This window comes from Mixophyes fleayi, chromosome 3 (genome assembly GCF_038048845.1).
Source record: "Mixophyes fleayi isolate aMixFle1 chromosome 3, aMixFle1.hap1, whole genome shotgun sequence".
Lineage (NCBI taxonomy): Eukaryota > Metazoa > Chordata > Amphibia > Anura > Limnodynastidae > Mixophyes > Mixophyes fleayi.
In genome coordinates, this window is record NC_134404.1 from 37689311 (window position 1) to 37761399 (window position 72089).

At 40.2% G+C, this 72089-nt stretch overlaps 1 protein-coding gene across 1 annotated transcript; it reads left to right on the forward strand.

Annotated features, from left to right (window-relative positions):
* Positions 1-3370: 3370 nt before the first annotated feature.
* On the forward strand, positions 3371-34846 carry APOB (apolipoprotein B). The gene is made up of 29 exons (XM_075201375.1): positions 3371-3443; positions 5007-5045; positions 6228-6343; positions 6447-6592; positions 7286-7430; positions 7623-7781; positions 8323-8447; positions 8559-8641; positions 9604-9820; positions 10351-10578; positions 11079-11196; positions 11313-11459; positions 11738-11949; positions 12281-12521; positions 12930-13106; positions 13230-13421; positions 14021-14188; positions 15299-15510; positions 15679-15861; positions 16189-16310; positions 16416-16626; positions 17943-18118; positions 18810-19009; positions 19760-19899; positions 20442-20812; positions 23086-30519; positions 31327-31441; positions 31590-31773; positions 32847-34846. Exons 1-29 carry the CDS (start codon positions 3386-3388, stop codon positions 34659-34661), a joined length of 13734 nt encoding a protein of 4577 aa, XP_075057476.1. The 5' UTR covers positions 3371-3385; the 3' UTR covers positions 34662-34846.
* The last annotated feature ends 37243 nt before the right edge of the window (positions 34847-72089 follow it).

A 72089-nucleotide genomic window follows, 5' to 3' on the forward strand; every position in this document is an offset into this window, starting at 1 on the left:
TTGCACTTACATGAAAATATACTGTAACTTGTCAACTGTCGTCAGCAGGTGATAGGATCACATTTTGTAGCACTAGATAAAATTGTGCATTTTATCATGTATAAATACTCTTGACATGTTTAATCAAATGTTTATTTGTCATATTTCTATATTTTGCTATTATTTATGGTTATATAGCAGTAGGTTAATTTAATGTATTATTATTATTATCCAGCTATTGATAAAAATTAATTGTTAAGACTATCTTACCTTGTGTGTAATGTCCCCAGTACACACAAAATTCTTACATAGTGATATATTTAATTTGACAGTTTGGTGATTGCATAGTAATTACACCCCTGTATACTAGTCCACCTCCCAATTGGTCCACTTGAAGACTAGAATCTCCATGATTGGTTACCTTCCAAAGTCCCCCCTTCTCCACTACCTGTATAGATCTGTAGGGGGAAAAACCCTCAATTGGTTTTTAAATGTGGCAGCTTAGTTAAAATAAGTCTAATATACAACATGTACTGTATATTATAATGTATTTGATAGCTGGTGATGTTGTAACCATATCGTATAGTATACAGTAAAGCTGGGTTCTATAATGATATGCATAGGAAGGCTGTAAAAATGTATCCTTGTCCGTTTGAGTTGGGAAGGACTGTCTAATAATGACATTGTCTGAGTATATACTAGTGACAATCATAACTATATATATATATATATATATATATATATATATATATACACTTCTGTAAATAATAATTGTGTAACTGCTGAGTTCTGACGTCATTGCTCATAATCGATGAATTCTGACATCACTTCATTAGTGTTCATTAGGGAAGCGTATATATTATAAGACATAACACACCCCTGCTATAATTTATTGTGGATGTTAGACGTCACCTTTGTCTTGTTGCCCTTTTCTACTCCAACCTTATATTTGATAGTAACTATCTGTTTACAAGTTACTAGTCATATAATCAGATACAATTGGTGTGCACGGAGGTTATCAATAGAACATTTATGTATTTTTAGGACTAACTCACTAGTAACTGGCAATCGTAAGGCTATATAAAACCACCTTGTAATCCTGTGACATTTAGCCCATGACCTCATATTTTTACATGGTCAGAGATCTCAGTGGCTTTTAATGTCCTTATATTTTACAGTGGCATTTATATCATACCTAATACCTAATATTAAAAATATGTCATACAGTACTAATATGTCCCCCCCATGTGCTGTATTATGAGAAAGACCAATGTTTATATTTTATTTCTGCTTCTTAAAGTAACGTGCACGTTATAAGATCGCTGTTTCAATTGAGTGACTCCCCCCCCCCCCGAGTGGGGGTTCCCCCCCCTTTTGTTACCCTTTTGTTTGTTCCTTCAACTGTGCTTGTTACCTTTCTTTTTTCTGTACCCCATTTAACTTTGAAAAACCCAGTAAAAATTTATTGAAGTAAAAAAAAATAAAAAAAAAATATGTCATACAATTATTAATTTTCCATAGCCAATATAATACCCAAAATGTTCTTTGGGGAGGTATTCAATTGTCCGCAATTTTTTTTTTAGACCGAGTTAAGTCATTTTAATGCTGTTTTTTTTTTTAAGCATTTCCGAGCGGATTAACCTTACCCGCGATTCAATTCCATTTTTAACGCAATTTTTTTTTTTCATGAAATGGTACTCTCACGCTCCAGTGGAAGGTCTATTGAAAGTATAGGGTGTGCGAGAGGCAGCCGCGTTAAAAGCTATTCAATTATTTTTTAGCGCTGCGCGTTAAACAGGCAAATATGCTGTTTTATCCCGCACCTCTTTGGGGTGTGATAAAAATAAAAAAACCTAAGAAAAGTATTTGAAATCATGTAATAATGAAAAATAAAAAGATAAAACATGTTTATCAGTAATGCTTTACATGTAAAAGTAGATTTTCTTATGAAAAAATAATTAAAAAATAAATAAATAAAAAAATTAAAATAACTAATTAATTATATTTATGTATGTTTTTGGTACAAATATGAATGTATTAATGTGTTTTGACATGGTATAGATGATTCTATGGTAAAAAATAGTTCCATAAAAAAATATGCTAAAAAAAGTACTGTAATGTAGATATTATCAATGTGTAATGCAATCTAATGTATGAAAATGTATGCAAAACCTTTTTTTTGTGTTATACATGACCGCGTTAAAACTCCCCTTTACTCTCCTAAAAACTCGCAAACACAATGATTAAAGCGCGGAGGCAGCGTTTCCTCTTTTTCAATTGAATTGCACAAGTTTTCGTGCTGCGTTAACTAAAAACGGTCGGTATAGAAGTTAAAAACCTGCATTTTTTTTAACGCTTCATTTATGTATAAATGAATAAACACATTGGACCTCATTTAGAGTTGGACGGAAAGTCCATCTTAGGATGTGTAGGAGTGGGAGTGTGCCGCAGCTTGGTAGGGTATTACGAGTGGCAAGCAACCCCAGTTACATCCCACTGGTAATACCCTACTAAGCTGCGACCAGTTCCTGCAGCTAGATAACTGCTTGCGCCACCTAATTCCTGCCGCACAGTTTTAGCCCTGTTTTGACGTGTGTTGCGTCTGCGCCTTACTGCGACTAGGATTTATTTACATGGTCACGCCTTCACAATTCCGCGTTCCGCCCATTCTCTGGTAGTGAGTCGCAAGCTGTCGCAAGTGTTAACTGCGTTCAAGATGCAGACGGTAGTGTTTTTTTGTTGCATGCGCCTAAAACGGACTTTGCGTCCCACTCTAAATGAGGTCCTTTATTATTCAAATATATAGTAACATTATTAATGTTATATGTTTTAAATAAAGGGTGGCGTTGTTCTTAAAGTAAGAGTGGACAGGAAATCAAGTGTACCCCATACAACCTTCCTCTTTTTACCAATTCTCCAGGCACTGAAGCCTGGAGAGTGGAATATTTCATGGGCGTAACTTGGTCAACGGCCATAGTCCTAGTAAAAGTACCCTACTATACTTCTAGATGAGAGAAAATCTAAACTGTGGACATCCCCTTTAAAAAAAAGAAGTAATAGTCATTTTTTATTGATTATATTTATATCTAATATATTATCATTAAACTATATGAACTCAAATAATAAAATATAGGTGTAACCTGGGATCCTTCTACTATTATCACTGCTATTCTGCTGTTTTCCCAGCTCAGGCCCAGGTCATCACTAATCTCAGAGGCAAAAACTTTACCCTTTGGACCTTTTGCAATTTGCTCTGAACTTCTAAACACAATAACTCAGCTGGTTTTCCTGCCTATATAAATTCAGGTCCAAGGCAACGGGCTCATTCTCTCCCTCCGATACAGAAGAGAAGCCGGGATTGGCAGGGAAGGAGTTACGGAGCTCCCGAGAGCTGCAACAGCTCACCATGGGCACGCGGACGCTCTTGCTCCTTGTGCTGTTCACCAGCAGTTGCACATTTGCCCGTAAGTAGCGGATCACGTTACCCATGCGAGGAAGCCTCTGTTCTAAGGCAGTTCTCAGGTCATAGACTAAGCATGTCTCAGACAAGTGGGAAGTAGTTGTAGTGAGCGCAGGCTAGTTACATTGTTATTGTAAGGACTGACGGTTATCGCTGCCTTCTGGAATATCTGACGCAAAAACTAAATGCGGATAGATAGATAGATAGATAGATAGGTAGATAGATAGATAGATAGATAGATAGATAGATAGATATAGATAGACATGCAATATATAATAATACAAATAAAAATTGTGCCAGGGGTCTCCTTTATCTTTTGGTTGTTTTTTTTTTCATTTATATATATAATCCTTATATTTACATCATAATAATATAATTATTAGGATATAATAAAACAGAAATGTTAGAAAAATAAATAAATAAAAGAAAAATATATTATTTTTCAAGTGTGTGTGTTTACTTGGATGGATTTGTTAGGTTACCTTTTTATATAGTGTCAATTACTTAATGATAGGTATATTAAAAGTCACAATGCAAAAGCATAAGACTGCAGGATGGAGCAGTTCTATAATATACAATAGGGGCTCCAATAGTGCTTAGAATTGTTTGTAATGCGGTTTGTGCACATAAAGTAGTTTGTTTAATTGTTTAATACTTCTGGATGGCAATTGTGCTGCTGGCTTATTAAAAGTATGGTACAATGTAATAAAACGTGCAGATCTATCTATCTATGATTTATGGTATTTACATCGTACCTATATTATGAACAATAACAAATATTGGACTATAATAATACGAAAAATGATAAAGAAAAAAAAATAAAACAAATATATATATATATATATATATATATATATATATATATATATATATATATATATATATTCTTTTTAAGTGTATCTGTTTACTATAATACTTGGATGGATTTGTTAGTTTACATTTAATATAGTGTCAATTATTAAATTTGAAGAATATTAAGGGTCACTATATAAAGGCACAAGGCTGCTGGATGGAGTAACCGTATAATGTACAATATGGGCTCTAATGTTGCTTATGATTTTCTTTAATGCAGTATTTAAAGCACAAACACAAAGCACCTTCTCCTTAGTGATTTGGTTGCTTTTCTTCAGCACATATTTATATCTGTAAAATAATATGATAAATGTGTAAAATATGTATAATAAAAAAAAATAAAAAAAAATAAAAAAATAATAATAATATATTTCAACTAGCAATAAACTGATGGGGTTATACATCTACCTTGGAATATCTTATTTATGTCACATTAATGTCTTTGTTATTTTATGTTTGCCCTTTGACGCTTGTGTACTGCATACTATAGGGGCATAGCCGCTTAGACTGTATATCTGACTGTAAATCGCTATAAAAGTGTCTGTTCGCAGTATCGTTAGGCAGCTAGAAAGAAACTGACCTTATCCTCTATATATTAGTCTGTATGTTCTATTTCATCTTTTATCAGGAAACATATTATTTTAAATGGTGCTTTGATTGTTACGGATCTAGTCCTGTACGCGATCTGAGAATAATCTCATTGTTATATTTGCAGAGGAAGATGGATCGGAGAGTCAAAACGCAAGATGTTCGCGTAAGACAAATTTATTTATTTATGGGTATTCATCGCAGTGGAAATGATCATTGATGGTTTAATCTGGTAGTAAGCTAGAATTAATCAGTTGAGGTATATTGGTCGTAGTTGAACCCCCACCCATCAATCAGCCCTTCTGTTTTGGCCCTTGAGCAGTGATAGGATTAACACAGCTCCGGTGATTTCCAGTGTTGCGACAGAACGGCAGAGAATTGCTATATATGTTTTCAGATTGGACTATGTTACCTAACTCCTGGTCAACATGGTAAACAGCAGACAAGAAAGCTGACTTCATACCTGCCATATCAGTGTGGATAATTATTTATTGCAGATAATCTTTCCAGGGATCATGTAATGTGTACTGTGTGCTTAACCTTTGTATTGAAGGCTGCTCACTGGAATTGATACATTTTGTTCTTTTAGAGGACAAAGTATTAAATGAGCTCTTGTTATTTCTGGAATGACCACTAGTAAACCTATCTAACGTAAGGAAATAGTGCCCTCTTGTGTTATTCTAATATATTACAAAGTAATGAAATACTGGCTTTCTGAGTTTCTCAGTTCCCACAACAGCTCATATTTTGAGAATTAATGTAACTGTCCTATTTATATTCTATATTTATATTCTAGCATAGGGATGCCTGCAGCCATGACCTGTTTGGGCTACTTAAAGAGGTTACTGAGAATTTCTGAGCTTTTAATATGTGTAATTCTAAAACTGTTTTCAAGTTAACTTCTATAATATCTCTTTTTATTTATTACTTGCTGCCCTTTTTGACCAATTCCCCTTCTGCAGCTGACATGTCAAATAAATCATCACCAGAGATATCAGGCGCTAATAAGGAAATTATAAAACCTATTTACAGGATTCAACTACAAAACCTATTTTGTTTTAGTGATTTAACACATGTCAACAATATATGTTTTGAAAACACCCTTTTATTTAGTGTCAGAGATATTTATTTTAGATAAAATATGATTATTTGTTCAGTAGTAAGGCCCACTCTTAGGTTTTCGCTTAACCTACATGGTCGATTAAAACCTACGTTAACGGATCAACTCCAAATACAAGTCACGCTCTATTCGTGTACAACACTGGATCTCTTATACAACTGTATACGGAAATAAGTATTGATACAATATACTTGCATATCCATTTAATGTTCATATTTTTCTTTTCAGGAGATGCAACAAAATTCAAACATTTTAGGAAATATACATATAATTATGAGGCTGGAACCTCCAGCGGAGTTACTGGTACAGCTGATTCACAAAGTGGATCTAGTTTTAACTGCAAGGTAACTGACTGACAAAGGCCGCGCATTAACGTAACACTATATTTAATACTTTGAATTCAGCATTGAGCATGGGACTCATTACACATCTGTTGCTTTGTATCAGGTGGAGTTGGAAGTTCCGCAGCCATGTAATTTTATCCTGAGGATTAACCAGTGCACTCTCAGAGAGGTGTTTGGCGTGGACTCCGAGGGCAAGTCACTCTTCAAGAAGTCAAAGACCTCTGAAGATTTCTCTAATGCTATGTCCAAGTAAGTGGAGCGAAAATGTAACATGCATTAAATTTGGGTCTCCCCTTTGGGAGACTGCGGAGGAAAGTTTCAAAGGACAAGCGTGGGGGGCTTGACGACAAGATTTGTGTCATCATGGCCCCGCCCTCGCTGTTGCTCAGCGGGGGCGGGGCCATGAGAAATACATCATCAAGGCTTCACCCTGTCCACTCCAGTAGAAAATAAAGCGGGATCCGGGAGGGTGGACTACTCTACTGGGAGTCTGAGAGGGCTCCCTAAAATTCAGCAGTCTCCCAGAATGTAGGCAAGCATGATTTAACAATGGTGGCAGTACTAAGCAACTAGATATTCTGATGGACAGGAAAATCCACAGGACCATTTCAGGAAAGCTGTGAGAGGTCAATAATTTAGTAAACACCTGTATTAGTATAATATTTTTACACATTTAAAGGGTTAAAGATATAAGAACTGCAAATATTAGTTCAAAACAAAGTGAAAATGATAGAAGTTACTGAATGTGATGGGAAAATCCCGTAAGGCAACATATTATTATGGCTATTGCATATGCCCGAATATATATAATATAAGCATATACCAACATTTAAACAAGAGTGCATGCTGGGACTTGCGGTCCCACAGTAACTAGAGAGCCACATATTGCCTACCTCTGCTTTATAGTATACACTAATCATGTTTATAAATGGCTTTCCCCAGGTATGAAGTGAATTTCAGTGTTATCGAAGGGAAACAGGTCACGTTATATCCTCACAAGGATGAGCCTGTGAATGTATTAAACATGAAGAGAGGTATTATTTCATCGCTCCTGGTCCCAGATGAGACTAAGGAAACCAGTAACTTGGTAAGAATATAGACTGTAGAATGTTATGCACTATAATGTGATTCTCTGTTCCATCTACAAGGAATGCATTTAAGTCACGTCATTCGTATGAAATACATGTTTCTCTATTTATCCAAGAAATCTATATAAATTATATTATTATTATATTATTATTACTACTATATTATTATTATTATTACTATTTTATTCTAGGATACAGTGTACGGGAAATGCTCCAGTCAAATCAGTGTTACAGAGAGAAAGGGAGGAGCCGCCGCTACTGACATTACAATTAAAAGAAATCTGAAGACATGTGACCAGTTCACACCATTAAAGGACTATGTTAGTCCCATCGCCCTATTTAAAGGACTGGTACGTTTTGTTTAATTTCTGAGCACAACTAATATGACCTGTTGTCATTGTTAGATTGTACGCTACGTTGAGCAGGGTCTTCTCTCCTCCTGTCTTCACCACTTTTAACTCTGCTCTCCAGCTACCTAGCCCTCCTCCTTGAGGACCCTCTTCCCCCCATCCCCTCTCGCTCCCTCCTCTGCCCTCTGGGGGTCTGCCTGTCATCCGTGCCTTCCCTCTTGGGCTCCGTCGTTGGCGGACCCTCCCCTCTCCCCTCCCCCGCCCCTCTAGCTGTGCTTTGAGCTCACTGAGTTACTGTGCTTATTGTTTACTGTACTGTGCTGTCTCACCTCGTATTGTAATTTTGTTTGTCCCTGTGCGGCGCTACGGACACCTAGTGGCACCCTATAAGTAAAAATTAATAATAAAAAAATTAATAATTGTTATGGGAAGCTTATGTGAAGTATACATACAGATATATATATATATATATATATATGTATATATATATATATACACACATGATATATACATGGCATGATTTTATATACCGTTTTCCCAGAATGCCCCTCTGTCCACACTACTCAGCAGCAGCCAGTCATGTCAGTACACACTGGAGCAGAAAATGCGGCACGTCAGGGAAGCATCATGTGTGGAGACTCACCTCTTCCTGCCCTTCTCCCACAAGTAAGTTTTACGAAAAATCAAGCACACACTTTAGAAATGAACAGAAGAGTCTTCTAGCAGGAGCAGGTTGTTGGCGTCTAAGCCCTCACTTTATATTTTTTCTTACTACAGGAATCAGTACGGCATGATGGCAAAAGTGACCCAAACACTCAAGCTGGAATCTGTGGCAAAAACCAACAACCGAGAATTTGCAGGTGTGAATCTGTTTGTACTGCTTGTTATTGACATTATCCCTGATATTATAAAGTTATTGAGTTAGCAAGTAGGTGGAGCTTGTGAGATTTGACCCCACACGGACATATTAGGAGAGCTCAATAGGCACTTCTCTCCTTTAGAATAACACAATAATATATAATAATTAGAAATGCTCAGGCTCGGTTCCCCGAGAACCGAACACACCCGAACTTAACAGATCTGAGTTTCGCGCGCCCTCGGAATTGAAAACGAGGCAAAAGATCATTGTTACGTCGTCGGATCTTGGATCTCGCAAGCTTTGGATTCCATAAGTACCGCCTGTCATGGCGATCCAGCACCATTTCACAGAGGGACACAGAAGGGGTAGCGCAGTCTCTAGTGCAGTTGGGCAGCATCATAGGTAGAATAGAAAGAGGAGGGGTAGCAGTGTTCTTCAAAGCCTCCTGTTACATTTAGTAGAGCTCCATTGCTCCATTTCTAATTATCATTGCTGAAATAGAAATAATAGGTCTGGCAGGCTTGGTCTTCTAAATCTGCAGTCATATTGTACTGTGTTATATAGGTAACACACAAAGAGGAGAGCTCCATTGCTAATTGTCATTGCTGAATAGGTTTGGCTTGGTCTTCTAAATTTGCAGTCTTTGTTTGAAAGTGTATGAAAATAATATTGCGATCTGTGATGTGGTCAAAATTGACTGCAAATGACTTGAAATTAGTGTTATTGAGGTTAATAATAATATAGGGGGAAAAATAAGCAAAAATATGTAATTTTAGCAAAAAAAAATAGGGATTTTAAAAAAAATCGGGATCCAAAACCAAAACAAGGGCAATTTTGCCAAGACCAAAACATGAAGTTAATCCAGATCCAAAACCAAAACCAGAACACGGGAGTCAGTGAACATCTCTAATAATAATATAATAACAGATGTGCGTAGAGGTGATACCTGTTCCTTTTCCTCAGACTCCTCGCTGGTGACAGGCCTGGCCTTAGAGGCGGCTGAGTACCTTTCTACCAATGCAGACGCTGTGTTGGAAAATCTCATGGAATTGCAGAAAATGTCAACAACACAGCAGAACCAGCAGAGGGCAAATCAGTTCCACAAACTTGTGACTTCTCTGCGGGCGCTGAACAATGAGACACTGGGTCCACTGGTGCCAAGACTAATACAATTATCAAGGTACTTTAATTGCATTGGCGAAAAATGACATTACTGGCCTTGCAGTTATTTCTGTATCACTCTTCTTTGGCCATTCTGGTGTCTTAACTTGAGTGAGTCTCTTCTTCTGCTGTGAAACTACAAGTCCCATGACCTAGCAGCCTTTGTCTGGCTGGGGATAATACTACAACTTGTAGGTCCACAACAGCTGGCGAGGCACAGGTTGCCTATGGGCTACAGGCATATATTTGTCCTTTAGGGATAAGGTCACCTAGCCTGGCCCCCCTCCCCCTTTTAAATAAATAATCAGCGTATGTACATTTCTATTTGAAAAATGATGAAGTTCCTGGTATCACCACAAGATGTCAGTATTTCATTATATTACTGAACACCTAATATGGATTGGAATCTTACAGACAAAAATTGTGAAAATTGTTAGACAAATGTTTAGCGCATCTTGGAGATCTTTTTCATCATTACAAATATAATTATGTATTTTTTAAAAACTCATTTTAACTATTCTTATACTTTTTAATTTTTTCAAAATCCAGCCCGATTGCGCTGCAAGCATTGACCCAGTGCGGGACTCCAGAATGCTTTGGAGCTATACTTCAAGTGCTGCGGACTGGGAATATTTCACCTGTGTTGACCGATACTGTTACATACGCACTCGGGCTTTTGCCCTCTCCGTGCACCAAAAGAGTCCGGGAACTCCTGAATATGGCCCAGTATCAGCAAAGCAGAGGTTCATTTTATGCTTTGAGTCACGCTGTAAATAAGTAAGTGTTTTATAAACTAACGCAGACAACAGACACAGTAGAGGGTATAGTTACCCTATGTAGAAACAATTCTGATACATTCTTTTCATTCCGTAACTGAGCTCGAAAGTTTTAGAAAACTCTACAACAATGCTTACTATATGTAGAGTTCTAGAACAACTGGGTTATTAGGTCTATCAACCTGTTAATACAAGAGACATCACTATTTTAATCAGCTAAAAATGTTCTCTCCGCTAATTGCAGTAATAGTACTATTTTACATTTTAAAGTCATCAACAAATCCGTAAAATATATTTTTAATAATCTGCAAATGTTACTGTTTCCAAAGCTGTACCTGGACCAATACATAGATTGTACTTTGTTTAGAAAACGTGCTAAGTAGGAACGGGACCATGAATCTAATTAGCATAAATGTTATTCCCAAACACAACTTTATAAAGTACATTTGTAATCTGCACCTACTGTTCTGTTTCATATTTCTTAATATTGTGTTTCACCAGCTTCTATGAAGACAAAAACACTATCACTACCGAGCTACGGGATGTGGCCGATTTCATGTCCTCTCTCATTGAAAATGATTGCACGGGTGACCAAGACAAGACCTTCCTAACCCTTAAGGTATTCCATGCATTTAGTATTCAGAAAGAAACTTGACTACAACAAACCGCAATTTGCAATGTTTGTCTTGAATAGCAGCCTCTCACATTGCCAGTTTGATTTCTCCTGCTCCTCAGGCTATTGGCATCATGGGGAAAGTTTTAGATGAAGCCAATCCGCTGCTCAAGTCCACAGTTCTGAAATGTGTTAAGAGTCAGGAACCGTCGCTCGATGTCCAGAAGGCAGCTGTACAAGCTCTGCGCAAAATGTCCATGACAGATGACGTAAGTTACTTTAGCAATTCATATTCTGATTATCGTGATTTTTTTGGGGAGAAGCATTTTATAGATCTTACAGTGCAGGCCTTCTCAATGGAGGGAGCCAGTTTCTTGGCTATATTTATATTCATATTGGCGCAATCTATCAATTTGCTAAGAACTAATACTACTGCCATAGTAAATTGATAGGAAAAAAATACCAAATCAGCTCACAAAAGTGCTACCTCCCCTCTGCGCAGGCAACGGGTACATATTAATCCTGAACTTTGCCAATCTTTATCCAGGTTCGAGGTGCGCTTCTCCAGGTCTTCCAAAACAATAATTCTCCAGTCCAGAAGAGGCTGGCAGCTTACCTCATCCTCATGAAGAGCCCCTCACAGTCAGACCTCCGCAAGGTGGTCCGCACCCTGAAGAAGGAGGACAGCGAGCAAGTGAAGAACTTCGTAGCCTCTCACATTGTTAACATTCTGAACTCTCAGGCACCAGAAACTCAAGAGTAAGTGACATAACTCAATGGAATACTCAAGTATTGTCTACAAAGTCCATTCTAAATTTCTTATTGAGATGATAAACAGTACGTGGTGGAATGATGACGTTTAACACCTCATTGTTATTATAACTGTTTTATAAACTCTAAAGGAAAGTGAGCATTATTCTCAGAGTCTTAATTTTGTTTAAACTGAGCCCCCAGTCTGTCCGAACCAGCGGTAGATGGTTTCTCTATATGACCCTTTACCTTCACATTTCACATTTATTTTCATATATTCAATGCACTGTGCATCGTTTCCGTGAAGGTGGGCTGACTCCTTTATCTATTTTGTTTGCAGGTTGAAAGGTAAACTGGAAGAATCGCTTAAGTCAAGCGGTGTGCCCACTGTCGTCAGTGACTTTTCGAAGTTCTCTCGCAATTACCAAGTCTCCAAGACTTTGGATGTTCCAGGTTTGGATGAGAATTTAGGAGCCAAAGTGGAAGGGAACATAATCTATGATTCTACTGGCTACATGCCGAAGGAAGCCATGTTGGAAGCGACATTGAACTTGTTTGGGCAATCTGTGGATATGTTTGGGGTACATAAATATATTATTAGTAAAACTTAAAGCCAGTTAGAACATTAGAATGTTAAAAGCAAAACTAATATTTCAGCTCAGCCAATTCCTGGTGTCCATGTTTGAAGCGGGAGGTGCTCAATCACCAGATAGCCAATTAGATAAGTGTAAGTGTATGACATGAGTAATTTCATTGGACAATGGATTACCTCTTGAAACTTGAGAAGATCGTCCTAGATATCCAATGGCGGATTGAAATCACCATAATTCGCCTTGTTCGGCCGTTTGAATAGTAAATCTACATTAATATATTAGCGATAGTTATGGACAGGTCAGATGGTCACTATTTGATATTTTGCAATCTCTATGTTTATTATAAAAGTAAGGATTGAATTGATACAAATAGGCTTTATGTTTGTTTTTATATAGGTCAACATTGAAGGTAAAAACTTCGAACCAACGCTAGATGCTTTGTTTGGGAATGGCGGATTTTTCCCAGACTGCGCCACAAGGGCATTGTATTGGGTGGACGGCAAAGTTCCAGACAAAATCACAGAGGTCTTGTACAAGTGGTTTGGGGTCTCCAGACAAGATAACCAGAATCAGGTAAATGTGCCATGAACTTGCATTGCACGGATCTATACGTAACATCCCTGTGAATGTATATGAATGCAAATCGCTATAAAAAAAATAGTACTCTTACACACATATGTGATGATTTTATTGTAGGATCTGAAAAAAGCCGTCCTATACAATGTTGAAAAGCTGATAAAGGAAGTAAGATCTAGCGATGCCCCAGAAGCTAAAGCCTACCTGGAAATCCTTGGTAGAGAGTTGGGATACCTTAAACTGAGCGATTTTAAAGTCCTGGGGAATATGTTGCTGAAAACTTTCCAATCAACACAGCAGCTGCCAGCACAGGTATCACTGATGTTATGAGTGGATATTATTTGTGGATATTGTTTGTTAACAGTGCTTGTATGTTGCATCCAACAAGGGTAAAGATGGATTGTATTGTCTTTACTATCTTGAGTTTTCACTTAGTACAGGAGGTCCTTAGGCCAATAGAATAGTGTGTCAGTAAAAAAGGGAAACAGAATTGCATGTCTAGATATATTTATAAACTAGAGTCTAGTAGTCTATGGTATGTGCACCACTAAAAACAAAGATGCATAACAAAACAAGACCGGCAAATGCTAACCAAGATTCTCACTGGAGAAGAACTGTGCTGTAGTACCACATTTGAAAAGTAGATGGCAGTGTAGAACAATGTTAGTACTCTTTTACCTGTTTAGTTATGACTGTGGCTTGTAGACTTTACTAGGGCATGATCTGCCTATCATGGATTTTTTGGGTAAGGGATTATTATAACCCTCATGAAAATCCTGCATTTGCCACTGGGAGCTATAAACATTTACAGACACAACTAGTACTTAACAGTGAGAGACAGTACCGGGGTGCTTGACTTATAATCTATATTTAGTATAACTGACTATATATAATTTTATCTATCATTTTAGATCTTGCAAACTTTTTCCAATGGTGCGGAAAGTGATCTCTTTGCCCACTACATCTTCATGGACAATCAATTTTACCTTCCAACCGGATCAGGTCTACAGCTCCAAGTCTCTTTGTCTGGAATTATTACTCCCGGAGCAAAATCTGGAATGAAATTTGGAATGAAAAATGTAAGTATTCGTTTACGCTTTACATTACAACTAAAAAGATAATTGAGTATTATTTCTTTTAAATTCTAATAGTTTGTAAACGAGACACAAGGTGACAGTTTTCTAATTTATAAAAGGTGTTCAATCCCTCCCACCTGCTTATAACTACAACGTAATAACCCTTTAATCTTTACTTGAACTGACCTATCCTTTGCTGATATGCGGCATACAGACACTCTATTCAGCTTCCAGCTATGACCATGCATGGCAATAGAGCCATACATGGCGATACAGCCATAGGCCTGTATTATCGTGCAGCTCAGGGCAGCACGGTGGGTTAGTGGTTAGCACTTTTGCTTCACAGCACTGGGGTCATGAGTTCAATTCCCGACCATGGCCTTATCTGTGTGGAGTTTGTATATTCTCCCTGTGTTTGCGTGGGTTTTCTCCGGGTGCTCCGGTTTTCTCCCACACTCCAAAAACATACTGGTAGGTCAATTGGCAGCTAACAAATTGACCCTAGTCTATATTTCTGTTAGTCTGTGAGTGTGTATGTTAGGGAATTTAGATTGTAAGCCCCAATGGGGCAGGGATTGATGTGAATGACTTCTCTATACAGCGCTGCGAAATTAGTGGCGCTATATAAATAAATGATGACGAAGAAGAAGATACACTGTCATATGTCATCTTTCATAGCACATTATAGTGAGAACTAACACTACCATATATAGAACATTGTATTAGAGATACAGGGGACTTGTAGAGTAATCTTTTATCGTGCAAATTTAAAGCCCGGAGCTGTAATAATAATAGTAATAATGATAATAATAACAACAAAAATAGAAAACTTATTAACATTTTCAAAAATAGTTAAACAATTATACATAAACAAGATGAATAGAATGCACAATTCTATTTCTGTTGTATACATACTGACTAGAGGTGGGCTAAACAGTCTTTACCTTGCTTCAAATGTTCTTCGTATGTTAACAAGGGGAATTTGCTTCTAAAGAAAGCCACTAGCAAAATACTTGTACGAAGTTTTGTAAATTACTTTATTTTGATAAAGACTTTTTAAGATGACTGCAGGAATCAAATTATAGGGTTATTAAGTGTCTTTGCCCTCCGCAGATGAAAGCAGAAGTAACCCTGAAACCAGCTGTGGCAGTGGAATTTGTTACTCAGTTAGGAGTCCAGATTCCGAATTTTTCCAAACATGCGGTCCAAATGAATACCAACATCTACCATGAATCTGGAGTCCAGGCACGGGTCTCTGTGAAAGATGGACAGTTCAAATTCTCAATCCCTGCACCTACCGCGCCAGTGAAAATCTTCAGCATCAGGTGAGCACAAAGGACAGGAGGCAGGTATTCGAAGGTAGATAGATAAAGAGATAGATAGATAGATAGATAGATAGATAGATAGATAGAAAGATAGATATATAGATAGATAGATAGATAAATAGATAGCTTTATGATATAACTAACTATTTTCCTTCTATCCTTAATTAGCAACAAACTTAACTTGGTATTTGCATCGAAGACCGAAGTCATGACTTCCATCATTGAGAACAGAAAGGACCAGTCATCTTGTAGACGTCTGTTCACCGGGCTGGAATACTGCACAAACATTGGATACTCCAACGCCAGCTCAATAGATGGTGCCCCGTACTTCCCACTCACCGGAGAGACCAGGTGGGTTACATATATTATTTGACGTGATGTGAATTTAGTTTATTTCAAAATGTAAAAATGTGCCAACATTGTAGATTATTGTGTATTTATGGTATAATGTATGTATATTACAGAAGATATATTATTTTCATCTCTACAGTAGGCCCACGGTAATTAATTGTTGCATACCCTATTCCGAAACTGATTATATTACCCAATATTTTTCAACGCAAAGGATAAAAATGTTCAAGTACTAGTTAAATACTACTCAATAATATTTTCTACTATATATAAAAAAAAAAAACTTTTTATGTTTTGTGTTAACTGTTCTGTTCTAATTCTTGTAAGGTTTGAACTGGAGATTCGGCCAACAGGCGAGGTGCAAGAATATTCAGTGACTGCAAGTTATAACCTAAATAGAGAAACTGGAGACTTGGTGGACACACTGAAACTCTCTGCCCAAGCAGAAGGTACATTCCCATGTTATGTCTTGTTCTTTGTCTTTTTTAATTCTAATTATTACTTCTATTTAGATTTATCTTGTTACAAATCCTGCTAATTGTATTGTTTTCCAGGTGTCACGTCATCTGAGGCATCAGTGACGGTGAAATACAACCGCGACCAGATTATCCTGACAAGTGATGTGCAGATTCCAGAGGCCGACGTCAATTTTGGCTCCAGCGTTAGACTCAACTATGAAACCAGTGAGGCTAGGAGAACATATGCTCTTATTGCTGAACTCTACAACCAAAAAATTTCAGAAGCCACTCTAATAGGCAGGCTAAGGTAATTGGTAGCATATAGCATTTATGTATGATAACAATTGGTTGTTACGAATGGGTATCACAAAGATGAATAGCCGAAGTGCCGCACAAAATCAAAGCATTTATGTGCAGATGGATTGGTTGTTTAACTGACCATGGACATTTGCTCCACTTATCTTTTCTTAGCGCCCCACATTTTGCATGTACACAGCATTTTAACTTTAGCCCTCAACATTGTGACTACAAAAGTGTTTAGCAGCAGTGTGGATGTGAGGGGAAAGAGTGTCGTTCTCCATGTAGCAGCACTTGAAAAGTAAATGTGGGATGCTGCTCACTGTCTGGATGCTTTTACTGAAACATATATAGTCACACAAGATATATTTAAAAATATGAGAATGCAACACTGTTTTGGCAGTTATAGGATGACAGAAAGGACTACAGAATTAGATGGACTTTGTAAGGATAATACTGTGAAAAAAATATGAAAATAGTGTAATCACATTAAAGCAATACCAATACCAGGTCATATACCAGGTGTTTCTCAATACCAGGTCATATTAGCCAAAAATTACTCTGAAAAATAGATGCGCTCATGGGAGCTGTTAAAGCTTTGATTAGCGTGTTCATTTTTCAGATTTGTCCTGGTAGTTTGATAATCATAGCACAGGCAAAACAGGATGTGGGTTTTGTTGTACAATGTTTCCTAGACTTTATTAGTTAAACTTGATAATCATAGCACGGGTAGCACAGGATGTGGGTTGTGTTGTACAATGTTTCCTAGCCTTTTCTAGTTAAACTTGATAATCATAGCACGGGCAGCACAGGATGTGGGTTGTGTTGTACAATGTTTCCTAGACTTTTCTAGTTAAACTTGATAATCATAGCACGGGCAGCACGGGATGTGGGTTGTGTTGTACAATGTTTCCTAGACTTTTCTAGTTAAACTTGATAATCATAGCATGGGCAGCACAGGATGTGGGTTGTGTTGTACAATGTTTCCTAGACTTTTCTAGTTGAACTTGATAATCATAGCATGGGCAGCACAGGATGTGGGTTGTGTTGTACAATGTTTCCTAGACTTTTCTAGTTGAACTTGATAATCATTGCACGGGCAGCACAGGATGTGGGTTGTGTTGTACAATGTTTCCTAGACTTTTCTAGTTGAACTTGATAATCATTGCACGGGCAGCACAGGATGTGGGTTGTGTTGTGCAATGTTTCCTAGATTTTTGTCTAGTTAAACTGTTCACCGTCTTTATATGTGAGGAGCCAATCATCACCAACTCAGAAATATTTGACAGTTTCATTATGAATATTAATCTCCACTTCCCTCCACAGCTATGAAGGCAGTACTGCAGCTTCATTGACTGGAGTGATCACCATTCCGCGATTACATGTGGAAACAAGAGCAGAAGCCATGCTTTCAAAGGTTCTTAATGATTACAAATTTCAACTGCAGTCCTCTGCTAAGATCTGTGCGTTATCTGGATCACAGAGTCTTGGGTTCACATACGGTAGGTTCTTATAATAGTATACACAATTTCAAACTACTTTCAATCTGCAATGTACCGGGACTCTTTCTTCCATTATTATGGTATATTGTATATAATAAAGATATAAGTAACATTCACAAATATTTGTGAATAAAGTGAAAGTTTGCAAGTGCTAAAGATGATTGTGATTCACTGAGATGAAGCCTCATGGATCCTTCCCAATAGAAAGTTATTGGCAATAGGTTACACTCATGTGGGTGACAGGGGTACAGCTGCTATGTTTTGGGAACCTTTGCATTATATATTTAATTAAATGACATATTCCTTGAAATAGAATCATTGGTTTCTTAAACTGAACATAAGATGCTTGGAATCTGTCCTTCCCAATTATTTTTATCTTTTTTTTTAATATAGTACATATTAGTGTACGAATAACTGTTCACAGTTTTCCTGACCTGTTGAGCTTACAATCTATTTTTTGGTGTTTGGGTCACAGGAAGAGAAAGAGACTTGTAAAGGACACAAGTAGCTGACATTGGAATTTGATGCGTTATTTCCAGCAAGTCTATAAGTCTGATTGTCATATAGTCAAAAGCTTCTGACATACTTAATGTCGTTGTGATGATAGCTAAACATTGGACATTAATCCTGTGCACTTACACAATCACTGCTGGTGCCTTCACTAACCTCTGTATTTTGTTGTTGGATTCAGATAATGACAAGGTTGAGCTGGAATGGAAAACTACCTCTAACAGCAATGTGAAAAAGATCATCTCTAAGTTACCAGACATCAGATTTTCTGACCTGTCAAATTACCCAGAGACCATGAAGAGCTACGCCAATGATATACTAGACCATAAAGTGGCTCAGACTGACATGACCATCCGGCACATTGCTTCGCAGGCACTAGTGGTAAGCTTTTGCTAAGACTCTGTATTCATAGATCGATAGTAAAGGTGACCATTTATGCTGCTCTGCATATAGGGCAGCACAGTGGCTTAGTGGTTAGCACTTCTGCCTCACAGAACTGGGGTCATGAGTTCAATTCCCGACCATGGCCTTATCTGGGTGGAGTTTGTATGTTCTCCCCGTGTTTGCGTGGGTTTCCTCCGGGTGCTGCGGTTTCTTCCCACACTCCAAAAACATACTAGTAGGTTAATTGGCTGCTATCAAAATTGACTCTCGTCTGTCTCTCTCTGTCTGTGTGTGTATGTTGGGGATTTTGACTGTAAACTCCAATGGGGCAGGGACTGATGTGAATGAGTTCTCTGTACAGCGCTGCGGAATCAGTGGCGCTATATAAATAGATGATGGTGATGATATTACAGGCTGTAGCCAATGTTTAAAGGGGCTGGCTATTTTTAGAAAACTTTCATTTATAGCCATGCTTACTAAATATGTTGCTTTATACATATTTATTCTGTGTTTTGTCATCAAGGCCTTTAAATAATCTAGGCAGAGTTGTTTATTATCATTCCCCTTGGATGCAACAGCTCTGCTTTGTGCATGCAATACAATTATAGAGCAGTTTTGCATCATATCCAAGGGAATTGAAAATAAATAACTCTACCTTTGAAATAAAGGTCATTGAGAGGAAGAAAAAGTATTATGCATATACAATTAATGTGTGCAAGGTAAATATACAATCTTCTTCCAATTCAGGCATCTAAAACTTGGCTGCAGAAACTCTCAAGAGACAGTCCATATGCAGAAAGGCTTAGTAACAAACTCTTTGCATTGAAAGAAATGGATTTGCAGGAACTGGGTGTCCCAGCGTTCCCAGATGAATTATTCTTAAACAGGTAATTGATGTAAAAATGTGAAAAAATGGCAATAGTTCATATAAGAGGCTTCTATATATAAATGTCAAGGGGATAACAATTTTAGATAGAGTCTCGGACATTGCTATTTGGGTGGGAACTGACGTAAAGATCCTCTCGGAAAATAAATGGGCTGATGACAGACAGAAATCAGTGATACCAGAAAAATGCTTCTCCCATTGTCTATTTTTAAAAGCCTGTGATATGTAAACATGTAATTGAGGTAAAAGGGTTCTCTGTTGTATACAATGGAGCTTTCAGGGCAGATTATTAATTGATCCAAATCAGTAACTTGGGAAATGGGATGAACTTTCACAGAAATATGGCGGCGTGCTACAAGAAACTTCCGAGTCATTTTCTACATAAATGGAACTGTTCCATCATCAAAGAAATGTAAAATGCCACAGCTATCCATTCTCTAGCATATATTAAAATATGTGTTGGTGTTTAGAATATGTTTAGGTCTGTCTGGAACTTTCCAACCAATAGAGATGTTTTAATTTCTTTTTTGTTTTCAACAACAGTGACGGAAGGATCAGATACCAGTTCAACAAGAACAGTATTACTGTCAATATACCACTACCCTATGGTGGGAAGTCATCTCACCAAGTAGTTCCAAAAACGTTGAGGATGCAGTCATTGGAACTGGAGTCGGTGGGATTAAAGTTCCCGGCTCAGGAGTTTAAGGTTCCGGCTTTCACCATTCCAGAGTATTACGAACTAAAATTGCCCTTAATTGGAGTTTTGGATCTCTCGACCAACATAAACAGCAACTACTACAACTGGACCGCCACCTACAATGGAGGGAACACTAGCAGCGATGTATACCAATTCAGCTATAGGTATCAAGTGAAAGCGGACTCTAGTTTGGACATTTTGTCATATAACGTTGACGGTAAGCCCTCCTTCTGAAATCACTAATACAGTATTAGTGTAGTAAAGTATTAATATATATCGGCTTAAAAGCAAAAACATCATGACATAACCATTTTTGGAAGTCCGTTTTAAAGACCACTAATTTATACCTATTTCATACTAATGTTTATAGATATTTATTTACTGTCTATACATATATATAAACAAGTTAACCCGTGCATGATACTCATGCATTCTAGTCAAATCAAGCTACTTAAGGTGTTGAAAAGGTTCTTGTCCTGCATTTGGGCCATAGCCCAGGCCTCAACCACCAACCACTCCCCGCTGTCACCCCCGGCAACCACCAACCACTCCCCACTGTCACCCCCGGCAACCACCAACCACTCCCCACTGTCACCCCCGGCAACCACCAACCACTCCCAACTGTCACTTCTCCTTCAAGAAATATATATATATTTTTTTAAATCTTTATAAACACTTTTAACAATTGACAAATTAAATTAACAAATTAAAAAACATCTTAGTATACCAAATTTCAGCCCTTTCTGAATTTTTTTCCCCACACACACTAAGAATTTAGTAGGTCAGTGTATAACTCCGCCCAGCAGGTGGCGCTGCAGCTTGGTTTTATTTTTTCCACACACACACACAGACAGACTAACACACGCCACTAGACATTTATATATTAGATGGTTATTAAGGTTTGATCACCTGGGACCTGATTCATTAAGGATCTTAACTCAAGAAACTTCTTATTTCAGTCTCCTGGACAAAACCATGTTACAATGCAAGGGGTGCAAATTAGTATTCTGTTTTGCACATAAGTTAAATACTGACTGTTTTTTCATGCAGCACACAAATATCAACTTTAAATTTCCGTGTACAAATAAGCTATCAAGTATTTGTGTGCTACATGAAAAAACAGTCAGTATTTAAATTATGTGCTAAACAGAATACTAATTTGCACCCCTTGCATTGTAACATGGTTTTGTCCAGGAGACTGAAATAAGAAGTTTCTTAAGTTAAGATCCTTAATGAATCAGGCCCCTAGTTTGCTTGTAATAAGCATATACGTATAGGGTCAATCTTAAGGAAAAGTGACTGTGTGATTTAAGGCTAATTTAAAGTACTGTGGTCATGTTACATATTTTTTACATTATGTTGTGTTATACGAAATTATATTATCATATTATATTATAATATCATAAGTGAACTTTGACATTTATTGTATTTAAATATGTTTCTGTCTACATAGAGAGCAATAGCAACAGTCACTTCTGCAGCGTATAAAATGGTTCTGCCCAACATAATATAATACAATAAACATGTTGTTTGTTTTTGAACAACATTCATTATAGGTTATATTTAGTTTTACACAACGTGTTACATTTATCATTTAATGATGGTTATTCTTTAAACTTTATATACTGACTGAGCTGTTAGCCAATTAATAGGACTGGTTTCCATAACAGTTTTAACTATAATGACTTATGCAATATCAGTAAAATGCACCTACCACCACCTACACACAAACAATACAGCCATCTTATGATTTGGACCAATATCAGCTCACTAGGAACCAGTGTCATCACTAAGAATGTAGCCTGTCAGTTCGCTAGGAACCAGTGTCATCGCTAAGAATGTAGCCTGTCAGTTCGCTAGGAACCAGTGACATCACTAAGAATGCAGCCTGTCAGTTCGCTAGGAACCAGTGACATCACTAAGAATGCAGCCTGTCAGTTCGCTAGGAACCATTTACATCACTAAGAATGCAACCTATTAGTTCGCTAGGAACCAGTGACATCACTAAGAATGCAGCCTGTCAGTTCACTAGAGACCAGTGACATCACTAAGAATGCAGCCTGTCAGTTCACTAGAGACCAGTGACATCACTAAGAATGCAGCCTATCAGTTCACTAGAAACACTAGGAACTAGTGACATCACTAAAAATGCAGCCTATCACTTCACTAGGAACCAGTGACATCACTAAGAATGCAGCCTGTCAGTTCGCTAGAAACCAGTGACATCACTGTCTCAGCGATGTTAGTGGTTCCAAGTGACTCGATAAGCAGCATTTTCATGATTTTGTGAATTACATCCAAAATGGATCCAACCATTGTACATAATCAACAGGTGCACATTAATAAAAAATGTTACACAGTACTTATATATTTACCATTCCTTTCAGACAAGTATTAGCTTATTGCAATTGACAATTTCCTTTGAACTGAAAAGGGCCAATGAAAATTAGTATATATATTTACTAACTCATTGCTATCTTTATGTTGCAGGTTCAGCAATGGCATCCTACGATCCAAAGGAAACATTAACTCTGTCCTATGAGGGATCATTACGTCATACACTACTTGATTCAAGCATAAGACTCAGTGAATTGTACAATTTCAAAAGTAACCAAAGGTACAAAGGATCCGGTTCGTACCAGTTCAGGAGCATTCTGGGAATTGAAGGTTCTAGCTCTGCCTCAGTCAGGTCATCAATAAATAATAACATAATGGTCATCGAGGCTGAAGGTAATGATCGGCTTACTATAGCATCATTCTTTGCAAACAGCAACATAATGCTAGTGACCACAATCAACACTGATAACCTACAGACAAAAATAGAATCAAACTTTAAGTTTGATTCATCTTACTTGAAGGGAACTAACAAAATATCGGGAATGGTCTTGACTGAAGCAGTCACAATGACTTCAACCACTGAACTACAAGACGGAGCATTCATCAACACCATGACCTTAGATTATAGGAACAAGCAGTTGTCTCTGAAGTGCGATACTAATGGAAATTACTACAACTTGGTTGGACTGAACAAACTTGAGGTCACGCTGTCAAAGCAGATGGCTGCAATACGCTCCGAGTATCAGGTTGACTACAAGCGCAACCGATTCTACACCCTTTTGTCTGGCTCCCTCAATTCTCTTGGTCTTGAATTAAATTCTGATATCACTCTTAATAACCAGGCAAGCAGAAGCGCGCACAAGGGCACTCTGAAACTCAACCAGGATGGCCTGTCCACCAGTGTAACGACCAGTGTCAACTTTAGTCCTTTAATCCTGGAGAGTGAGTTCAATGCTGGCATTGGGTCATCAGGAACAGCAATGAAAATTATGGCAAATGGACGATACAGAGAGAATAATGCGAAGATATCTGTTGAAGGAAGGGCTGCCCTAAGTGAACTTTCTATGAGTAGTGTGTATCAAGCTACTCTTCTTAGCATGGACAGCAAACATTTATTGAACTTTAGGCTTAGTAGAGAAGGACTGAAGTTCTCTAACAACTTAATGGGCTCTTATGAGCAGATGAAACTGGAGAACAGCAATGACCTAAGCATTGTAGGATCTGTATTACAGTTTACCTCTAAATTTGAAAACTCCTTAAGCGCTGACAAATTCCACAAGCACAGGTTTGACTTCCAGATACAACCTTATATCATGACAACTCTGCTGAATAGTGAACTCCAATATGGTGCATTCGAGTTAACCAACAGAGGTCAAGCACAGCTAGAAGCCTTCAAGATAAATCTCAATGGTAATATAAGAGGTGCATTTAACAAAGATGAAATAAAGCATTCCTACGGCTTCACCATGGGTAACCTGGAGGCCAAACTGAACACAGACACAGTTGCAAATATTCAAGGAACTGCCCATAGTCATAGATTTACTGTAGACATTGCTGGCTTCTCTGCTTCACTTAGCAGTATCACAAACTCTGAATCAAAATCCACTCGTTTCTCTAACAGGATTAGTTCAGTTGTGAAACCATTCACTGTTACCATTGACTCTCAGACTAACGGAGATGGAAGACTTTCACTTTTTGGAGAACAAGCAGGACAGCTTTACAGCAAATTTATCTTAAAAGCAGAGCCCCTTTCCTTTAATTTAGTTCATGATTACAGAGGATCCACTAGCCACTCGTTTGGAACAGACAAAGTCCATGAAACTCTTGTAGATTACAAGATCACCTTGTTGTTCACACCAGCAGAACAGCTAAGCTCATGGAAACTGAAGAGTCGCCTGAACCAAAACACATACAACCAAGATTTTAGTGCCTATAACAATGCTGACAGCATTGGAGTTGAGGTTAGTGGGCAGACTCTAGCAGACCTCTCCCTATTGGACAGAGAGGTCCATCTACCATTTGTCAAGTTTAATCCAATTGACTCTCTAAACCTAAGAGACAGTGTCAATAGTCCTCAAGAATTCGGAATTTCTGGATACATAAAGTATGACAAGAATAAGGACATGCATCTCATTAGCTTGCCTTTCATTGAGAACATATCTTTGTATTTTGAGAAAATGAGAACTGCTTTGCTCACCACCCTCCAAGCTTTACAGAATTCATTAAAAGACATAAATATTGACCAATATGTACAGAGGTACAAGCGGGCTTTGGACACAGCTGGCCAAAAAGTGACCGACTACATTAACAATTTGGACATAGAAAGCAAATTTAATGCGGAAAGAGAAAGAATTATTTCCTTAACCAAGGACGTTAAAATCACTGCTGAAGATCTTCAAGCCGCAGTTGAAGAGTATTTCAGACGGGTACAATTTTATTTGCAGCAATACGTGAATGAAATAGACAGATACATCAGAGAGAATTATGACCTCGAGCATCTTAAGAAGTCCACTGAGATTTTAATTCAAAGATGTGTTGAAAAGCTGAGAGAACTAGACAACGAATACAGAATACAGGAAAAGACTCTTGAAATGATCCGAAACATACAAGCTTTAGTGGAAAAAATCAATGTCAATGACTTAGGACAAAGTCTGGCTGCTTGGATTCAAAATGTTGATGAGTTGTACCAAATAAAAGCTAAGCTACAGAGAATCTTACAAGAAATCCAGATATATATCCAGAGAATTGATATTGATCAACTGGCTCAAAATGTGAAAGAACTGCTGCAATCTATTGAAATATCTAAGTATGCAGAGCAGATAAAAAATTCCTTGCCCATTGAGAACCTCCGAATTATGATAGGACATTTAAAAAACCTTATTCTCACCCAGCTTGAGGAATTTGAAGTAAGTGAGAAAATAAATGTGGTCATTGACAAACTGCAAGACCTTGTGGTAAACTATGATATTGACAAAAAAGTTGAAGTACTTATAGAAAAGTTTGTTGAGTTCCTCAACCAGCAGAAAGTCAAAGAAACAATTAAAACGGTAACAGATATGCTCAATAACATTGATATTCGTTCATATTACAAAAAAGTACTTAATTTTGTCGAAGCCAAAGTCAAGCAATTGAGAGACTACGACTTTAAGAAGCTTATAGATGACGTTAATTATTATCTCGATGTCATAGTAAAAAAAATCAGGTCTTTTAATTATGATAAGTTTGTGGATGACTTCAACAACTGGATTAAAGAGCTGACTGAAAGAACAAATCAAAAATTGAGGGCTCTGGAGCTGCCACAAAAGGCAGAAGCCTTAAGACAATATCTAAATGAGGTAAGAACAGTGGTGGCTAAGTATCTTCGACAAGTTAGAGACACCAGACTTGCTGCAGTCATCCAATGGTATGAGGAGATCATGTCTTCAACAGTATTGATTGAATGGAAGACCAGGGCAATTGAACATCTTGAGGATGTCAGAGACAGAATATACTCCATGAACATAAAAGAAGAAAGCCAGAGATATCTACAACAGGTTAGCCAGGCTTACCGTCGCTTAGTGCTATTCGTAACAGATCAATGGAGCTTCATGGCTGCCAAGATTAACACTTTTGCAGAAGAGAACAACATTCAGGAATGGGCTGACAATGTGAAAGTCTTTGTTGAAGAAGGATTTGTTGTGCCAGATATTAAATTGGGATATATTAGTATTCCTGCATTTGAAGTAAGCCTCAGGGCTCTCAGAGAGGCAACATTTAGAACACCACACTTTAATGTACCATTCACTGATTTGCAGGTCCAATCTGTGGAATTCAATTTGAGAAAGCTGAAAGACATTGAAATTCCAACAAGATTTGTTACACCAGAGTTCATTATTTTAAACACCTACAAAGTGCCGTCATACATTATTGATTTGAACGAAGTCAAACTGAAAATAGTAAGAATAATTGATCAAATCATTTCAAGTGACTATAAGTGGCCATCTCCAGATATATTATTAAAAAATCTAAAGATGAGTGACATGGGGCTTCCTGAATTTTCCATTCCAGAAATCTATGTCCCCGATATGCAGCTACCAGAGTATAAATTCCCAAAGTTAAACTTGGAAAATTTCCAGTTTCCTGACATACAGATCCCTGAATTTCAGCTCCCAAAAATTCCTCATACCGTTTCAATTCCAACGTTTGGCAAGCTTTCCAGCTCATTCAAAGTAACCTCTCCATTTCTCACAATCTTAACTTCAACTGAGGTCAATAATGTCACCGTTTCTGAAAAAACACCAGAAATGGTTGCTTCCCTGTCGGCAGAAGCCACATCGATGATAGAGGCTTTGGCCTTTACCTTTAAAGCTGATGGTCGGATATCTGCTCCCTTGATGCAGGAGTTAATTCTTAAAGAAACAGTGGTGTTATCTAACAGACATGTTAAATTAGATCACTTTAGTGAAGTTACTTTTACATCAAGTCACATTCAGACACGGGTTCAAACAAAGGCTAACTTAAAAACTGAGAAGAATTCAGCTGAGTTGGAAAATTCCATTATCATGAAAGTACAGAAAAGAATTACAGCAGATGTGACCACTAAATATTCCCATAGCTTGAATATTCCACAACTTGTTTTTTCAAGCCAGCTTGACCTGCAAAATGATATTGATACAACCGTGGACATTGGACGCATTTCAATAACTTCCTCTGGCAAAGGGAACTGGAAGTGGTCCTGTCATCACATTTCAGATGATGGTACCCACCAGGCAGACCTCAAGTTCAACTTGAGAGGTGGCAACATTGAACTTTTGGGCACCAACAAAATAAATGCCAAATATCTAAAACTAGATCAAAACCTCATTTATAATTCAGTCTTCCTAAATTCCATAACTATTGATGTCATGTCAAAGGCCGATTCACCTAACATTGGCAACAGCATTGCTACACTTAAAGGAAGTGCACGTGTTGGTGAGCTGAAGATAGAACTTGAAGCAACTCACAATGCAGAGCTATTCGGACGGAGCACTGGAATAATAAACAATAACTTTGCCTTTTTAACAAGACCATTTGAAATAAAAATGTCTACTGCTAACAACGGAAATCTTAAAATTAGCTTCCCTCTGAAACTAACGGGCAAGATCGAATTCCTAAATAATTATGACTTCACACTCAACTCTAATGTTCAGCAATTGTCATGGAAAGCTAATGGAAGATTCAACCAATACAAAGTGTCTCACACTATTTTACTGAGCAATAATGAAGAAAATATTGAGACTAGTCTGGCAATGAATGGGGAAGCTAACCTTGACTTCTTGACAATCCCAGTTTCCATCCCAGAAATTCCGGTCCCATACACATCAATAAGAACACCAAAAGTTCGAGAATTCTCTCTGTGGGAAATAAGCGGCCTGAAGAATTTGTTGACAACAACCCGGCAGAATTTTGATCTGAATTTAAAACTTCAATATCAGAAGAATAAAGACATGCATATAATTCCTTTGCCACTAGATGCACTTTTGGATTCAATAAATGCAAATGTGAAGAACCTTAACAAGAAATTTGAAATTGGGAGAGACAAAACATTGAACCTCTTGGTGGACTCCTACAACCAAGCTAAAGTGAGGATTGATAAGTACAAAGTGGACAATCAAGTCAACAAAATACCAAGAACATTTAGGATTCCTGGTTATACCATACCATTTGTGAACATTGAGGTGTCTTCTTTCTCCGCTGAACTTCCAGCATTTGGCTATATAGTTCCTAAAGAAGTAAGCACACCAAGCTTTGTGGTACCAGTGATTGGGTTCTCCATCCCATCATACAAGTTAGTGTTACCTTCACCTGAGCTACCTGTACTACATGTCCCTGACTCCTTACGCAGACTTTCTCTTCCCAGAATCAGACTGCCAAATGGACAGAACAGCATTTCAATTCCAGCAATGGGAAACCTCACTTACGATTTCTTCTTTAAGTCAAATGTGATTTCACTCACCACAAGTGCCGGAATATACAATCAATCTGATATCTCTGCGAGAGTGAGTGTAGCCTCCACCTCGGTCATAGATGCTCTTGTATTTAATATTGATGCCACAACAGGACTTACAAGAAAGAGAGGACTAAAGTTAGCTACTGCCCTGTCTCTGAGGAATGCATTCATTGAAGGAAAACATGAAAGTTCTATATCTTTTGGAAAGAGAAATGTGGAAGCATCAGTGATCACAAATGCGAAAATGGATATGCTGCTGTTGAAGAGTACATTCAAGCAAGAACTGACTGGCAACACAAAGACAAAACCTACAGTTTCATCAAAAATGACCTTTACTTATGATTTAAATGCACTTTATGGCAATACTGCTAAAGGAAAACTGGATCACACACTGAGTCTTGAAGGTCTTACATCCTACTTTTCACTGGAGACAAAAACCAATGGAGATATAACTGGAACCCTGCTTACCCATCAACCGTTTTCTGGAATGTTCACCAATGATGCAAATACATACCTGAATTCCAATGGTCTTAGGTCATCTGTGAAGCTTGTGGCCAGCTCTAGAGCAGATAGCTTTGGAACCCTGGACTTCACAGAGAATCTTGCTGTTGAAACATCTACCAGCCGCATATATGCAGTGTGGGAACATAAGGGAGACAATTATTTAAGAGTCACACCACTCTTTACATCAAGAGGACAGCAAAGTAGTAAAGCAACACTAGAATTGTCTCTTTGGAGTCTGCTGGCAGATCTTCAAGTGCAGATTAATCAACCTAATTCATTTTTTGAAGCTGCATCATTAAATCAAGACATTTCACTAAATGTTAAAAATGAGAAACAAGAATTTAGTATGAAAGGGAATGGTATTCTAGAGTCACTTATTTTGGCTCATAACATTAAGTTATCCAACGACCAGACAGATGCGAGACTGGAAGTTGCAGGGTCACTACAAGGCCATGTGGATTTCCTAAAATCAATCATCCTTCCAGTTTATGAAAGAAGCCTGTGGGATATCTTGAAATTTGATGTTACAACAAGTGCTGACTATAAGCAATATCTAAATGCATCAACAATCATAATTTACACCAAAAATACAAATGGATTTTTCTACCCTATTCCATCTGAAAGGCTCGGAGATAGTTATACCATGAAATTCCCAGGACTGACTTTGCCAAAAGATATGGACCTGCCTTCTTCATTGCCAGAAGTTCAATTCCCTGCTGCCTCTATCGATCTGTTATACACTGCAGGAAAAGATTCCAAAATTCCCTTCGTGGAGCTATCTATGCCACAATACCAAGTAACAATGTCCAAATACACTCTTCCCAAAAGTTTCTACAACGTGGATTTTAACAGCTGGTTCAATAAGATAGCAGACATTGACCTACCAACAATTGAAATCCCAAGACAGAGCATTGTGATCCCACCTGTTAAACTGAGCCTGCCAGCAGGAATTTACATACCAGCATTTGGTTCTTTATCTGGATCTGTCCAATTTACCACTCCAATTTACAATCTCACATGGACGAACAAGCTGACAAACGATCCGGATGCTTTTATTGGCTCCATCGATGCCACCAGCAGTTCAACTCTACGATTTCTGGAGTTTGACCTAGATGGTGAGTCTCTCTCTTTTGCTTACTAGGAATAGTTGATTGTTGAATTAAATTAAAACACATTAAAATGTTTAACATGTATCTTTTGAAATTTGAAAACCTCAATCTCTGTGAAGCCACAGTTAATGAGCAGATCATATGATTGGAGAGAACACACGAAGTGCAAGGGGACTCCTTAACACAGACAAATAAATCTGGCATCAGGAATGCATTTTGTGCTCCTTCACCTTAAATATTCTTTCATTATTTATGATTTTTCTTGTAATTTAAGGAATTCATTTTGGCAGTCTTTTTTCCTTGTATTAAGTAGTCCTCCCACACTTCATGCGGTCTCTCCAATAATATATTTTCTTTTCATTAATAAGTTTCTTTTGGGGATTTCCAGAGGTGTCAACTTAACCAATTTCATCTGGGAAGCATTTGCCCGTTCCCAAACCAAAACAGTACTTGCCTGCTTCTTAGCCGGAAGCAGATGACTCAACTTCAGCACAATAGAGATAAGGCCGCTGTAGAGAGTGTGATTATGAGGCTGGCACGTTCCTGGTTATGTGCAGTGACAACTCCTCAGTGCCAGTGTAGTCAAATACAAGACTTACAGTCTTCAGTAGACAAAAGATGGGGCTTCCAGATGTATAAAAGCATACAACTTCATTGTGTTGCAAATCATCTTATTATTAATTGAAACAGAATTGGGCAAAGGATTGTTGGCAAAGGGGCTTTGAAACAGAATAAGGAAATCCAGGAGCATCCGTAATGGTAATTGTTGAAATATCGGTTGTCCAATAAGTATTTATTTGTTTTATTTTCCAGCTTCAGTGGGCAGTTCCTTAAAGGGAAGAACTCTCAATGTTATTGGAACAGGCAGCCTGGCACATGTGGACTTGAGCGCCAATTGGAAGCAGGAATCTATATTTAACGGCCTACGGTAAAATCTATTTCCTATTCATGTTACATATACATACAACACATTCCATTCCTATTCAAAATATGTCACCATCTAATGTGTATCATCCAAAACAACATTTCTGTGAAGATTTAGTTTCCTAAATCTACTGTTCTGTTCTCTTTGCTAGGATGCTGAGCCACAATGTACAAGTAGACATTACAAGCCCAACGTTCACGAATGTCCAAATATCTTGTAAACATGATGACAATGGGTTATCCTCATTTGTGTATTCCCCCTCTTCTGGGACTCTGGGCCTGCAGCTTGAAAAGGATTCCAAGACTATCAAACTGAGAGTCTACAGCCGCTCTTTAGTGAGTATTCTGTGTTGTAATATTTTGTAAGCCATACCATGCTTTTATTAATAAACTATACACTTCAGTAGTTTTATCATGAAGTTAGCAACTACCATAGGCTGTCATGTGACATTATATATGGTTATATGCATAATATTCCATGATAGCCGGTCCTGCATCCATACCAACTACCACCTGCTGTCGAACATACAGTCAAGAGATGTCCAGTAGCAAATGCTGCATTAAGACTGTGAATTCCATGGCTTCAGTGCAGTTCAAGCTTTATATTAGCAGCAAGTTTCCAGTGATATTATATCACTTTTTGTGCCTCTTATCATCCCTTGCACTTATACACACATTTCAGTAAAAAAAGTTTCTTCCATAAAGAGTTGAACAGATATAGCCTATTCCTTTTGTTTTGTTTAGTGTAACTGAATCCTATAAAGCCGCTCATTGCTTAGCAATATACATACATATTATTATTATTATTATTACTATGATGCATTCCCACTAGATATGAAATAATTGGTGGTTTCCTTATGTTTCATGGCTATATAGCTTAGTTATAGATCAGGTTCAAAAACAATGTAATATTGTCAGTTCTGTCATTATATTGTCTTGTGTTAACAAATTATGAAAAGGTATCATAAAATGATAGGGTCTATTTATCAAAAGGAGATAAGCCCTAAATATTGGGGCTTCCTATATTTACCAAAGACCCTGGCTAGTGAAGTCTATCACCTGCAATAGGGGGCTTCATCGGAGGCTTCCTGTGATGTTTCACAACAGTCGCTCGTCCGCTTTAACTGGGAGCTCGCTCAGCTGCCCCGGTAACACATTCATAATAAATTGGGGCAAAAAAGATTTTTTATTTCATGTGATGACCAACGATTAAAACTTTTATTAACATAGGTGTCTTAATGACCTTAGAATTTCATTCCGAGTTTCAGATCTAATGCACTTCTCACTGCAGGATCAATAGGTTGACTAGTGAATAATTTAGTCCTGCTAGTGAAGTTGGTGACTGTGGTAAGAGTCTAAGTTCACACATTTTTTATTGAATGATACTAATGTTCTTTAACTTTCTTTAGGCATCACCTGGGAAGGACACATTAATTCTGAAAAATGAAATATCAATAAAAACCCCAGAGAGAATTCAGAACAAATTTAACTGGCGTGAAGATGCCGCTCAAGATGTGCTCAATGGTTTGAAGGAAAGGTTACCTAAGATGTCAGATGCCGTCTACAACTGCGTCAACAAATACCACAAGGAGCACATGGGAATGGACATGAAAGAAACCGGTTTACAGATAAAAGAGCGTTTTCATTCCAAGGTTTCATCGACGTACCAATCTGCTGCTGGTCAGATTGACGAGCTGAAATATCAGCTGCAGTTAGCAGCCAGGGGTGCCAGTGGTAACTATGCAGATGTGATCAATAAAGCACAACAGTGGTACAGAGAACCTGCAGATATGCCCTTTCTTCAGGGTGATGGACAACTAGGAGCCAAGTTCTATGAAAAATCCATCACTGTAATAAGAAGCTACCAAAGTACAATGAGAGATGTAATTGATGCAGCTATTATGTTTCTAAAGAGCACACGTTTTCAATTGCCAAGCCAGACGAGGAGTTACACCGGTGAAGAACTGTTTGCCATGTTCATGGAATCGGCAACTTCCAGGATCGATGAATACATTCAGTACATCCAAAAACTTCTTGATGTCTTTGTCCAATCAATAAATGACGCTAACTACAAAATCCCTGGTACAAGTACAAACATAGAAGGCCGACAAGTAGTCCTCGCAATTAAGGACTTTTTGAAAGAGCTCCAGCAGATTGTTAACAAGTTGTTTAATGATTTCCAAAACGTAAGCCTCGAAAAATATCTCCAACAGCTTAAGGCTTTGACTCAAGAAATATCACAAAAATCTGAAAAATTGGTTGAAGCTTTGAGGTCAAGAAACTTTCAGGATATGAAGGCTCAAACTGAGCAAATGTACAGCGATGCTGTAAATTCGAAGTATGTACAATACCTCAGTGATCTCGCGGACAGGATTAAAAAGAGCACCAACCAACTGCTTAAACTTTACCAGAATGTATATGAAAAGCTTTCAGAGAACTTAAAGGAGATACTCATTTATGCTAAAGCCTTGCGAGAAGAGTATTTGGACCCAAATATTGTAGGGTGGTCTGTGAAATATTATGAAATTGAAGAGAAAGTCCTTGAGCTGTTTAAATTCATCATTGATTCATTGAAGGAACTGCCTTCAAAATATGGTGTAAATGTCTCAGAACATGTAGACAAACTGAAGGAATTTCTCAACGAGTATTATGAGCAGACCAGGGTTCTAGTGACTAACACAGAAGATAAAGGACGGAAGCAGGTAAGGAAAATTGCCTTGAAAATAGAGGAAGAGGTTAGCGATTGGTTAAACGACGCCAAGAGAGCCATAATTGAATATTCAAAGCTTCTAAATACACAAATCCACGAAGCATATGGTCAGCTCCTCAATTCATATGAGAAGTTCTTTGTTGAAGCCAACCGTCTGATTGATCTGGTCATCCAAAATTACAACTCCTTTATAGAATTCATCACTCAAATGCTGCAAGATTTCCAAAATTCTGCCAGTGAACAAATAAAGACATATGTATCAACACGTAAAGGAGAAATTAAGGTTGATGTACCACACCCCTTCAACTGGAAATCCTTTGATGAAATTCCCCAGGTAAGAAGCGACATCATATCTAAGAGGATGGAGATTGCACGTTCAATGGTACTTGACGGTATTGACAAAAGCTCTAGGAAGTGGGAAGAACTACAGAGTTTTATTGAGAAACAACTTGAAGATGGAAAACTTAATGCACAGCAAATCATTGACAACATCCGAAACTGGAAAAAAAATTGAATGGACATTATGTACTGTAGTAGCACAAAATAAGGTTTTTACTCTGTTTTAAAATAACAATCAGTATATATTAAGTTTTAAAGCTATTATGGTTTTTTGTAAATGGAAGAAGAAAAAAAAAACATCAAAAATAACAAATTGTTTTTATTTCTTTGAACTTAACTAATAAACATTGTTTGCTATAATCTGGCATTGTTCTAACTAATTTCCCTACTTCTTTTCATTATATAGAATCAACATTAAACTATATCATCAGCTTTGACTTCAATGGCTTTTCTTTAAAGTATCGAAATATGGCTACTGATAATAACTTAAAGGAACATTAAACTAAAACATTACTTTTAAAATATAGAACAAATATGTTTTAAAGTAGTTTCTGCCATGAAATTAAGGATTTTCAAGAGTTGTTTAATTTAAAATGAAAAAACATTTTCATTTTATAATTTGGTCACTCAATTCGCTATTCTATTGGTGTCAGATCCTGATAATTCATTTTTCTTTGGTCAAGCAATCAGTTTGGCTGCTTCTATTCATGTTACTAAATACATACTTTCTTGAGATCTTTAGTGCAGAATGTCTATATGCTTTTCTGCACACTTATAGAAAGATAAAGAGTAAATACACCCTACCTATAAACACTCCCCCTTTAATGATGGGTAGAACTGATTTATAATGAATATAATAATGTTAGGTATAATGTTTAGGTTTACTTTCTATGAACAGGGCACTTGTTTCTTCCTATCTTGCAAAGTCCCCCTACATTCCCAATTTAAAAATAAGGACACATAGCCACACCCTCGAACTTCTCATTTATTCCCTTTAAACTTCCACTGCCTCTGACCACCCATACATGCCTCATATTCCACCCACCCTCCCCCAGCCTCCTTGTTCAAGAAAAGGCATCTTGTAATATTCACAGGATATGTAAAAGCTTGAGATGTTTGACTTTGTGACATTTGCTATGTAACTGAATGCAAGCCATTATTCTCTGTTATCATCCAGAGAATGCAGTGTCCTTAAAATGTATCAGTTACTTACAAGCAGTGCGGGCAGCCATCGTGGGCGCTGAACCAATACTCATAAGAATGCTAATCATCAGTATATTAAGAACTATTGACATCACTGTGGCTGACTATTGGTTCTACACACAAAATGGCTGCCTCCACTGTGTGAAGGATAGTGGCACTCTTTAAACTTACGAAGGACACACAGATCTGGTCAGCCAATTTGGTTGTTTCCAACCAAACCTGCCCAACAGCGTAACCAATCATTCTGATCAATCAAGGATTAAAGCTACTAGCCTTCACTTTACATTCGCCTCCTCTCTGTGGTTTTCAGGCGGAGCTAGGCCCGCGGTCATGAGAGGAATCAGTACCATGTGTCATAAGAATCGCTCTCTCGTCTTCTTTGTGCCTCAAAATCCACTGTCACCTCTTCTCTGTTTTTGAGCAGACCTGTGTTGTTGTAATAAACTAATATTACATAGAGCCTAGATTTCGTTGTACATGCATCTCCAAACACTTTCTATTGCTAAGCCTTCAGCACTTATATATGAACAGATTACATTAGTTGAGCATCTTAAATCCCACACTGGAAACACTAACATTTTATAAATGTATAGAAACCTTAACTTCTGTACAATTCAGTTTAATAGAAGAAAACATCTTCTAGCGTGTACAAATATATATGTAAAATTTCCCACACCATGAAAGTAGTTTTTACCAGTCTCGTTGAAAAGAATTGTACGGTTATCCACTTATCATTTATTCAGTACCGGTCTGGGGAATGAAGGGCCCACCGGGGGACTGCAATGCTAGGGACCCACCAGAGGGGGTGTGGCCAGCCATCATAGAGGCGGGACCAGACACTAGAGGGGGAGTGGTCGGCCCACAAAGGACAGCTAGCACCATAGTGTAGTATATAAAGAATGCAGTGTGTGTATAAGTACACAGTCTTGACCTGTCCCTTAGATTAGACAGTCACCAAAAATCGGGATTGTCCCACTAGGCCAGGCTTGGCTAACCTGTGGCATTCCAGGTGTTGTGAAACTATAAGCCCCAGCATGCTTTGCCAGTATATAGCAGCTTATTGGTGGAAGGGTATGCTGTTACTTGTAGCTTCACAACACCTGGAGTGCCACAGGTTAGCCAAGCCTGCACTAGACTCAGAACATTTGACAGACTGTCCTACCTGTTTTTGTCACTTTTACCACCTGTGGCTGCTGGTTTCTTTAGTTGCAGCTTGTCTGGATCCTGGAATGTTGGGGGCCCTATTTGGAAAAAATAATGGGTATATTTAGAAAATTCCAACCAGCCCGGCGTTAAATCAATAGGACCCACAATTAATACTTAGCCACCATCTACCACACACACATTACATTGCCACAAGCCCGCTGTGCCATCACACACACTAATGTGCCCCTTAGTCACCATGCTGTGCCTCCTTATGATCACACTGCGCCCACCATGCTGCTTTTGCTCCCCTCTTTTCATGGCCCCCTTTCATCACGCTGTGCCATGTTGCTTTGGCCCCCCTTCACACTCTGCCATGCTGACCTGGCCCCCCTGCACACTGTGCCATGCTGACCTGGCCCCCCTTCACACTGTGCCATGCTGACTTGGCCCCCCTTCACACTGTGTCATTCTGACCTGGTCCCCCTTCACACTGTGCCATGCTAACCTGGCTCCCCTTCACACTGTGCTATGCTGACCTGGCCCCCCTTCACACTGCCATGCTGACCTGGCCCCCTTTCACACTGTGCCATTCTGACCTGGCCCCCCTTTACACTCTGCCATGCTGACCTGGCCCCCCTTCACACTCTGCCATGCTGACCTGGCCCCCCCTGCACAGTCTACCATGCTGACCTGGCCCCCCCTGCACAGTCTACCATGCTGACCTGGCCCCCCTGCACAGTCTACCATGCTGACCTGGCCCCCCCTGCACAGTCTACCATGCTGACCTGGCCCCCCTTCACACTGCCATGCTGACCTGGCCCCCTTTCACACTGTGCCATGCTGACTTGGCCCCCTTTCACACTGTGCCATGCTGACTTGGCCCCCCTTCACACTGTGCCATTCTGACCTGGCCCCCTTCACACTCTGCCATGCTGACCTGGCCCCCCTTCACACTCTGCCATGCTGACCTGGCCCCCCTTCACACTCTGCCATGCTGACCTGGCCCCCCCTGCACAATCTACCATGCTGACCTGGCCCCCCCTGCACAGTCTACCATGCTGACCTGGCCCCCCTGCACATTCTACCATGCTGACCTGGCCCACCCTGCACAGTCTACCTTGCTGACCTGGCCCCCCCTGCACAGCCTACCATGCTGACCTGGCCCCCCTGCACAGTCTACCATGCTGACCTGCCCCCCCCCCCTGCACAGTCTACCATGCTGACCTGGCCCCCCTGCCCAGTCTACCATGCTGACCTGCCCCCCCCCCCCCTGCACAGTCTACCATGCTGAGCTGGCCCCCCCTGCACACTCTGCCATGCTCTTTTCTGTTTAAAAAAAAAAATAACAGGCTGGCTAGCTTGGGAGTGCACTCACCTACCTGTGAGTAACTGTGAAAAGCTCCGGCATACTGCTCCTCTGGGCGGCCGCGGCTTGTAATACCAGGAAGACAGCAGGAACTCCTCCTCCCTTGCTGAAGTGAAAAACACACTACCGCGCAGGTACAGAGAGCCGTGCGGTAGTGTGTTTGTTACGGAAGTGGCCCCGCCACCGACATCTGAACTCAGGTGTTCCCTTTAGCTCCGCCCTAACAGCGGAGGGGGCGGAGCTTCAAGCCTGCCGGGCCTACCGGTGGATAGTCCGGCTGCTCGGCAGGCCAGTCCAACACTGCATCTATTTCATAGTTAAAAAAAAAATGTTTCCTTATCTCAGATATTCAGATTAAGATAAATTCATGAAACTTTATTGATACCTTTCATAGACAATATCTTACGTTTTAGGTGTACAGTAACATTAAAGCTTCAGAACCAAAAAGAAAATACACTACAAGCATAAAAATTAATCTAGAGTGTTGGATTAATAAAACTTCTTTGTGTTATAATCAAGGAAACATGTGGAATCAGGAACTTTGGAGAACTTCAATTTATGCTAACAGAATTCATGCTCAATCTCTCTCCTTTCTGCATTGCATAGAATGTACAGCATTAAGGAGGATTTAACAGAAAAGAAGAGGTAGATGATAGATTAAATATAGGTTGTGAGTTTTAAAAATACCTGAAATTAAAGTAAAATTAAAGTGTGAATATTTTCAAATTAAGTATTGGTAAAAAAAATTCAAGTGGCGTCAAAACTGGACAAAGCAGACTCTTTTTGAAACCAGTTGGTCAAGTCTAGAGACCTGCAGCAGCAGATACTGAAACGCTTGATATATATTCCTGCAGATGAAAGTAGACTTCATTACAAAACAAGGCATTATGTTGACTTTTCTTCCTATTTAAACAGACTAGCGATTCAATCAAGAAACAGTTGTGTTTAATCATCTGCTAATGTCACTTTTTTACGACACACAAGACCACCTCAATAGAATACAGCTTCGGCAGTAAGATCGTCGGATACCCTGGAGAACTATATAAAGGAGGATATTGTGTTCTCGATTTTTATGACTGTCCTTGCTTTTCAAAAGTCGCATTTTTGGCAGAATAAGATAATATGATAAATTAGAAGATAAGCTTTAAAATTGCACTTGGGCACAGCTTGGGGGAAAAGATAAATCAACAAATAAAAAAAAGTATATTCACACACACACACACACACACACACACACACACACACACACACACACACACACACACACACACACACACACACACACACACACACACACACAAATATATATGTATGTATATATATTGGTATTAACAAAAAGGTTACCGCGTCTTTAGATGTCATTAAACATAGATTTTTTTAGGCGGTATAATCATTTCTTAACTAAAAAGAACAAGCTACATTATTCATTCAAACCGTTGCACACACTGCTATGTTCCATCAAGCCATTATGTTTGATAGACAAATAAAACATGTTTTCAGGTTACTTAGCAATGCGAAAACAACTGTATACAAACTATGAGTGTGAATATTTTTTTATTAGCTGACTCATCATGCAAAATTTGCAAGCTTGGTATATGACAAAGGCAAAATGCTTTTGCAGACATTATTTTTTTTTTTTTTAAAAAAAAAAATTTGCTGTTGAAAAAGATAAATTAATTTCATGTGGCATATTTTCACCAATTCCCGGTGGATGGGGCAATTGTTGACTAACGGGTTCAAAGTGTGGGCAGAACAACCACAGAAGCGCAAGATGCTCCACCCACTCCACTATTTTTTCCTGCACAGTTGTGAGTCTGTCCATTGTGCACTGATATTACTTTATTTTCACCAATAAGACTACACATCCAGGCTCAGAGCAACTGATGACAGCCAGTCTTTCCCCTCTTTGTGGCTGTCACACTGCCACACAGACCTCTCTCGCTATACTTAGGGGTAGATTTACTACTAAAAGGGAAAAGTGGAGGTGTTGCCCATAGCAACCAATCAGATTCAAGCTATCATATTCTAGAATGTACCCGATAAATGCTAGATAGAATCTAAATGGTTGCTATGGCAACACCTCCACGTTTCCTCTTTCGTCGTTTTAGTAAATATAGCTCTTAATGTGCTACCATTCTGTCGCACAGCTACTCAGCGGCATGGGAAAGCCTCAGATTAGTCGACGTTAGTGCCTATGGGAGGACCTCGGTGTCCGTGGGAGGATGGGACGTTTAATCAGTCTGGAGGCATTGACACGGCTTTGTGCTGTTTGGGGGAGTGTTCTTTTGCAGAGAGTTTAAAGAAATATTGTGAAGTATAGTCTTCCTAAGCAGATATGGCAGCAGCATTGTGTGGTTTCATCATTCGCACTGAGCATCTGTTGCATATCATAGTAAAAATTAACCTTTCTCCTTATTGGTGGACAAAGGAGAAGGAGGTTTGTAAAAATGTAAAAGCAGGCAGCTTTACATTACACAGTAGAAGAAGCAGGTAGAGGGTCTCTACATCTGCTCCCCGTCACTGATAGGCTGGATCATGGTGCTGCGGTGACCTCATCACTGTGTGGTGCACAATCCCAACCTATCACTGACTTACAACTTCAGCATCATGTGATCAGATACATGGATGGACTCCAATACTTCTACTAAGTAAGAAAGACCAATGGTGGGGGGTAATGAACAACGGGTGGGGGGATATTATAAACTGGGGTGGGGGAGTGATACAGAGCGGTGATGGAAGGAGATAATGAGGGGAGGTGATAAGTAACAGTGTTATTGATAATAGGGCAGAGGGGATGAGGAGGAGTTGAAATTGAATATCATTTCTTAGTTTCGATGGCCACAAACATGTCTGCAGTACAGTTGTGGATAGACCTCAATTTGAATTTGTGGTACAAAATTTGCAGCTCACATTCATATTTGCAATTGAGGTTTTCTGCTTGTGTTTGAAGTTAGTTGATTGCATTTAAGATTTGACATTTGGGGTTTGTGTTTGCCGTTCACGTGAAAACCATTGTTTTTAATTTTGTAAGCTCCACTTAAATAATATTTTAATTAATGAAAAATAATCACTTTTTTCTTTTTCAATCAAACCTTGAACATGACTGTGTGAGTTACAGAAATATATATATATATCAAAACAGCACTGGAAAATACCATGGAGTATTTATTTTTCTTACTGGTTGGCAGTGATGGTTTGGTATATATACTAACTGTAACTAATTTTAATTTCCCCCTATCTGGTTAACACAATGCATGGTGAGGTTGGATGGCGAGTTGGCTTGAGGGAGGCCTGGCATTATAAATGACATCTCTTGGGAAGCCACACTTTTTAGTGGAGAAACGCGTAAGGTGTATCGTTATAAGGACCAACATGCTTAATTATACTCTGAACCATCTGAAAAGGCGAGATTGACATCCTAAGTGCGGATCCGACACCACTTGAATTTCTACTTTGGGAACCATTGATTGTGTGTGAGTAATCTGTATCACTAACCTGTTTGAGAACTATGGTAGAGTGGATCATAAGGGATTGAAGAGATCTGCAGCTGATAGTACCTGGCAGCCGACATGGTGTGTTAAGTTGCATCTCTGAATCCTATCCCTGTATGACGGACTACCCCTTGTGAACTCTCTCCATATTCGTGAGTTTAAATCTGGTTAACACCCGATTATAACCTGACTTTATATAAAATCAATTTCCTACAAGTGCACTGTAGGTTAATCTGGCTATTCAATGTTTCCGCACACTGTACCCTCAGGTTTCTATTTGGACTTTTTTAACTATATTGGTATTTATTTTTATGTGCGTAATTGATTTGAATAAATTATTTTTATTATATATCAATTGTGATGGGATGATTTACTTGTTATAGGGGACTTGCTCTTTTCTATGTTGTCTATGGCATTATAAATCTCTAGGTTCTTGCACACTGACCACGCCACCATTGGCACCATGCCGACACTTCATGGCACTCTGTGCTCTTTTGTGCCAACGGGGACGGGGGCACCTAAGCAGAGCCCTTGCAGTTTGCTCCAACATTCAGAGCAGTGCCGTACACTCGCAGTTTGTGGATGTGGACATTATGCATCTTACACACCCTGCGAGGGTTTTATTATTTATAGATGACAAGTTACCACCCGCCTACTTCTAGCTCCTGTCATGCCCATTTATACCCATACTGGATTGTTTCAGAAGGGTTCCTATATAGTGGATGTGCTTGTTTCCCTTTTAAATCAATTGCACATAATAGTCATATTTTCTCTCTGTTTAGGTTGTTGGTAAGATGATTTTACCTCTAGATCAGCTGTCATGCTGTCAATGTCTCAGCCACTAACCAAGTCGATGCCATACATGCCAACTCTCCCAGAATGTCCGGGAGACTCACGAATTCTGGGTAGGTCTCCCGGAATCCAGGAAGAGCTGGCTTTTCTTCCGCATCTGCCCAATTCACTAAATTAGAGCCGCGGAGAGGGTGGGGCTTCACAGTTTGCGTCATTTTTGGCCTCGCACCCAGTGATGTAATGCTTCTTTGGGGTCTTTTTACCACTGTAATAGGCATTACGTCACTGGGGGCATACACCCCTCGTGTCCTCCAGGAGCTCCCGCACCCGGGCAACATAAGGTTGGAAAGTATGGTCTATGCATTGCATTTTTTAGTCATATAGGGGAGAGCATGAGCACCCCAATTATTTTAAAAAGTTGGTTCTTATGGCCAAACTAAATATACTTATATGCGCACAGCTTGCTCCAGAATTTTAAGCGGCATGTTTTCAGGATTTCTTTAATCATGCACAGCTGAGTTCATTTATTTGGCTGGGTCAGTAATTATCCCACCTGTTTCTACAGACAGAAATCCTGAAAACATTAACTGTTGGTAGCCCATGAGGACTGAACTTGGACACCTCTGTTCTAGAGGAATGTTCTTCTGCGAGTGAGGTGCAATAAGGACAGGACAATGGAAGTTATGTATGTACCTTGGAGGTGCGTCTTATTTTGGGTTACACATATCTCTTGAAATAAGTTTTTTACCAAGCGTTCATTATACACTACACAAGATGGGTGAAGTTTTTGTGTAAATGAAAATGACAATGATAATGATGATTGCTGTCTATTTGCTCCTGTTAAATCTATGTGCTAGATTTAATGTTGCCCAAATCTAAGATACGTGTTACTCATAATGCAGACATGGAAAATAAGGGCGCAGATGCATGTTTGCACATACGCAATGGCCAACTTTTTGAAATGACTCTAAATCACCCCTTTAGTGTAGTAGATTCCTTACCTACACACCATGGAGGCAACAATGTTATGGTCTATAACAATATCCAGCCATTCAATTCACTAGTGACAGCACATGATGTACAAACATACAAGTATATGGTAGATGTGACATTGTGTTTGGTGCTTCTCTTGGTAATTACTGGTGGGTTTAGATGGCATTTTGTTTTTACATCTTTGCTTTTTGTTTTCTTCTTTATCTTCTTCTTACATTCACACCGTTACCATCCTCTACAGAATGTATTTTCCTACATGTATTCTAATAGTCACTTCTGTTCCTGTTTAGACTGTTGCAGGATTTTCGATACCATATAAGCATTTTACCCCATAGGCATAAGGAAAAGTAGAGGTGTTTATCCCGAGCCATATATAGTATTTTAGTAAACTTATGTGTACTTAGTTTAATCTGTGAATAGCATTCCTTCCAACTGTCTCGATTTCAGTGGAGCAATCACAATTTTACGTCTCTGTCCTGCTGTCCCGCCCAGGGAAACATTTGGCCTGCTGGTGGGAATGTTGAGGGAAGAGATATCTAAAAGGCAGCCTAGCATTTCTCAGTGCTAGGTTGCGCTCGGGGGGCGTGGCCTCTCCCCCATCGTGGCATGGCCACACCCCCATCATGGCATGGCCACACCCCCATCGTGAAGTGGCCTGCTCTCCCTATCCCACTCCCAACGACTGGCATGTTGGAAGGTATGGAATAGTATGATTACTTTATTAATTAAATGTATTAATTGATGCAAATCATTTGTTACATATCAATTAATGTATTTATCTAAGGCATATTCAGTCAGATTAAGTTTGAAAGCAGATAAATATCTTCCAGATCAATAAATTACTTAGGTTCAAATATGCATTAACTGATTCAGCCCAAGTTGGAAATTAGAAAATTTGCCCAGAGCAAATTCGATGTATTATTTAGGAGCTACACTTAACTTGAATTTATTATTTAAGACCAGGTTACTGCAACTGGAAAATAAGTGAGAAAATCAGAAGCAGTATATTGCAGCAATATTATCACATAATAAAAAAAAAAGCTGTTTTAGGTGCAAAGTTCCGGGAATCCAATCTTCAAGTTGTCCTTTTGTCACGTCAATCCAATCTGTATTAGTAAATTGTGCATTACGCATTTCACAGAATTTATAGTCTATAAATAAAGATAGTACGACAACGGTGTTATTTCATTTTGCTCTGTTGCATAGTTGGGGTATAATATTGGATGAGTCCAGATAGAAGAAAAATGACGAGGAAATTCTGTTTGGAACACTTGAGGCTAAATTCCGTCAGTGAAAAGCGTGACATACTGCAGGCAAATGCGGAGTGAGGCAAAAATTCTGCAGGACTGTTTTGATAATCCTTCATCTCTTTCAATTGAACAGAGTAGCTTGGAAGAATGAGGTCATTCCTTGTAAAGAGCAGATGCAATGGTTTTGTGGAGCCATGAAAAGGTGAGTTTTCGTTATGTTCCGTGCACACCCATTTCTACTATGCAAAAGGACTTAATTTTTGCACCAACTGTGACTAGTGGAGATCTCGTCTCGTCTTATAGTTGTAATGAGATTTTGAACCTTCACACTTTGCCCAATGTAAAAAAGGAACATTGAATACATAAAAGTACCCCATATGCAGTGATTCTAAAAGGTTTTCACCAACGCCCCCCACCCCGGCTCCCTTGGGCCTTTTCCATTTTGGTACAACATAGAGCCATGATGGATTTATTTAAAATTTATTCCCACTAATCAACACAAAGTACTTGATACTGTGCCAAAAAGCATTTAATCCAACCACTTGTCCAAATTAATTAAGAAACAAAGTTATTGCATTAGTAATCCTGATGTCCCCTCATTTTTATGACTAGTTTAAAGCACACCTGAGGCTATATCAAGCAGTATTTTCAGAGAAAAACTTATCTATAAAGGTGACTTGATGCTTCTCCACAAAGGTATTGTGTGGCTGCTTAGTGAACCTGAAAATACTATGTCACTCGCAAATGTCATATTTAAGGTAAATTCATTGTGATCTAAGCGCTTTTTGCTATCAGTCGTCATCTCCCACATGTCCATGTATCCCCAGTTTTGAAGTGGGTGGTGATTGGACAACCTGTAGTCGATCATGTAATCGGAACGCATACAGGGGCCAGATTATTTATATTCGGTATACCAGTCAGGTCGTCGGTATAAGTGGGTGAGAATGTGATGTCAGCAACAGGCGCAGATACTGTGATAGGGGTGGGACTGCTGGATTAAACCCACGCAAGAGTCTACTTTGGGAAGCGGTGCGACTCTGTGGGCCCATGGTACAGGGGTCCCAGAATTTGGGCCCATGTATTATATTTCACTGACACTGATTAGTTTAAAGAGAGACTCATTTTCCTTGTCACTCTATGATAACACTTCCTGACGCACACTACTTCATCCTTCATGAGTCACAGACCTGCAAATATTGTCCTGGAATTAACCGAGTGCCTTATGTTCAGGTTGAATAGAAGTAGAGTTGCCGGAACATTTTTAACTGAAGAAAGAACTCACTGAACAGCACTAGGAGGGATCACTGTACAAGTTGCCAAGAGATATCTATAAAGCTGACGTAGGAGGTACTTTTTTAATCAGGTATGGGTATGGATTGCCCTGATGGAAGCCCCATTGAAATGTTGCTACTAGGTCTCGTTGCTTCTAGTTATTTGGCTGTGGGAGAGCTCTCTATTCCTAGTGAACACAGATATTTTTATTTGCCATTATAAGATACATTCTTATTATATATATATATATATATATATATATATATATATATATATATATATATATATTTATTTATATATATATATATATATATATATATATATATATATATATATATATATATATATAAATTTTTTAAAATGATGAATAACAGGTGTTTTTTGTATCCACTAAATAATAAAGTCCATATCTGACATACTGAAAGAACACACACAATCCTGTTTTCTACGAACAGGGCACATTGTTCTCTAATTTTACTGTAAAAGATTTTGTTTTGTTTTAACTTTTACAACCTGATCTGCTTATTGTTGTCCTCATGACATACTTTATTACCCCTGTCTCTTATAGCGAAGTTGACTAATCACCCTTCTCAGGCAACGACCGGTGTGGTATTTTTTTTTATACGGGTGACAATATAATTCAATTTGCTTCCACAGACAGCAAGCTGGGATTCATTTAAAATGCATCAGCTATGATAAGCGAGGATATACTAAAAGGGAAAATATAAATAGGAATTATTCCCAGTTTATTTCCTAGGAAACGTCATATAAATCTGTATTTATAACCTATTTAATCTGCATATTTTTAATTAATAATATGAATGGAGATTAACATACTGCTTCCTCATATATACATTATCTTCAAATGGAGCATTGTTTTATTTTTCGGCATTTACCCCTTTTCTCCACCTTGGAACACTCCTCACAAATACATTATAATCTGTTACATAAAGGGAAGAGGATCACAGAGCATAAGAGAAACAATCATTCAAACTATGAATTTTATCTAGGGATTGGCTGGATTGTTCTGATTTTTCCTATTTTAGGAAAGACAACCAAAATGCAAATATTATTAGAAATTCAGTTCTTCTTGCCTCATAGAAATATACTTGGAAAGTAATTTTTGTTTTGTTTGCAGTTCAGATTATCCAGTTAGCTTCTAAAAGAAAGTTAATTCTAAGTCAAGTTCACTTTTGAACTTGACTTACAACATTCACACTGTTGGATGTAAAGAGGCCAGTCAACATTATCTTATGTTCTAAACAGTTACTTTACAGGTTTCAGAGCCACAGTCACTAGGGGCCTGATTCATTAAGGATCTTAACTTGAGAAAGTTCTTATTTCAGTCTCCTGGACAAAACCATGTTACAATACAAGGGGTGCAAATTAGTATTCTGTTTTGCATATAAGTTAAATACTGACTGTTTTTTGATGCAGCACACAAATATCAACTTTAAATTTCAGTGTAGAAATAAGCTATCAAGTATTTGTGTGCTACATGAAAAAGCAGTCAGTATTTAACTTATGTGCAAAACAGAATATTAATTTGCACCCATTGCATTGTAACATGGTTATGCCCAGGAGACTGAAATAAGAAGTTTCTCAAGTTAAGATCCTTAATGAATCAGGCCCTAGGTTCCTAATTTGATATTCAGCACATTCCAGGGAGATGTGATTTTGTGTACTATGATATGTTGTATTATTTATGTACTATGTTATTCAATTATATTAACTTATGGTAGACCCATATATCCCTGATATAAAGTGTGCTGTGGCTCAGTGGTTAGCAGTACTGCCTCATAGCTCTAGGGGTCATGGGTTCGATTCCTACCATGGTCCTATCTGTGTGGAGTTTGTAAGTTCTCCCTCTATTTATGTGTGTTCCTCTAGTTTCTTCTCACACAATCCAACAACATACCAGTGAGTTAAATGGTTTCTGATAAAATGGACCCTACTGTGTATCGGGTACTAGGAAATATAGAGTGTATGGGGCAGAGACTGATGTGATGTATAACAGAGGGCAGGAATTGGCCCGAGGGAATGTCTGGTACCACAAATGGCTAGTAAGCACTAAACAAGGCTAGAAAGAAAAGTAATAAAATTCACATGAAATTGGATGTCCTTTTGTACCTATTGCATTCTGGTTGTCACAGATCAGAGTAGGACAGATATGAGCTCAGAACACACAAGGAAAAAATTGGTATTTTCACACATATTGGGGCAGATTCAATTAATAAAACATCTGCGCGAGTTTTCTTCGAAACGGCCGCGAGACACATCTTACGGATTTTTATTTACAGAAGCAACGTTGATTTTTGCTCTTAGGAACATCGCGGACAATTGAATCCTGCCCCATGGTCAGTCAGACACATTGGCGCTATACCTACATCAGGAGTAACAAGTACATATGTTTGCACCTTGCGATTGCGTAGAAAAACATAGAGGTTCGACTTGACCGTTATACTGGCATCACACTATTTGTACACTACATGATAATATAATAGAGTATTATGCACACAATAGTGTCTTGTTGGTGTTGTTAGGAATTAAGAAAATCACATTTTTCAATTAAAATGTAATTAAATATAAACACAAGCAAAAAATGCAACTAAGTGGAAATAAATTAAATGATTTGAATTATATAAAATGTATGTTGTTTTTCCCCTTACAAATCCCATGGCAGTTTTTGTTTTGTTTAGTATACCAAATGGAAAAAATAACTAAGTAATGCAAATTGATGGCTGCAACTTCATATAATATAGCCGCAATGCTAATTAATAAAAATTACTTGGAAGAGACTTTGGGGTATATTTACTAAACTGCGGGTTTGAAAAAGTGGAGATGTTGCCTATAGCAACCAATCAGATTCTAGCTGTCATTTATTTAAGTGCATTCTACAAAATGACAGCTAGAATCTGATTGGTTGCTATAGGCAACATTTACACTTTTTCAAACCTGCAGTTTATTAAATATACCCCTTTATCTGCCCCCACCAGCCAAGTACCTCCCAAGAAAAGGAACAAAAATTGTACGCCTGCAGTCATTGCCGTTCTGACATGCTGACTGGGGGTGATGGGGGGGGGGGGAGGGGGAGCTCAGCAAATCATTAAATGTACACTTCAATATTGCAAATTAAATTGTGTGTGTGTGTGTCTGTGCTTGTATCGTAATTAATAATTTGCTTCTCCAGCAGACAGGAGCAAATAAGTGCACAATGCATCTAAGATTGGCCACATTTCACGGATGGTTTGTCCCTTCTGACCTCCGCTCTCAGGCTCCACTTTCATTCAACTGCATTGACAGATGCTTCTACGGGGCCCCTTTCATGCTCAGGGCCCCTGTACAGGCGTAATTCTGTCATTGTGCTAAGTCTTGTTTTTGGTTCAAAACATATTGCATGTAAATATGATCAAGAATCCTTTACTCCAGGTTGATAGTCCATCTTGCATTGGTCATTGTAAGATTGATCCTCTAACTCCAACTCACAATACTAGGACACACACTGTGATAGATATTTACATCATGGTGCCTGCAATCACCATCAGGGGCGGGCTGGCCCGGGGGGCAGGGGGGCTCGGTCAGGCCACTATTAGGGCCGGGGGGTAGGCCGGCCGGCCGCCCCCGGCTGCAAAATACTATGTTTTCCCCCGCGACCGCATCTGGTGGCATCAGATGCGGCTGTTTCAGCGCACAGGCGGCCGCATCACATGACAGGGGATGCGGCCGCGTCATCAATGACGCGGCCGCATCCCTTTTCATGTGGTGCGGCCGCCTGTGTGCCCCCCGGCCACGCCTCTCCCAGCCCGCGCCTGATCACCATTGACCTGGAGAGTACCCTACGTACAGGTGTTGAGAATGGTGAGTTTCACAGCCAATTGCATCTTCTTAAAAGACCTGGGGATCTAGGGCCTGATTCATTAATGTTCTTATCTGCCGTTTTTTTGCTTATCTTAAGCAAATCCACTCTGTGCATACCCAGAAAAGGGAGATAGAGAGAAGCAAAATCCACTGCGTAAGTGAATAATTTCTTAAGTTAAGATGAAAATGCATCTTAACTTCACTCTTATCTCCCTGTTTCTTCTTAAAATAAGCATCTTAACGTTTGCACAAGAAAAGATCACTAATGAATCAGGCCCCTAGTGATTTAGTAATTGGACCTCTGGTTTGTTTTTTTATTATGTAAAGAAGGAAAATGGGACTTTATTTTAACATAAAGCCCCCATAACATCCACTATTTTAGTGTATCATTGTGTAAGTTATAGTATGACAGAATGGGCCTTGATTTTTTTTAAAAAAAACATACATACATTAGACAGACACACTTCGGTATTCAACAAGGAGCGGATGTGAAGATACGTCTGTGGATGAATATGGGTCTAGGTCTGCTCTGGTCCTGCAGACAATAGCATGCAGGATACGTCCAACACAAATGTGGAATATAAAGTCACAAAAGAATGCACCGAAAAAAAACCTATTCAGTTAATGTCACCTGTTAGTAATATAGTCATTAATGATAAAACATTTAAAAATAAAAAAGGTTTTTTTTTAATAATTTCCCTCCCATAGAATACATTTATCAGGATCTTATGAATGTCTACTGTACATAAAATGCATTTTTACAGTTGCTTCTGAAAGCAAACACATGTTATAGCATGAATATGCGACTAGTTATCAGCACTTACACCTGACCTGTAGCTAGTGCAAGTGATAGGACAGAAAAAACACGTACCTTAGAGAAGCCCAAAGCTTGAATCGGACAGTGCTACATGTGCTTGAGGTTGACACGCCCTTACTGAACATTCAATACGTGCTTACGCCCAGTCCCACTCCCTGTTCCGCCCCTGAAATCATAGGCTGTAGTAAGGGTCCTTTGTGCTTAAAGATGAATTGGACGTTGCTGTGTTCTCTGGCGTATGATTCATTTCTGGGCATGCGCAGTGTGATTTTACGCAATTATCGGTATTTACGTGCCTTAATGAATCAAGCCCAAGATTACTTGAAATTACCTTGTAACTCCAGTCTCACGCTTACCCATAGTTATGAATAACCTATGTTCCTTCTCTAGGTACATTTTACCTGCTTATCTTGTTTACTGCCTTTCAAAAGTTGACAATACATACATTCGGCCAGGCGGTGGCGCTACAGCGTAGACATAGCTCAGATTACTGAAAAACAGACTTATGAATTGGGCGACACTTGTTGTATTCCCCTTATTACCAGCCAGGACTTTTCCCTGGATACCTACCTAGCAGGAAACTATAACCTCTGATAATTCATATACTTATCCAGACAGTGTGATAGAAATGTTGCTAGGCGAGAGATTGCCACGTGGAAAGAATCCAAGTTTTAGGAGGGACTCTGCGAAGTGAGAAGTTTTTCCCACACTAGATCTTTAAGAAGGTTGTAGATCACGGCGGTGTAACAGCCCCAACATCAGGTCACTTGTCTCACTTACAACAATAATCCGTTTGGATACGGGTCACCTTGTCACAAAGGGTCCACCTAGGCTGGATACACTGAAGGAACGTATCCCCTTTCCCTCAAACTAATTAAATTCTTAACTAACGGCTACTTAAGTTAATAAAGTGTGCCACACATCTGCTAGAGTCCATTTGTACAATAAAACACCGCAGTTCAATTTTCAGAGGGCTGACATAAAGTGTGAGCGGGATCCCGCTGAAGCTCAGCAGGTCATCAAATTAAAGAAAGTTAACACAATGCCTGCGTGAGAAAAGACCTTTGTAAACAAAACATAAAAAAGACAGAGCAAATCGCTTTAAGCATTACAAGTATATTGACTCTCTACCAATGACAAGAAAAGTTGCCTTGAAAAAAACCAAACAGATGAATGAAGTCTAATGTACGAATTTCAATTAAAAGTAATTATTTCAGTTACTTATTTTCGGCAGGGCACCTAAAACAGCTTAAATAACAATGAATTTGTTTAGTTTAATTATATTGTCCATTTATCATGAATGGAAGAGGTTGATGGGTGGGTTAAAGGTCCTCAGTGCAAAACTTTTACTCCTCTAACGTCATCTCGGAGTTTATGGTTGTCAACTGACCACTGTAATTGGGTCCTAGAGGATTTGGCTAGACCCCCGAGCGGATCTGTTCAATTGTTCGCCTTAGTATGTTAACAGGTTGGGTATAGATTGAGGGACTTGTGTTGAGTGGCCAGATTTGCAGCTTTAATAAATCAATTCATTAATTAATAAAACTCTTCCTTTTAAGTCCAAAAGGATAATAAACTGAGCTATTACATATACAGTATTATTCTGTTTATTTATTTTTTTCTGCAAAAAGCAGTTTGAAATGTGATTTATTTTAAATAGATAAAATCAGTCCACATATTGGTCACATTATGACTGCACTGGGTTTACAAGAAATTGTGCTTTTATTTTGTAGATACAAAGCAAGATATACGGTAACGTCTTTATTTTATTACACCAGAGTTTGTGCACTTGGTAAATCGTGTTTCCCTTTGTCTTCGGTCATAGATCGGTTGATTAAGCACTTCTTAGCGGTGCTGGTGACTTAACATACTAGGGACATGTGCAAGTAATTTTAATTAGAACTTTGTTTTTATAAAGTGCTTCCATATTTCAGAGTAGTGTCAATATGGGGAAAGCACAATACAAACAAACACATGGAAAAATACATTTATTTGAATATAATTATTTAGCTCACTTGTGATTCGTCATTCTTTGATCTCATTATTAGAGCATCTCTCCAAGTGGTTCCTATACTTGTGGCAGGTAGATCTTCCCCCTGATTGTCTGTAACAGAGATCTCCATCTGATCAGTATAGAATAGGATGCGCTACTCTCCTAGATTGCGGTGGAATGCACATCAGTCCTTCTCAACATCACCAGTATGCACTTTTCAAGTAGAGCTGTGTGAAGCGGGGGCAGGGTGAGCCACCTCAATTATACAGTGCCCCAGGTTTGGAGGGGGTTTCCAGGCACTAGAAAACCCCCCTCGGTTTGCCTATGCCTCCATCATACTTTTCTGGGCTATATGTAATCACCTCATTCACTGAGGTGATTACTGCACACGTGAGATGTCACGTATGTCAGGTGACATTGACTCAGAAGTGCCCTTTGTCTTCTACATCAAATCTGTTTCTAAATTCTGTTACATACATCTGAGAAACATTTTTAGAATGAGAACGTATCTTACACAAGACACTGCAAAAACTAATTAATGCACTGATCATCTCCCACATTGACTATTGCAATACTCTCCATACTAGTCTTCCCCTTACTGTACTTTCACCCTACACTCTATTTTGAATGCAGCTAGACCAGGTATAGGCAACCTTAAAAATTCAAAGAGCCATTTTGACTCTTTTTCCTGAGAAAAAAAGTTTGGGAGTCACGAAACCCTTATTTACTTACCTTCACTCAGGTGGTGTCCCGGTCCTGGATCTTCTCTGCTCCTCCTCGGTGCGCTCTCTGTCAACTGAATGATGCTGACGTGGCCTTAGGGTCACGTCAGCGTCATTCAGACAGCAGGGAGCTGCGGCAAGGGAGGAGCGCTCTCTCTTCTGCCGGCTCCCATTCGTTTTTTATATTTTTTAATTGCAATTAGTTTAGCAAAGGGGGTGACAGAGAGGCGCTCTGTCACCCCCTTTGCCACTGACACCAGGACTCCAGAGCCGCAGCAGATGGCTGAAAGAGCCGCTGCGGCTCCGGAGCCACGAGTTGCCGGCCCCTGAGCTAGATTAATTTTCTTCTCCTTCGCTTAGTGAATTCCTACACTGACTGCCTGTAATTTAATGAATCCAATCATACATCTCTTCCATGGTCTCAAAATATCTCCCAACTTAAAACCTCTGCTCTTCTCAAGATCTGTGTCTCTCAATAACACTCATTATTTGCTCTCATTTCTCTTTCCTGGCTCCATACCCTCCCTCCAACATAAAACACAGATTAATAAAACGCAAAACGGTGAAGTAACTAAACTACCACTCATACACCATTTACACACAAATAACACAACCATGACTTATAGTAGAAAAGCACACCAAACAGTAAGGATAACAAGCACACCAAACAGTAAGGATAACAAGCACATCAAACAGTAAGGATAACAAGCACACCAAGCAGTAAGGATAACAAGCACACCAAACAGTAAGGATAACAAGCACATCAAACAGTAAGGATAACAAGCACACCAAACAGTAAGGATAACATGCACATCAAACAGTAATGATAACAAGCACACCAAGCAGTAAGGATAACAAGCACACCAAACAGTAAGGATAACAAGCACACCAAACAGTAAGGATAACAAGCACACCAAACAGTAAGGATAACAAGCACACCAAACAGTAAGGATAACAAGCACACCAAACAGTAAGGATAACAAGCACACCAAGCAGTAAGGATAACAAGCACACCAAGCAGTAAGGATAACAAGCACACCAAACAGTAAGGATAACAAGCACATCAAACAGTAAGGATAACAAGCACACCAAACAGTAAGGATAACAAGCACACCAAACAGTAAGGATAACAAGCACACCAAACAGTAAGGATAACAAGCACACCAAGCAGTAAGGATAACAAGCACATCAAACAGTAAGGATAACAAGCACACCAAACAGTAAGGATAACAAGCATCACAATGTTAGGAACTCCTTCAGTCAGCACGACAGAACCCGGAATCTACTCCGATGTCTGGTGTTCACTGGAGCCCCTAGTGGTGGGGACAGACTTGGCTGCAGACAAACGGAGGGTCGTGTAGTGTGCACTGACTGGGGAGAACCCAGAGGCAGCGTGGTAGAACACAGCGATGTGAGGTCCAGGCAAAAGGTCAAGGGCCGGCAGCAGACAGGGATATCAGAAAACAAGCCGTAGTCAGGGGTCACAGGCAATACAACGAAGTCCAAAAACAAGCCAGGGGTCATACACAGGAAATCCAATAATAGAGTAAACACAGGAGCAGGGAAACAGGAACAGGAGCCTAGCTAAACAGGAAGCTATAACTGGCAATGAGGCTCTGTCCTCACTGCCTTAAGTAGCAAGGGGAGCCAATAGGAGTGAGTGCCAGTGAGACCCCTCCCTACTGCACTAATCTCAGAGAATAGGCCATACAGAAATAGGAGAACAGAATAATCAATTCTATCAGAGCCAGGTATGGTAACTTCCTAGCCAAGACTCCAACACAGAATCTATGCACAAAAAACAAAACAAGAAGTTACCTTTTTCTGCGCGCCTGCGCCCGGGTGTCAGACCGCTGGCCGGGCGCTGCGGCCTCCGGATTACAGCGTCCCGGTTGTTGCCTAGGCAACCGGGACGTCAGCGGCGGAAGTGAGACCCCGGTCGTCATGGAGACGGCCGGGGCGTCTGAGAGAGCCGGAAGCGAGCCGCGGCGGCCCGTCGTGGAGCCGCGGCTCGTAACAGTACCCCCCCCTTGAGGAGGGGTCAATGCACCCCGACTTCCAGGTTTCCCAGGATACTTTTTAAAAAAGTCTTTAATGAGTTGGTTAGCATGTAGATGCTTCTGCGGTACCCAGGACCGTTCCTCCGGGCCATAGCCTTTCCAGTGGACCAAAAAGTGGAGTTGACTTTGCACCTTTTTGGAGTCTAGGATCTTTTCAACAATGAACTCTTGGTGTCCTCTGACTGAGACAGGACGAGGTCTGTGCAATTGACGTGGTCTGAATTTATGTGAACATGTAACTGCTTTCAACAAGGAACAATGGAATGTGTTAGGAATCTTGAGTGAAGGAGGAAGTTTCAACTTGAAAGCCACGGGATTAATCTGTTTAATAATGGAGAAGGGTCCAATAAACCTAGGACCTAACTTCCTACAAGGTTGCTTAAGTTTAATGTTGCGGGTAGACAGCCACACCTTGTCCCCGACCTTGAAAGGACACGGTCCACGATGCTGATCAGCATAATATTTAGACTTAAATGAAGCTTGATTGAGGGCAAGGTGAACCTTTCTCCATATCCGGCACAGATAAGAAATCGAAGAACTAGATCTGGCTTGATTCGAGACTTCCAGCGAGTTGGACCGAGGATGGAATCCGAAGTTACAGAAGAATGGCGATACCAGAGTAGATGAATGGCACGAGTTGTTGTAGGCGAACTCTGCCCATGGAAGCAAAGCAGCCCAATCACTATGGCATTTAGTTACATATAAACGGAGAAATTGCTCAAGGGATTGATTAACCCTCTCCGTTTGTCCGTTGGATTGTGGGTGATACCCCGAAGATAGACAGAGTTTAATTCCTAATTGGGCACAGAATGCTCTCCAGAATGTGGCTACAAATTGGGAGCCGCGGTCAGAGACAATATTAACAGGAAGTCCATGGAGCCTGAAAATGTGCTGAATGAATAGGGATGCCAAGGTTTTAGCACATGGCAATCCTACGAGAGGGATGAAATGTGCCATCTTACTAAATCTGTCTACTATCACCCAGATGGTGTTACAGCTGGATGCGCGTGGTAATTCTACGATGAAGTCCATCGATATGTGGGTCCAGGGTCTCGTTGGAACGGATAGTGGCATAAGAGGTCCGGCAGGACGTCTGCGAGAAGATTTATTCCTGGCACAGGTTTCACAGGATAACACAAACTCTTTGGTATCGGCTGCCAAGGAAGGCCACCAGACGGAACGAGACAGCAGTTCCAATGTCTTGGATACTCCAGGGTGACCTGAGGTTTTATTATCATGACATTCAGTGAAGACCGTCCTCCTCAGATAAGCTGGTACGAATAATTTACCCCTGGGAGTAGCTGATGGTGCCAACTGTTGGAGACCCCGGAGGGTTGTGCCAAGATCCTGAGTTAGGCCAAGGACTACTTTGGATGCCGGAATAATGAAAGCGGTTTCAGTGAGGGAAGGATGAGAGGCGATGAAACTGCGAGACAAGGCGTCTGCCTTAATGTTCTTGGATCCAGGCCGGAACGTAATTGTAAAGTTGAAACGGGAGAAGAAAAGGACCCACCGGGCTTGCCTGGAGTTCACAATTTTAGCAGATTGAATATACTGTAGATTTTTGTGGTCAGTATATACTGTAACCACATGATTAGCTCCCTCTAGCCAGTGGCGCCACTCTTCAAATGCCCACTTGATAGCTAGCAATTCTCTATTCCCAACGTCATAGTGGGTCTCAGCGGAGGAAAATTTTCTGGAAAAAAAGGCACAGGGATGCAAACAGTGATCAGTGATATCTTTCTGGGAAAGGATCGCACCTGCCCCGACGTCAGAGGCATCCACTTCGAGAACAAACGGTAATTCCGGATTGGGGTGTCGGAGGACAGGTGCAGAGATGAAGGCCTCTTTTAACTTTTGAAAGGACGTCAAGGCCGTAGGGGACCAATTAACGGTATCAGCCCCTTTACGTGTAAGGGCTGTGATCGGAGCCACCAATACAGAGAATGACTGGATGAATCGCCTATAATAATTAGCGAATCCTAAAAACCTCTGAATGACTTTAAGATTGCTAGGCCGGATCCAATCGAGAACTGCCTGTACTTTACTCGGATCCATGGAGAAGCCGCGAGGTGAGATGACGTATCCGAGGAACGTGACCTGAGTGACTTCAAACTCGCATTTCTCGAGTTTAGCGAAGAGGCAGTGCTGGCGGAGTTTCAGGAGTACCTGTTTGACATGAGTACGGTGTTGCTCCAGTGATTGGGAATAAATCAAAATGTCGTCAAGATAAACTACAACGAATCTCCCCAGGAATTCTCGCAGGACATCGTTAATAAAATCTTGGAACACTGCGGGGGCGTTACATAGGCCGAAGGGCATGACCCGATATTCATAATGGCCTGAGTGAGTATTGAAGGCCGTCTTCCACTCGTCGCCCTTTTTTATTCGAACCAGATTATATGCCCCCCGCAGATCGATCTTGGAGAATATCGTGGCTAATTTGAGCTGATCAAAAAGTACGGAGATGAGTGGCAACGGGTAAGTATTCTTCACGGTAATCCCATTTAGACCCCTATAGTCTATGCACGGCCGAAGGCTTCCATCTTTTTTTGCCACAAAGAAGAAGCCCGCTCCTACGGGTGATTTGGAGGGTTGAATGAATCCCTTACGTAGGTTTTCCTCCACATAGTCATCCATAGACTTAGTTTCAGGAATAGACAAGGCATATAATCTTCCCTTAGGAAGCTTGGCATCTGGAACCAAATCAATGGAGCAATCGTAGCTACGGTGTGGGGGTAGAGCGTCTGCTTCTTTTTTCGAGAATACGTCGTGGAATTCACGATAAGGCAATGGAAGAGATTCAGGGCTAGGCTGAACAATCCGGAGAGGAAGAGCAAGACAGGTTGAGGAACAAGCCTTACTCCATCGTATGATCTCCCCCGTGCTCCAATCTATGTGAGGGTTGTGAAGTTGAAGCCAGGGATGTCCGAGGATCAATGGTACGGAGGAACAGGGAATTAGAAAGAACGAGAGGACTTCGGAATGGAGAGCTCCCACCGTAAGCTGCAGAGGTGGTGTTTGATATGAGACCCTTCCGTCAGTTAACGGTTTACCGTCCAGACCGCAGACCGTGATTTCTGAGTCTAAGTTTACGGACGGAAAACCAAGTCTCTTGGCAAAGTTTATATCCAAAAAATTTCCAGCTGCCCCGCTGTCAAGAAAGGCAGGGATAGAAACGGATCGATTACCATACATGATCCGAGCAGGGATTAAGACCGAATTCTTGGAAGAGACCATCTGGAGACCTAGGCGTACCTCCTCCTTTACTCCTAGGCCTGGTCTTTTCCCGCCTTGTTAGGGCAGCTACGCAGGAGATGGCCTTTATTGCCACAATAGAGACATAGCCCCAGTGACCGGCGCCTGGATTTCTCCTCAGGGGACAGGCGATAAGCCCCTAACTGCATGGGCTCCGGTAAATCCTGAGGAACAGAGTAGACGGCTGGAGAGGGCCAGGATGGTGAGGCGGCCTCCTTTTCGGACCTTCTTTCCTTGATCCTGCGGTCAATTTTAATAACTAGTTGCATTAAGGCCTCCAAGGAGGATGATGAAGGATATTGGACTAAGGAGTCCTTTATCTGCTCCGAGAGCCCAAGCCGGAACTGACTCCGTAGTGCGGGGTCATTCCACTGACTGTCGACCGACCAACGTCGGAACTCGGCACAATATTCTTCCGCTGTCCGCCTCCCCTGTTTCAGCGCTCTTAGGTGGGACTCAGCCGAGGCCACCCTATCTGGGTCATCATATAAGAGACCAAGTGCGTTGAAGAAGGCGTCTACGGACTGTAGAGCTGGATCCACAGGAGTCAGACTGAACGCCCAGGATTGGGGATCGCCTTGGAGTAAGGAGATGACAATGCCGACCCTCTGTTGCTCCGAGCCCGAGGAGCGGGGCCTGAGACGAAAATACAGCTTACAGCCCTCCTTAAAATTTCGGAATAAGGTTCTATCTCCAGAGAACCGGTCCGGAAGATTTAACTTTGGCTCAGGTGCCGGAGTTGCTTGTGAGGCCTTGGCGGCTTCTTCTTGAGCAGAAAGCCTGAGTGAAAGATCCTGAACCATCTGCGAGACGACTTGGATCTGCCCTGCTAGGACCTGAGCTGGACTGGGTTCCATCAGTGGAGAATAGGATCGTTATTTATTTGGGCCAGTTATAATGTTAGGAACTCCTTCAGTCAGCACGACAGAACCCGGAATCTACTCCGATGTCTGGTGTTCACTGGAGCCCCTAGTGGTGGGGACAGACTTGGCTGCAGACAAACGGAGGGTCGTGTAGTGTGCACTGACTGGGGAGAACCCAGAGGCAGCGTGGTAGAACACAGCGATGTGAGGTCCAGGCAAAAGGTCAAGGGCCGGCAGCAGACAGGGATATCAGAAAACAAGCCGTAGTCAGGGGTCACAGGCAATACAACGAAGTCCAAAAACAAGCCAGGGGTCATACACAGGAAATCCAATAATAGAGTAAACACAGGAGCAGGGAAACAGGAACAGGAGCCTAGCTAAACAGGAAGCTATAACTGGCAATGAGGCTCTGTCCTCACTGCCTTAAGTAGCAAGGGGAGCCAATAGGAGTGAGTGCCAGTGAGACCCCTCCCTACTGCACTAATCTCAGAGAATAGGCCATACAGAAATAGGAGAACAGAATAATCAATTCTATCAGAGCCAGGTATGGTAACTTCCTAGCCAAGACTCCAACACAGAATCTATGCACAAAAAACAAAACAAGAAGTTACCTTTTTCTGCGCGCCTGCGCCCGGGTGTCAGACCGCTGGCCGGGCGCTGCGGCCTCCGGATTACAGCGTCCCGGTTGTTGCCTAGGCAACCGGGACGTCAGCGGCGGAAGTGAGACCCCGGTCGTCATGGAGACGGCCGGGGCGTCTGAGAGAGCCGGAAGCGAGCCGCGGCGGCCCGTCGTGGAGCCGCGGCTCGTAACACACAAACAGTAAGGATAACAAGCACACCAAACAGTAAGGATAACAAGCACACCAAACAGTAAGGATAACAAGTCAAGTGACAAGACAACAATAAAACACAAGACAGCTCTCAGAAATCACTATTTTAAAACAACTTACTTTCTAGCTCTTATGCTAACTCATGCTGGGCGTCACAATTAACCACAATTTGCATCTATATAAGTTGAGGCAAAGCTGCTCTTGTGAACTGCTTACCTCATAAGTGATCAGTTCTGACCTTCCTTCTCATATATCGTAGTTTTATTATTTTGGGTTATAGTTGTCACAGTGTCTCAAAATTTCAAGTTATAAATTGTAGATGGGGTATTTTATGTGTTATTCACAGTGATACATTTATGTTAATAAAGTTATGCTGTTAAGATGGTTAAATTGGCAGCTTAGGTCGGTATGCTTGAGCTGCAGTGTGGTTAATGCAAATTGATTTATGAATATACTAGCAGTAAATCCAACTGTGGAGAGCACTGTTAAAATTGGGAAATGGAGAAGTATGAGATCCAGAACTGCCCATTTTCTCTTTTGTATTAGATGGAGATGCTCATTACCATGAGAGGTCATTTTCACCCCTACCTATGTCAACGTGGTTTGGCCATTGACCAAAGTTGTTTAATAAGTTGTTTAATCACAATGGCTTCTGCCAGATTTGACTATTCACTGCTCCATCACTAATAACTGACTGTCATTCTCACAACACAGTTGTACTCTGTGGGAGTTAATCTCAAGACAACTGGACCTTGTGATAGTGGTTCAGCCAGGTGAGCCACAGGGGTAGGATACTTATGTACATCTAGTCGCTATCCAATGAAGATTGTCCACTTCAAATAGTGTGGTACCAAATCACAATGCAATTTAATAGTAAAAAGCAGCAGAGTAACAATTCTATTAAATGTGTACAGCCGACTACAGACGCCCTGGATCCAGCATACAGTCATTCAGTCCTGAAGTCTGTGGTTGAGAAGAGTGTTTGCTGGCTCCAGAGCCCCTGCTTATATACAGTTAGTGATACTGTGAAAGCAATAGGGATGATTTGGCATGTTTCCATAGGTTCAGGCTTCAGTACAGTCCAGTGAAATGCAGGTCATTGTCCAGTTCAAACGTTGTCCTCCAAAGGTGAGGGTCAGCTCCCCAACCGATGCATACTAATCTTCCCGCTGAAAGCTGGTTCAAACTGGTCTATTTGCATTACACACACAATACCATTCTGATCATTTATTCCCTATATTCCATATATTGCATACGCAAGGTACAATCTTTTAGGCGATTGAACCGGACATCTGAGGATAAATAGGAGATTAGAATGATAATAGACATGATATGTTTCCTGTATCCTGAGCCTTAGATCTCAGTAAAGTATATATAACATTATAATATTTAACCATAAACTCTGCTACATTTCATTATAAATGACTATGTGTTGAAACTATTTTTAATATTAACTAATTACAAGTGTATGTATTCGTGTAAATGTGTGTGTAAGTGTTCGCACGTGTTGTGGTTAATTACGCTCCTCCACGCTGTAGCGTGCTATTCACATAATTACAGACAGAGACAATCAGATTGTTAGATATTAATTTGAAATCACCATATCCAATTATTTGACTTTGACAGTACATAATTCCGACAGTGTAAATGCCGGTACCTGCATTGTGTTGACAGGTGGACAATGTTGTCAGTGTCATTGGCGACATTCACAATGTCGCCAATCACAATACCGACATTAAAAGGGCAATGCCAGCGGGTCCGGGTTATAGCCATATATAGATAGATAGATAGATAGATAGATAGATAGATAGATAACTATAGAGTTTATATGTTGTATTGTTATATGTATGGAAGCAGAGATGTTGTTATACATAATGGTGTGAGATACATATGGAGCACAGAATTTGTGTCGCATATGGAGCTTGTGATATGTATGAGTCTAAGGAGTTTGTGACATACATGTGGGTTGCATATGGGACTATGGGGTTTGTGTACTGTATATGAAACCCATAAGAATGGTAGTTTTTGCTGTGCATAAGATTAGGAGTTGTATGGGGAATTGTAATGGAACCTGATATGCATATACACACACACACACACACACACACACACACGGAAGGTACTTATATACATCTGTAACACAATTCAGCTTAAAGGAAACCTGACAATGTATTGCCCCTGCTCTGCTAAACTGTTTTATACAATGTGTAAGATTGTTATTGAAGATCATGTCAATGAGAATACATAATATATTCAATGAAGCATGCATCTGCTTGCAGTCTTTCCTGATATAAGTATCATTGTCCCTGTGGTGTGTTATGTGTATATAACTGTGTATGGCTATCTATTCATACTGTATAAATGTATAGCAGAATCTGTGAGTAAACAGCTGGACGGAAGTTATATGTACCATTATATATGATTGTAAATCCCAAGTCTAGGATATCTGCTATGGTGTGACTTAATAATATATAGTGAGACAATATATAGTTTGAGCATACTTGCCGACTTTCTCCCATTTCTTTCCGGGAGATTCAGTGGAGGAGGTGGGCGAGCGGGGGGCTGGGCTCCGAAATTGCGTCATTTTGGACCCGCCCCCTGTGACGCAATGACGCAAACACGTCATTTTACAGTCGGGGGCGGGGCCAAATGCCGCGATTCCCGGAGAATTGCGGTATTGTGGCCCTATTTCTGTAAATGCGGGATTTTGCCATACTCCTCCGGGAGTCCGGGAGACTCCCCCAAAATGCGGGAGTCTCCCGGACATTCCGGTAGAGTTGGCAAGTATGAGTTTGAGCAGGAAAGGAACAGTAGTTCCAGGTAAACTGGAAACTGTCTTTGTGAGTGTTAAATTAATGTGAGTATTTATTAGATGTTCATTAAGTATTTGCCTTGTTATTGATCTCTCTTTTGCATGCTCTTTGCAGTGTAATTTCCTGCTTTCACAGGTGTCAGTCATCACTGGATAATGAATAAAGACATGCCATAATATAATGTTCCGACCGTGCCCCATTGCTTTACCCTCTACTGCAATGCTGCGTTTCTGTGTGCACTATATAACCGGTCATATACAGTTATCTTGTTGGGTGGATATGTCTGCATTTGTCAGCAACCCATTTATTCAAGGAGAAGTCAGATTACCCCAGCTGTGGTTAACTGACATCTGCTCAAGAGTAATGAGAGGTCCATTCTAACCACTAACGCATTATCTCAAGTAACCAATAAGGGATCTTCCTCAACTCTAATTGAGTTTCTATTACAATGTCTCTTTAAATTTAGCCTTGAACATGCTTCATGCTCTTGTTTTGCTCATTTTATAATCTGCTCTGATTGCAGACTAGTTCTTCGGGTCCGAGACGCCCTGTTCAGCAGGAACGATTTGCTTTAGAACAATTTAAACAGCGATTCTACGCCGTGCCCCATGGTAAAATAATGTTGTTGTTTATTGAGTACAATGTAACCTATATTAACTCATTTTAAACGAGCGGCGTGTTTGTAAAAAGCAATAATTGCAAACAGAGATTTTTTGGACAAATAAAAAAGCAAAAAAAAAAGGTTTCAGGCTATTTTTTTTTTGATTCATCTAAGGACATGGTTGATTTTTAACCTTGAAGAGTAAAACTGTTTTGAGATCTGTTAATTTCCTAAATGTATTAATGTATTTAGAGCAAAAAAAAAAAAAAAAGATTAAAGGGAGCTATTTGCATTCTAATGACAAGCAGATTGAATCAAGATGACACAGGCTTGAATCAATAGCTAATTATTATTTATTTGGTTCAAATATCTGTGTGTGCATTGTTGCGTATGAAGGAATGGCTGCAGTTGTCACTTACAACGTGCATGGCTGTGGTTTTTCACATTTATCTCACCAATACCACCCACAAAGTAAAAGAATTTATAACAGAGCAAAGCCAGTTTTCCCACAGGGCTGAAGTCTACTTCTTTCTATAATGCTTATAGTGAGGGTTTATTTGTTGTTCTAGAATTATTTCATATCAATCCATGAAGAGAATTCGTACAGATGGTCCTTCGGTTGTTTCAACCTTCCATGTGAGGTAAAATTATATTTGGAAAAAAACACGAGTTCTGAAAGGGAGGAGCTTTAAAACAAAGAAAATATATTTAGATGCACCGAGAATGAACATCAAGGGTAAATGTATCAAGCTGAGAGTTTTCCGGCGGGTTTGAAAAACCAATCAGATTCTAGTTATTATTTATTTAGTACATTTTACAAAATGATAGGTAGAATCTGATTGGTTGCTATAGGCAACATCTCCACTTTTCAAACCCGCCGGAAAACTCTCAGCTTGATACATTTATCCCCAGAGCTGTGTATTCTTTCCTGGTGCATTGAGCCGGGACTTTAAATTTTGACGTCTTTACTCCACGTGATAATACAGAAAGCCTCCTAATAAGGAGCCAGATAAACACCTGCCCTCTTCAGATAAGATAAACTCATGAAATAAGTTGGTAGATATCCTTCTCCTATCATCTATTAGAACTGTTGTTTGGAGGATTCCCATCTCAGGCAGTCCTTACTGGTTTGTCTAATCACCAAGAGTCAGCTTGACTCACATTGAAGGCTTGGATGTCGGGGGACCACAACAAGCTATGGGTCTTAAAGTAAAAGTCCACCTCTGTGGACTTTTTTTTAGGGATTAAATCTTGAAAATAGAACTTAACAGTTTATTTTGCCATTATAACTCCTGTCCGTCATATATAGCGATTGGATAGATATATTCTCTAATAAAGTATATAAATCTCCCTCAGATCATCATCAATCTACCACTGAGAATAGTGCTGCCCAGGCATGAGAAGGCATTCTAAGGCTCTGAAACTTAATTATGGGGGAAGGGGACCCTGGGTTTCCCTTGCTGAAGTGCAGAGTGACTCACAGTGGAGCAATAGGAAGTGTGGGACTGGAGCAGTAAGATAAATGAGGTCAGTACAGGGAAGGAACTTATGGGGGATAAAAACAGGGGCTTTCTGTCAAATTTTAGTCTGGGGGCGGACGAGACTCTGCTCAGCAGCCTATTAGGTACATTTTAAAGGGAAAAAAAAATGCAGGCAATTCAATGACCCGACCCATGGTAGCCCAATATGTGACCAGCACAGGGGGCAGATGCCCCCCTGCCCAGCCAGCTCCTGGATTTGAATGCATTGGAGATAGGAAGGGTACGGGGATAGGGGGGATGGATGATGGCATGATGATATTAGGGGATTGAGGGTGGATACTGTAACGGATTTACTGGATTCACAACTAATCTTGATTAACGCTGGCTTACCTGAGGTGCGGGGTCTAACAATCTCCCCGATATTCACCAAGAACCGCCGCAAGGCGGGGTGGGCTTTGCTGCCAGGAGTCGCAGGTCGTGGTCCTCAGGTTTTCCCCAAGATGTAGTACAGCGGAGTAGGAGCAAGATGAGAATAGTCAGACAGGCCGGGTCGGTACACAGGCAGGCAATGCAGACAGAATCAGGAGGCATCCTCGGAGTCAATCAAACCGGGTAGATACACGGGTCACCAGAACAGATGCGTGGTCAGCTAGCCGGGTCGGTACACAGGAAGGCAGATAAACGTATAGAGAAAGGAGCGTGAGGCAATCCGGGTCAGGAGCGAAGTCGGTACACAGAGGACAACGGAATCCAGAAGGGTGAACAAGCCGGGTCGGTACACTGGAGGTCAAACACACAGAAAGCAGGAACAAGGAGGACACAGGAATCAGGAGCCAGGAACTGGTAAGTTGCTCTGACACTCACCAAGTGTCAGAGCTATGTTTTTATACAGTGTCCCATTTGAATTCCCTGCCCTAGGTAGCAATCATGTGCAGGGCCGGTGCTAGGGTCCATGGCGCCCTAGGCATTTTTACCCCCCCTCCCCCGCGCAAAAATCAGCGCCCTCCTCCCTCCTCCCCCCTCACCCCGTCTTTCCTTACCTTGTCTCACCACCGCCGCCTCTCTGCTCCGTCTCCTCCCCTCCACTCACTGCCACTAGTGAGTGAAAGGGAGGAGACGGAGCAGAGGCGGCGGTGGTGAGCAATAGCCTCTTCCCCCCTCCCCGTGCATCTGAATGCTCTGCGGCGGCCGTGACAGGTATGGTCAGCGGTCGCCGCACAGTTTTAAAGTCATTTACCATTCTGTGGCGCCCTCCAGAGCCCGGCGCCCTAGGCAAGTGGCTAACCTTGCCTAATGGGAGCGCCGGGCCTGATCATGTGACCTCCCTAGGTAGCGGTCACGTGACCGCTGAACCCGGAAGTGTGAAGTGTGGCTTCCGGGTCCAACGGAGCGGCGGGGGAATGCGGAGGGGTAAGTATCGTGACAGATATGATATAGTGGGACTGATGTTGATGTTCGGGGGACTGATGACATAAAGTTGCAATGGAGCACTAGAACCATTCTGGCACCAATTTATGGCTGCAACCATGGAATAAGGTGTCCATGTCTAGAAACTTTTGGGACTCACTATATTCATGTACCTGCCCAATGTATTTCTTCCTGGTAAAACACTTTGCTAATAAATAAAAAAGACAAGGGTAGTTTGCTAACGGGTTGGAAGCAGCGTAGAGCTGCAACGTGTATCAGGGTCCCTCCTTATCACACTTTTAAAGCCAATATAGAAACAGAGATTAAAAAACCAGATGCAATTAGATAACAGGTTGGTAATGATGCTTTTTCCACATCAAAGTGAACTAGAATCCCCTTTGTAATGCAGAATATTTGGTTCTTCTATTAATCAAATTTTCCTGTGTTATAAAATGATTGTGGGAATTTACAGCATTCTCATTGAATTACTGTTAGTCTTCTAATGACCAATGTGCCATTCCTTGGAATTGTTAGAACCCATATTCATATCATTTTTTTTAAAAAAAAAAAAGTAAAATGTTCCTGTCATTTATACATAAAAAAACAATATTTCATGTTTGCTAATTTGGAAGATGCATATTTGTTATTTAACAGTTACTGCACTCTAGTAAGTACTTCTGCCAGAGATCAAGAAAATCAGGACTAAGGATTAAATACCCAAGACTAAGAGACCTCACTTGTGTGCTCTGTTATAAGGCCCTACAAAACACAGGCAAAGTTTAGATTTGCATCTCCTTGTAGGTGCCTGTTCATCGACTTCAGCTTTGTTCCTCATGTTTCTACCTTCTGCAACCCATTGACTTCAGCTTTGCCAGTTATGTGTCTACCTTCTTCAACCCATCGACTTCAGTTTCGCCCCTCATGTTTCTGTTAAGACTGCGGTTATAGATGAGCTTTTAGAACCAGACTAACAGAGGTCTTCATCACCTTTCCCGTAGAACTATACTTGTTCAGAGGTACTCGGATCCCCCCAGGACTTAAGCTCAAGGTAGTAAAAGCTTATCTAAATAACCACAGTGCAGGTGGTAAGCGGAATGCTGGAGGCGAATGTCAGGAAAAGGCTAGGGTCGTGGTAAACTTTCAAAGCAGGATAACCAAGGGACAGGCAAAAGGTCTGGGCAGGCAGCATGCAACAATATCCGAAAACAGTCAGGAGTTCAAGCAGGATCCAGAAAACAGGCCGAGGTCACAACAGGGAATCAGGTCACAGATATCCAATATATTCAGGAACAAAAAGCCGGTCAGCACACGTGCAGCCCACAGGACGGTATAACCGGCAGGGAGGCTAAGCCCTCCCTGCCTTAAATACTTTGATGGACCAATCAGGAACAAGGAGGCACAGGGCTGACAAACAGCCTCAGGAAGCTGCTAATTAATTACTAGTTTAGAACTTACATAGGGAATAACACAACCCAGAAACATGTATAAATATATAAATCAACCAATTTAATTCATAACAGAGCTCCCCTGGAGTTGTAGAATGTCCCTAAACACTCCTAAATCTGCCACAAAGATATCTCCAAACAAAAGGCCACACGTAACAAATATAAAAATAGTAACCGTATTATAGTAACTTATGCATGCGCCAAGCTGTTGATCTTGCCAGGATGCAGCGCTATTGACAGAGGGTGTCACGGTCACCATGGTGATGGCCAGGACGTAGTTGCAGAGAGTCGCTGGGGCTCAGGGCACCGCCACTAGTCGTGACAGTGTCTACCTTCTTCATCCCATATACTTCAGCTTTGTCCATCATGATTCCACTTCTTCAACCCATCGCCATCAGTTTCGCCCCTCACGTTACTTCCAACCCATTGACTTCCGTTTTGTCCCTTGCAAACCATCCTCTCAGGACTACGCAACTTGGCCTGACATGGTGTCTTTTACAAGTCCGTGGGCACACTTCAATGTTTCTGGGAGGAGGATTCAGAGAAACATTGAAGTGTGCCCATGGACTTGTGCAGATTTTCCATCATTCTATCATGTGAACATTTCAATCTGAATATAAGTGATATTCCCCAAGGAAAGTGGGGTAGGACAGACTGTCAGCTCTTTTTTTAACCAATTGTTTTTATCCTGGTGTATTTCCAATATCCTTTCCCCTGCGCCGACCTCTATTGTATATATTCTGGACACTATTTGTGAGGTAGTGGCAACAATCCCTTTCCCTCCCTGTCTTTTTGGAGAGCGCAGACCTTTCAAACTGTTTGTTTTCTGATGGTGTCTTTTACAGCTTTCCCAGCCAAGTAGTTCTCTTGGGTGCAGCTAGCACAGCCACACTGATCATGCCACGCAATATTACTAGCATTGGCTGAGCTCTATTCATTGTAGACCAAAGTGACACTATATAATTGAGGGTCAAGACCAGTAATTTAATTTTCTAACTGAATGCTATTAATTTATTAATCATCTGTAAATGTAGAAATGGCCAGCTGACCTTTCATAGTAGTAGCAATATGAAGTTGCCTGATCTTTTTTTCTTTTATTTTAAAGGCAAACATTCATCCATCAACCATTAATGTTTTACTTTCCTTAATCAATCTGACCCGAAAAGTCTAAATGAAGGGTGTGATATTACCCCCTTTTTATAATGAATCCTTTTTAGTCAATCCTCTTTTTTATTTTTCATTTTATTTTCTCCACCTGCTTCACCTGGCTCCTCCACACCGTTCTGCTGTTCACCCATTCACAGGACCGCAACCTGCAGGTTTGGTGCCGCTAAGACCATACCTCCTTGCGGGGGTTCCTGGTGGAAACCACCTGCCTGTTAGACTCCATGCCTGTGGGTGGGCCGAGCCATGTTCAGCAGAGCCTAGGGATCTCCTTCCCATAAGCCAACCGTGACAGTCTTAAAGCAGCAATTACCATGGCGGGCTAGCTATAAGAAGCATGTTGTCAATTACCATGTTTCCTTTATTTTTTCCTCTACATGCTTCTGTTAATGATTTATGATTCTGGACTACCATGGCAACCATAGTCACATGATGTAGTGAGCAGAGAGGCTTTGGAAGGCGCCTTTGAACTCTCTCTACAATGCGACATCCCCCTTCTCTCCCCTCTGCCATCACATGTTCTGAGAGGTGTGAGCCTGTGTCTGTTTAGCAGACTGACTAGTCTGTGTCTAGCTATTATGTATATTCTCTGAATGATCCGTGTTTTTGCATATATTCACCGAACTTATTGTTCCGGTATTTGAAATAATGGGATCTTACCTCCGTTTGTGTTCAGAGAAGTTCACCTATCAGAGTTTACAGAATGACTGTTCTGATACTCTGATAATGGATACATCTGATTGTCTTCCTGTTAAAATGCCCATCTGCCATTGTCTGGTGTCACTGTTAAACATTCTGCCTTTCGTTTGTCTAAGGCATTAGAACTATACAAGCGTCATTGACATAGGTGGAACTTATTATTTCACAGTATTTTATACTGAACATTTGAACGCTGTTATGAGCCTACTGTTATGAAAAGTAGTGGCTTTGTTCTGCATTTGGAGTTTTAAGAATTTTCATTCCCTGATGCTTCTAATGGGAACATCTAACTGACAATTTGCTACTACGCCCACCTAAATCGATCCCTGTCTTTCATTGCGAATGCAAGAATTTTAAATTGAACATGCAACTTTTTTGCTTTTGTATTTCAATAGGGACACTGCTTTTTTTGTGCGAAATTGTAGTACATTTGTTGGGAAAGAAAGTTGCATAAATGTGACTTCTTTCAATGATCTTTTTACATGCCAAAGTGGCAAAGAGCAATATTTTTAACGTATCAAAGGCATTGTCCAATCTTAGACACTTCTCCTTAGTCAACCATGCCCTTAACCCATAGCACATAGGAGGTCCTCCCCTGCAATGAATCAAAGGCATCTCATACTGCACCTTGCTAATTTTCCCTGCAGCGAGTACAGAATAGGCCACCTAGCTCTTCAACAGGATCTGCATGGACTGCTGTGATGGCCTAATTCATTGTCATCGCTGTTGAAATGCCACGGACGATCTTAACTACAACACAAACCCACTCTTGGCTTCAGGTAACAGGGGAATTCCTGGGGAGAAAACCTTAATTTGCTCTATGTGAAGTGGAGGATGTAATGTTTGATTAGAGCTGTCAACTAACAAACACAAAGGATCACAGAAATAGGTGTGAGCAAACAATAACTGGATGTGAAAAATAATGCAAAGGAGTTGCCAATAATCTAAATTTCATTGTGCAATAATACAGCCACTGTGCACTTGAGGAATAGCACTACACCTCGCTCCAACGAATATACAGTAAACTTACTTGTGTTTTTTTAAATCACTGTAGATAACATTTATTAATGCCTTTATTAAAACAGCTCTGGGTGGATCCAATATGACAACTCTATACTAACAAATATGGGAGGATCCTGTGCGCAGGGATACAGAGAGGGGTACACAGTACCTGGGATAAGGTCTACCTTTAGGGCGTCAGTGCTAGATTGTAGGTGGGTGGTGGGCAAGTCCTGATTAAGTGTTCAGGCCGCCCTATGCTTATACACTCATATAATGCTCCCTCGCCTATCGCACCGGGCTCATACACAGCAGGAAAAAGCAAACACATCCTTAATTTAAAATCCTGTTTCCTTACCACCCCCAACCACCACTACCAATGTGGTGGTTGGGGGTGGTGGGCTTTGTAAAAAGGTCAGGGCAGTCTTTATCACTCATTTTGTTTTCATTAAAATCCGAACTGTATAGCAGAACGGAGGCATAAGAGCGCTACGGAGGGTGAAGATGTGAAGTTCACACCTACACCAGTTGCTAACCTTGTCACTCCTACTTATCCTCAACTGCCCACCCAAGGATGAATCATTGTCTTCAGCCTCTACCATGGGAATACATCAAGATTAAAACCCTACTACATTTTTTTCCATGTTTTTAATTAATATTTTTAAATAAATTTCAGTCTCCCTTTCACAATTTTGCACACCCAAAATATTTTCGTCCCCACCAAAAGCCTTAGGTGGCAGCCTAGTCAGCCTATTGGATAATTAGGTCCTGGTGGTGGGAACCAACATAAGCCCCAGGCTCACACAAACTGATTGGACCATTACTTGGCCACAAAATGGACATAGGTGGCTGCATGGAACTATGGTAGAAAGCTTGTTATTTCCTATTGGTCCGTGCTTACAGAAGCGTGTTTTAGCCATGGGAGGGCAAGAATTGTGGTGCCAGGGTGTGAACCCCAGCCTGCTTTTGTGTCAGCAAATTACAATTTGTGAATGTTACCTGCCTGGTCTAGATCTATAGGAGCCTAAAGACTCCATGAATCTGGCAGCATAAAGATCTATTAAGGCAACAATCAGATTT

Bases quoted from the DNA above. Each gene is read 5' to 3' on its own strand.
- APOB (XM_075201375.1), top strand. From the start codon at position 3,386: ATGGGCACGCGGACGCTCTTGCTCCTTGTGCTGTTCACCAGCAGTTGC. The intron at 11,197-11,312 runs GTATTCCATGCA...CCTGCTCCTCAG, and splicing joins AGACCTTCCTAACCCTTAAG to GCTATTGGCATCATGGGGAA. The intron at 11,950-12,280 runs GTAAGTGACATA...TTTTGTTTGCAG, and splicing joins CAGGCACCAGAAACTCAAGA to GTTGAAAGGTAAACTGGAAG.